Source organism: Epinephelus fuscoguttatus, linkage group LG17 (genome assembly GCF_011397635.1).
Source record: "Epinephelus fuscoguttatus linkage group LG17, E.fuscoguttatus.final_Chr_v1".
NCBI lineage: Eukaryota > Metazoa > Chordata > Actinopteri > Perciformes > Serranidae > Epinephelus > Epinephelus fuscoguttatus.
Genome location: NC_064768.1, coordinates 40554065 through 40625409, shown reverse-complemented (window position 1 = coordinate 40625409; position 71345 = coordinate 40554065). Strand labels below are relative to the sequence as shown.

General features: G+C 44.6%; 3 protein-coding genes and 1 long non-coding RNA gene across 6 annotated transcripts in view; 2 read left to right on the top strand and 2 right to left on the bottom strand.

The window, feature by feature from the left end:
- The window catches only part of si:dkey-166k12.1 (solute carrier family 22 member 6-B), a 14108-nt gene extending 662 nt beyond the window's left edge, over positions 1–13446 (bottom strand). Inside the window, exons 1-10 of one of the 3 annotated variants that reach the window (XM_049602043.1) lie at positions 12585–13446; positions 10832–10935; positions 10043–10197; positions 7596–7764; positions 7338–7452; positions 5006–5112; positions 4690–4901; positions 4134–4242; positions 3816–4028; positions 1–3627 (exon numbers count right to left, since the gene is read on the bottom strand). The exon at positions 1–3627 is cut by the window's left edge and continues 662 nt beyond it. In XM_049602043.1, the coding sequence (XP_049458000.1) occupies positions 3537–3627; positions 3816–4028; positions 4134–4242; positions 4690–4901; positions 5006–5112; positions 7338–7452; positions 7596–7764; positions 10043–10197; positions 10832–10935; positions 12585–12920 (1611 nt within the window). In that variant the 5' untranslated portion in view covers positions 12921–13446 and the 3' untranslated portion in view covers positions 1–3536. The other 2 variants (XM_049602042.1, XM_049602041.1) reach the window with 2 other exon arrangements.
- A 9007-nt stretch (positions 13447–22453) lies between these two features.
- Positions 22454–44589, top strand: LOC125904544 (trafficking kinesin-binding protein 1-like). Its single transcript, XM_049602020.1, has 18 exons — positions 22454–22630; positions 24260–24454; positions 31326–31402; positions 31671–31787; positions 32117–32217; positions 32330–32435; positions 32535–32613; positions 33158–33288; positions 33386–33460; positions 33553–33690; positions 33772–33848; positions 33957–34205; positions 34360–34637; positions 38929–39047; positions 40232–40445; positions 40537–40642; positions 41244–41369; positions 41569–44589. Exons 3-18 carry the CDS (start codon positions 31352–31354, stop codon positions 42161–42163), a joined length of 2562 nt encoding a protein of 853 aa, XP_049457977.1. The 5' UTR covers positions 22454–22630; positions 24260–24454; positions 31326–31351; the 3' UTR covers positions 42164–44589.
- Positions 44590–47722: 3133 nt separating this feature from the next.
- LOC125904638 (uncharacterized) lies at positions 47723–48936 on the top strand. The gene is made up of 3 exons (XR_007451512.1): positions 47723–48096; positions 48317–48404; positions 48624–48936. It is a non-coding gene; the product is annotated as an uncharacterized LOC125904638 (long non-coding RNA).
- A 5186-nt stretch (positions 48937–54122) lies between these two features.
- Positions 54123–57580, bottom strand: LOC125904629 (cholecystokinin-like). The gene is made up of 4 exons (XM_049602189.1): positions 57528–57580; positions 56692–56812; positions 56436–56591; positions 54123–54531 (listed from the first exon to the last, which is right to left on the bottom strand). Exons 2-4 carry the CDS (start codon positions 56810–56812, stop codon positions 54395–54397), a joined length of 414 nt encoding a protein of 137 aa, XP_049458146.1. The 5' UTR covers positions 57528–57580; the 3' UTR covers positions 54123–54394.
- Between the last annotated feature and the right edge of the window lie 13765 nt (positions 57581–71345).

Sequence of the window (71345 nt, the reverse complement as noted above, 5' to 3'; positions counted from 1 at the left end):
GACAGCAAAGTGTTTTCAGGGAGCTGTTTCCTCAGTTGGTCATGTCATTACGAAATGGACGTCAACAGGAACTGTGGAGGTCAAGCTGAAAACTTTGTGAGAGAGCTGCTCGTAGGATTGTTAGAAAGGCAAATCAAAACCTTTCCTGTGTCCTCGCCGCTAAATTCAGCCTCAAGTTTGCAAAGGAACATTGAAACAAGCCTGACGCTTTTTGGAAACAAGTCCTGTGGACTGATGAAGGTAAAACAGAACTTTGAGGTATGTTTGGAGAACACACTGTTAAACACGGGGGTGGATGGATGATGCTTTGGGCTTGTGTTGTAGCCAGTGGCACGGGGAACATTTCACAGGTAGAGGGAAGAATGGATTCAGTTAAAGTCCAGACATCACAGCATCTGTAAAGATGGCTTCTACAACAGGACAATGATCCGTAACACACCTCCAAATCCACAATGGACGACCTCAAGAGGAGCCAGCTGAAGGTTTGGCCACGCCCCTCACAGTCCCCCGACCTAAACATCACTAAACATCTGTGGATAGAGCTCAAAGAGCAGAGCATGAAGACGGCCCAAGAAGAAATCCTCCAAACAGGAACTGAGAGACTCTGAGCTGGATACAAAAAGTGCCAAAGGGGGCGCTACTGAGCACTGACCATATAGGGTGCCCAAACTTCTGCTTCAGGCAATTTAATTTTTTGTCATTTTCAAACTATAAAACATTGAAACAAAAAAGTGAATTAAAATATTTACTTAAAATATTGAAGAAATGTGTCATCTTTAACTTCATGTTTTTTTTGAAAATCAGTTCATCTGTTACTTGCTTAGCTTTACACAGTGAATCAAATGTTGACCATTGGTGCCCAAACATTTGTACGCCACTGTTCATTAGTCTAACAAATTCTACATTAAGCATAACTAAGTTAATTAGTGCATGCATTCTCACTAAACTAGATTTTTCTGTAGAAAATGAGGCAGTTATTTGTTCGATACAGCATTAAGACACAACAAAGCTATTCAGCAAACAGTCAACAGACGTGGTACTTTTATACAAAAATATTATCCACAAAAAGTAAGAAACCCTTTGGTCCTGAAAAATATGAAGTCCTAACAATATCTGCTTCTCCTCTCCACCTATTTGATGCTTTCAAATCAGCAGAGGATTAGAAATTATAGCTCTGAGCTGATGTCTGTAGATTTATAAATATTAGCAGTGGGGGAAAAATCAGTACAGCATAGTATCGTGATATCTTTGTGAGGTAATATCATATCACCACAGTGCCAATTATTAATTATTAATATGATAAATACAAGTTAAACTTTAGGTGGCCAACTAGAATAATATAATCAATTGCGTTTTTAGTTCACTTGGAACATTTTGCTGCTGCTGAAGTGACATGAACAGACTGAAAACAGATGTTGACAAAGTTTTCCTTTGAGGACATAATTTACAGTTGAAAAAAGGAAATAAATCACAGTATATTTTATCACAATACTGGTGTAGTAATAGTATCATGAATCCTCTGGTTCCCACCTCTAATAAATATACACAAACATGCAATCAGTGGTTCTGCAGAGTCGTTAAGGAAACGACTGCAGAACCACACATGTAACATACATCAAACCACTTCTCAAAATAGGAACAAAGATGTAAATATTTGAGGAATGCACAAGATTGTAAAGGAAGACTGTTCTCTGCTGTGACTTTGCCTTGGCAGCACGTATGAATGACTGCTTTGTGTGTGTGTGCAGATGCCCGAGCTAGTTAGGTTGGTTTGCATAGCGCTCTAAATCAGGTCTTGGCATGTGTTGCATAGAGGATGTTATGTGAAGGGATGACTTTGGTATTTTTCAAACTGAAATCTATTTTTCTCATATTTGTGTGTCTAAGAGACTAAAGGTGACAACTGTGTGTAAACTGGTCCAGTGGTGAGCGAGACTGCTGAAGCCAGGAGCAGCGAAACAGGCTACAATGTGTCTACGTGGGGCAACTGCGCACTGTCAGTTTATGTCAACTCAAAGTTTTGCCACTTGCAGGCTCAGATTGCTGGTGTCATGATCATAATGGAAAGGATCCCTACAGAGATAGAGCTTTTTATTTTACCAGAAACAGTCTCTAAGGTCCCGTTTATACGACAACGATTTCAACTGAAAACAGTAAACTTAAGTTGCGTTTTTGGCCGATTGTTTACACGACAGCTGCGTTTTGGGTGCCTGAAAACGCAATGTTTTGAAAACAGGTTCCAGAGTGCAATTTTTTGGAAACGGCACCGCCTCCATTGTCAAGTAAACTTGCAATATGCAGTTCCTCTGAAAATTTTCAGTCACTAGACATGCGCGAGAAAGTCAACCATCGCAACAACAATGCCGAGCTCTGTTTGTGCTGCTCATCTTGTTGAATTTATCAACGCTTCAGCAAAGTGTAGATCTACTGTGGCAACTCTGCAGTCCTCTGCGCTCCTCTCACCCACATTTGAGCACCTGTTCTGGGATACACAGTGTCGGCCTGCCCGGCCTGACCTCCGCAGCCCTCCCTGGACAGATGCTCAAGTGTGGGTGAGAGGAGCGGAGAGGACAGGCAATGGTAATGTATAGTTACGTGGGCTTCATCAATCAAATTACGTGTTACTGCCCAACACTGATTATAACTATTTAATAAGAAAGTAGTATTTGGGTATAGCAAAAAAATAAAAATAAACTTCAGGTTGCAGCCTCCGCTCAGAAAACTAAACGGTCCTAAAACTGCAGCCTCCGGCACTGCAGCCTTACGTTACCTGATTTTGCGGCTCCATGTGAACGGAGATCGTTTCAATAACGTCGTCATATAAACGCAGAAGTTTTCTAAAAGGCAAAGGACAGACTTTTCCGTTTTTAGAGAAACCATTGTCGTCTAATTGCCTTCACCAAACACACCAGACTCCATTTAAATAAACACAAATTTTATCATCATAAAACACACTTCATTCAAAGTCTAGATCACAAAATAGGACTCACAAAAGCTGTTTTGGTTTGTCTTTCCACTGTTCCAACAATCACCAGCTCTGGTTTGGTTGAAGTAAACCTTTAATTCACCTGGTGAGATGTAAAAACATGCTGCCTCTATACACGCTAAAATTACTTATTATTTAAATGGAGCCTGGTGGGATGGTCGTTGGTGATTCTGGGGCTGTTTCTGGTTAAACAAAAACGATCTTACTCTTTAACAAGGTGTTTTTCTGTTGTCAGACACTTATGACAACAGTCTGAGCCTGTCAGTGACAAAAACAAGCACGTTTAGTGGACGTAAATTGATGGTGCACAAATGCCCCAACTGGTTACATTACAGCCTGTTTCGCAGCCACCTCCTGCATCAGTCTCACTCAATACTGGACCAGTTTCAAAACCCGTTGTCTCCACTGGTCACTTAGACACACACACACACACGTGAAAATAGGATCCAGGTTAAAAAATACCAACGTTACCTTTAAGTTCTGTATCTGCAGGAAACAGTTGAGGCTGTTTAACGTGACTCATGGAATGTGTGTAGTCTTTAAAACGCAGTCAGGCCTGGCTTGTTAGACGCATCTCCTGCCGCTCCGCGCTTCTGGCTGATTGGCTCATATCCTCAGACATCTCAGGGTTCTCCTTGCTCCTGCAGGAGACAAAATACAAAGTACACACTGAACTGTTAGCAGACGTTTGGGTCTTCACATGTGGGAACTGACAGGGCGGTGAGATTCTGTGTCCTGTTCAGGGTCACAGAGGCTGAGTAGCAAAGACACATCAAATGCATGGTGATATAAAAGCTCCAGTGTAACACCAGAGGTCGTGTCGTAGCACCTCATGTCCCAGCTCTCTGCTTCCTCCACTGTGTCAGGCAGAGGTCTGTTGGCAGTTTCGGGCAGGGCCAGGGCCAGGACAGCACCCAGCAGCGGGGACATACCGAAGATGACCAGAGGTGTGGTGGGGCTGTGGTTATGGAGCATGTTTATAACGGGAGCTAACACACCGCCCATCCTCGCGAACATACAGGACACACCTATCCCTGTTTGCCTGAGGTACACAGGAAGAGAAAAGTCAACCAACAGATTAAAAATACACTTTGGGATGATGTGTGTGTGAGAAAAGTATTTAAATCTGTGCAGACCGAGGCCTTACCGAAGCACCGTGGGGAATATCTCAGCAGTGTACACATAGATTACAGCAAAGGAAGCTGTTATACCAAACTTCCCCGCCATGGCAAGAGCAGTCAGGACGCTGGGATGATCTACAGACGGCAGGAGGGGAACTGGTTATTAGATTATTTGAGTTGTGAGTATTTTTTAGCAGGATAAAGTGGTGTTGTGTCTGTGTGCCGGGTGCCGTTATCCTCAGGTGCCCTGAAACAAGTGTCTTAACATAACATAACAAGAAATGTCTGTGCAAACTGGTTCAAATAAAAAGATGTGTACAGTTTTGTGTTAAAGGAATTAAAGGCCTGTCTCAAATATAGGTCCCCTTGATTGACTAATCAACTAATCACTAATTGAATACTAAATATAAATGTAGTTGAACTACCAGCACGCCACTGAGAAATGTAGTTAAACCACTAGTTAAATTACAAGACCCTGACTCCTCTCCAACACTGAGGATGAGATGAAAGCTGATGTTTCTAAGATTTGGAGAAAGTTCACATTCTTGTCAGAGAACAGCAAACACACAGTGTGCGTCCCACCTGCAGGCACAGCCAGCATGAGCAGACAGGCGAGACCTCCAACAGCCAGGAATCCACTTTGGGAGAGTCGGCGACTGAAGGGCAGGACGAGCAGGACGAGGGTACGAGCCGGGATCTCAACCAGCCCGAACACAAACTGGGTCAGGTAGAGGTTTGTCCCCAACCTGGACACGCCCAGAGAGAGGCCGTAATACACCAGCACGTTCACAAACCTGAGGGGCACAGGAGGACACAGTTATTGATTTTCTATATCTATAAATCATCTGTGCATGCACACACACACACACACACACAAACACACACACACTCATCTTACCAGATGTAGAATAAGATGAGAGCCCTCTTCCTCATCTGAGGTGTTCGTACAAGATCCACAGCTGAGTGACTTCGCTTCCCTTCACTTAGAATCTGACACTTTTCAATCTGGACACACACGTCAAGCAAAACATTTGAAAGATATGAACGCTGATATTCTACATTATTTTTAACAGATCCAGTGAAAAGACGAACAGACAGAGTGATTCTCATCTAACTCTTGGAAAGGTTTACATCTGCAGCAAGAATAAACAGACCTGGAGCTGAGTGCCACCGACGGCTTGAAGACATTGTAAAGTACTGAGAGATGGACTAATGCTGTGTTGCTTTTCTAAGGTTTTGTCGAAAATAATGAAAAACATAGAGTAACAGTATCTTTTAACAAAAACTAGTCCATAGCCATTGGTAGCTGTGTCACCTTCTACCTATGCCAGTCCTCAATGTCTATGTGCAGTTTCACATAGATTGACCACGTCAGTGAGTAGAAAAACGTGGGACAGACAGAATGACTGACTGACAGAATGACACACTGACAGTTTCCGTGATTATGTACAGCATACCATACCATGACTTAGTCATACCCAACATTAGAAACAACACCAACATTGGTCCACAGGGGGAGCCACAGCGATCGGTCGCATTTTAGCCATTTTGAAGCATTTTTCTGTTGTTATAGCGCCACCCAGTTGCCAATTAGAGTTAAATTTCTCCAGTCACCTTGAGGCGTCCTGTTCTACATATCTACCAAGTTTAGTAAAAATCCATATGGCGGTTAGGCCTAGATAAGAAATGAGCTCTCTAGCGCCCCCATTTTGTTTGATGGGCTCAATAATGGAGGGGTCCCCTCAGATTATGTGTGGTCATATGCCTACAAAGTTATGCGTGGTGATGGGTGAAACCTTGAGATGTTCTACACCTTTATGTGATGAGCCACGCCCTCCGCAATATTCATTGCCTTATAGAAGCTCAGTTTTAGGAAGTTTTCCAACTTTTGCCAAGAGGGAACTTTAGATATTGCTCCCTAGATTATGTTCACCCAGTTTCATGCAGATCGCTCAAACTTCCTAGGAAGAGATCCATTTGAAGTGTTTTTCAAAACATTCAAAATGGTGGAAAATCTATATAAGCGGAAGTTATGGGTTCTTGAGGCAAATGTGTTCCTCATGAGGAGAGGCATCTCTGTGCAAAGTTTCATGTCTCTACGACATACGGGGCATGAGATATGCCCATTCAAGGTTTGTAATTTTAATCGGTTGCTATAGCGCCCCCTTTTGGCCAATTGATGTAATATTGCTTCATTGGCATCCTCCCATGACCCTCTACCACTGTGCCAAATTTCACATGGATTGACCAAGTCAGTGAGGAGAAAAACATGGAACACACACACACACACACACAGAGTTTTTGTCATTATATAGTCAGATAAGTAATAATAAACTGATCAACTTTATTGTATTTTGTAAATATATACTCATTCTGAATGTGATGCACGGGGCAGGAGCATGTGTACCACTGTGTGACATCACTGTGTCACATGACTGTCACAGTCTGTGGTCACATCAGCTTTTCCTTTTAGCAACACTCAGTCAGTGTTCAGGAGCTGAGGACACTAATTGTTAATGTTCCACGCATGTTCAGAGGGAGACAGGTGTGGACTGAAGCAGGTCGGTTTGGTACCTGCACTCTGTCACAACGAAGCCACGCTGTTAGAACACATCACAGCGAGTCTCACTGTCTCGCTGGAATAAGACGGGACACAGATGTGAAGTTACCCATGATGCCATGGGCTCTAACACACCTCCATCCCATCACAGATGCTTTGAACGTTGAGCTGGTAACAGTCTGGATGGTCCCAGAGGACACGACGCCCATGATGGACTCGTCAGACCACTTTGTGTCAGTCCGTCTCAGATGAGCTCACATTGTTGCCTTGTTCCTCACATGCAGTGATGATGCAGTCTTGCTTTGAGAAACTTGGTTGGACTGTTTGCCCACACAGTTTTTTACAAAGTGACCGCCCTTCCGGGTGAACCACCACAGAGATATATTTTGAGCAACCCACAACTTTCCCAGTCTGTCATTGCTCCTGTCCCGACTTTTTTGGAACACACTGAAGGCATCAAATTCAGAATGAGTGTGTATCTATAAAAAAAAACAATAAAGTGTATCAGAACTTTAAATATCTTGCCTCTGTATTCAACTGAATATATGTTGAGAAAGATTGGCAAATCATTGCATGCTGGTTTTATTTCTGTTTTACACAACTTGTGGTTGTTCTATTACAGCAGCTTTGACAGCATGAGAACTGTGGAGTAAAATGCAGAGAGACAAACTTGTACAGCAGGAGGTAAGACCCGGCCGTTAACCAGTGCCGCCTTGCGGAGGAGTGCGATGGCTTCCTCCCTCCTGTCGTTGGCCAACAACCATCTGGCAGACTGAGGGAGCACCCTGACACGAGACAGAGAGGGCAGACAGGAAGAGGAGGCGAGACCAAGTGTCAGAAATAAGGGCAGGGGAGGAACAAAGAGGACACCCATATACTCTGGTCAAAGAAATGTACGAGTACACAGTGGATCTGTTGGATTTCCCACCATATGTAGAAGATGAGCAGGAAGCCCGGGGCTGATATCGCCAGCTGCAACTTCCTCCAGTCTCGTATCAAGTACGCTATGCCTGCTAGCAGCATGTAGCCCAGACCAAACGCATAGTCGGTGATGATACCTGCTAGCATGCGTCTCTTGGTGCACGTCCATTCAGTGCCTTATAGAGGAGAGGAGACGAGACGAGACGAGACGAAGGAAAGGAAAGGACAGGAGACGAGATGACACAAGATGAGACGAGAAGAGACGAGACAAAACAAGATGAGACAAGACGAAGAAGAGGAGAGGAGACAAGACGAGACAAGACGAGACAGAGGAAAGAAGAGGAAAAGTGACAAGACGAGACAAGGCGAGACGGAGGAAAGGAAAGGACAGGAGACGAGATGACACAAGACGAGAAGAGACGAGACAAGACAAGATGAGACAAGACGAAGGAGAGAAGAGGAGACGAGACGAGAGGAGAGGAGACGAAATGAGACGAGACAAAGGAGACGAGATGAGATGAGACAAAGGAGACAAGACAAGCCGAGACGAGATGAGACGAGGCGAGACAAGACGGAGGAAAGGAAAGGAGAGGAGAGGAGACGAGACGAGACGAGACGAGATGAGACGAAGGAGACAAGATGAGACGAGACGAAATGGAGGAAAGGAAAGGAAAAGAGACAAGACAAGGCAAGACGAGACGAGGCGAGACGAGACAGAGGAGAAGAGATGAGATGAGACGAGACGAGACGAGACGAGACAAGACGAAGGAGATGAGACAAGATGAGACGAGACAAGACAAGTTGAGACAAGATGAAGGAGAGGAGAGGAGACGAGACGAGATGAGACGAGACAAAGGAGACGAGATGAGATGAGACAAAGGAGACAAGACAAGACGAGATGAGACGAGGCGAGACAAGACAGAGGAAAGGAGAGGAGAGGAGACGAGATGAGACGAAGGAGACGAGATGAGACGAGACGAAATGGAGGAAAGGAAAGGAAAAGAGACAAGACAAGGCAAGACGAGACGAGGCGAGACGAGACAGAAGAGACGAGATGAGATGAGACGAGACGAGATGAGACAAGACAAGACGAAGAAGATGAGACAAGATGAGACGAGACAAGACAAGTTGAGACAAGATGAAGGAGAGGAGAGGACACGAGACGAGACGAGACGGAGGAAAGAAGACGAGATGACACAAGACGAGACGAGACAAGGCGAGACAGAGGAAAGGAAAGGACAGGAGACGAGATGACACAAGACAAGACAAGAAGAGACGAGACAAAACAAGATGAGACAAGACGAAGGAGAGGAGAGGAGAAGAGACGAGACGAGACGAGACAAGGCGAGACGGAGGAAAGGAAAGGACAGGAGACGAGATGACACAAGACGAGACGAGAAGAGACGAGACAAGACAAGATGAGACAAGACGAAGAAGAGGAGAGGAGACGAGAGGAGACGAGGCAAGACAAGATGAGACGAAGGAGACGAGATGAGAAAAGACAAAGGAGACAACACAAGCCGAGACGAGATGACACAAGATGAAACAGAGGAAAGGAGAGGAAAAGAGACAAGACAAGGCAAGACGAGACGAGACGAGACGGAAGAAAGGAAAGGAAAGGAAAGGAGAGGAGACGAGACGAGACGAGACGAGGCGAGAAGGAGGAAAGAAGAGGAAAAGAGACAAGACGAGGCAAGACAAGACGAGACAAGACAAGGCGAGACGAAGGAAAGGAAAGGGCAGGAGACGAGATGACACAAGACGAGACGAGAAGAGACGAGACAAGACAAGATGAGACAAGACGAAGAAGAGGAGAGGAGCCGAGACGGGAAGGAGGAAAGAAGAGGAAAAGAGACAAGACGAGGCAAGTCAAGACGAGACGAGACAAGGCGAGACGGAGGAAAGGAAAGGACAGGAGACAAGATAACACAAGACGAGACAAGAAGAGACGAGACAAGACAAGGTGAGACAAGACGAAGGAGAGGACAGGAGAGGAGATGAGAGGAGACAAGACGAAGGAGACGAGATGAGACAAGAGGAGACAAGACAAGATGAAGGAGACGAGACAAGACAAGACAAGACAAGTTGAGACAAGATGAAGGAGAGGAGAGGAGAGGACACGAGATGAGACGAGACGGAGGAAAGAAGACGAGATAAGACAAGATGAGACAAGACGAAGGAGAGGAGGGGAGAGGAGAGGAGACGACACAAGGCGAGACGAGGCGAGAAGGAGGAAAGGAAAGGACAGGAGACGAGATGACACAAGATGAGACAAGACGAAGGAGAGGAGAGGAGAGGAGAGGAGGGTTAAACTCAGGAGGTGGTTTGGGGCTTTAAGGTCGTGGAAAAAGAGGCTGGGTTCATGTTGTGGGGCAAAAACAGCAGAAACACATTAAAACAAGTGAATAATCCAGTTGTGCTACTTCACAGTGAGTATCTGTGTTTGGTTAGTACCAAGTACAAAGGCATTGATGATGACTCCGGATATGGTGGTGCCAACTATAAAGCGAAGAATCACATAGATGGGGAAGTTGGGTGCAAACGCCACGGCGACTCCAAACACAGTCTGCAGAGCGATGGACAGCAGCAGGATGAGACGTCGGCCGTACCTTGCACAGAGAGAGGAGCGGACATGAGTTGGCACGTGCACATGCATCAATGAGTGCACAGGTGAACCACTGCGACTGTGACAGGGTGAGGCCAGGCTGCACAGGGAGGGGTGGAAGGGTTAGTGTGTGAAAACTGCCACCACCTCGCCAAAGTCACGCTTTCAGGAATGTCAGCAGTTTGAGTTTTAGCATCCCGTGAACGTTTATGTGCTAGTTCATAGAGAGAAACACTGAATATTTCAGCACTTAAAGATTCTGTCAGATTTGTCAGATGGTGTTTGAGGCACAGACGTCAGAACAGTGTCGGTCTTCACTGCAGCAGCACTCGCCTTACTTTATCTTAATGCTCTGTTCAGAGAAAAAATAGACATCACCTCCAGGTGGATCAGACTGTGAACAAACTGATACGTGGGTCTGATAACAGACTGAGATTTGACAGGAAGTGAGTGTTTCAGTGACTTCCTGTACGCACTTAAGGCTTGCTTACAACAAGCTTCACCACAGCTTGTTGTAATAACTCATTTGACATAACGTGCCCTTCTTACACACAGCTCCCATACGCTGGCTGTGTGTTGCACCTGTACCCAGCGTGAGGCCACAGGGCTCCAGTCCTACAGAGAGCAGCGAGGCCTACCTGTCAGCCATGGCTCCAAACAGCACCGATCCCACCAACAGGCCGAACATGTAGACAGACGAACCCAGACTGTTCAGTCCGGCTTTGTCGCACACCAGGTCCCACTGGAAGAAGGAAAACCAAACAAGTGGTTACAGAAACACACCTTATATCTGAATTTATAGGCCGGTGCCTGTGTGAGTGTTGGAGCAGGAATCTGTGTGTCAGAATGCAGCTGTGTGACAGTTTGGGAGAAACACTTATTTGCTTTTTTTTTTTTTTTTGCAAAAGTCAGAAGAGCAAATCACTCTTACATCTGCCTGGTAAATAAGGCCACAGCCAGCAGCTGGTTAGCTTAGCTTGGTATAAAGACTGGAGACAGGAGGAAACAGGAAGCCTTGCTCCGTCCACACATAACAGAAAATACATCATGTAGCATGAGTGAAGGTTTTTATGGTAAAAATGATGGTGGCCTTCATACTGAAACGTTGGCACAGTTTTCTTCTTTTACTTATCAGACTATATATAATTTTGATTTTTTAAAGATTTTTTTTTAAAGATTTTTTTTTTTTGTGAAATGGTCCTAGACTCAGGTGCTTAATTAAGCCTGCTGGTAAAAGGATGAATCGATGTTCATTTGTACAGTGAAACAGCTGAGTCCACCTGTTTCCATGCATGGGAATAATTATAGTTGCATATTTTTTATCTCTAATTAAACAGATCACGTGCACATCAGCATCCCTCTGTGTAAGGGATGCACGATAATATCAGCACGTCATCGGTATCGCCCGATATTGGCTTTAAAACGAAATATCAGAATCGTCCAATACCAGGGATGTAAATATAGACAGTGCAGGCAGTGCGGTTGCCCAGTGGGCACCTGGAAATATGCCCGTGTTTGAATTTGAATTTTAGTAGCACATAAGATGTGATAAAAACAAGTATATAAAAACAAACATGGCAGAGATCGTGCAGGAGAGGTAGGAAACCTGAAGGGGCTCATGGTAAGAAAAAATCCCTTCTACAAGTTCAAATCTATACTAAACAAGTACTTTTAATAATCATAAATATAATTAAAAATGTTTTTTTATATATGCCCTCAAAAAGGCAAACACATCTCCATCATGTTTTTCTGTTTTGTAAAATAGTGTCAATCTATAACAAAATGATCTGCTTATTCTACAAAAACTACAAAAAATCTAATTCAGCTATAAAAACAATTTGGTTAAATTAAAGATTTCCTATTTTCTTCTGCAGTTTTTGTCACAAACAGATATGTAACGATGATGCTGGGTAATATGTGTGTTGATCTTGTCCAGGATCAAGTCTCTGTTTAATCATGTAACAAGACGATACGATTAGCAGTCGATAGTTTAGGTGCAAAATCTCCCAACACTGACGAGCTGACGAGCTGGGCACATCTGCAACTGGATCTAACATGAAAGCTGCAACACACACTGTTGGTACAATATATTTATGCCTAAAACTCTGTGTGTGTTTGTGCTTCATAATTAGTAGCAAGGGCCCATCATGCACTGGGGCCCATCATGCACTGGGGCCCATCGCCACGTATTTCATGCCTCCATGTGCTGGTGGACGGTCACAATAAGAGTATGTATGTATAATATGATGTTAATTCCACACAAAAAACAGACTCGATGATCTCTAAGATTAGGTGGGGAAAAAGTGAATATATTGATATCCATTGTTAAATATCGGCGTATCGGATATCGGCAAAAAACAAAAACAAATATCGTGCACCGTTACTCTGTACCTCTGTGACTGTTGTGCTCTGGAAGGTCTCCTGGCTGTACACCCATCCGTGGCCACACGGGACGCGCTCGGTCCGGTTGTCCTGCAGGACCTCAGAGAAGCAGCGGGTGGGATCCGACAGGCTGAAGTTGAGGCTCAGTGTATCCGGGAAGGAGGACTGATTCCCGGTCACTGAGATGGAGCTGTCCTGGCAGTGGTGAGGCGGCGTGGATCCGGTGAAGATGCTCACCATCATGTGGAAGGCGAGGAGGACCTGAGGCAAACAGATCCACACGTACAGGATCTTCTGATACTTCCCGAAGCCTCCGATGGCAGACAGGATCTGGTCGAAATTCATTCTGGGGGAATAAACAGGTCACTTTGGAGATTTGCTGTGTTTGAGAGAAGGAGGCAGAGAGCTGAGGGTGAGCACCAGCAGGCAGTAAATCAGAGGGGCTGCTGGGAGCTGGAGGAGAGATGAGGAGGTAAACAACAACCTGCATCCAGCTCCACGTGACGCCTCAGTCTGTCCAGCTGTGCTCCAACAACATGTATGTAGTATGATCCTCAGCACAGGTCACAGGTCCATCAGGTACAGACGTGCATCACTGACTCAGTGCTTCAGCTTCCTCCTTGAATCCGTCGTTTAAGAATCTGACAGAGTGAAAACAGTCAGCTGGTGTTGGGTTGATGCTCCGTGCAAAACGTGGTGAAGCCACACACACACACACACACACACACACACACACACACACACACACACACACACACACACTGCTGGCAGCTGGGAGCGGTGTATCCTCACTCAGTGTGCAGGGCAGAGCCACAGGATCCCAGAAAAAGACGCTCCAGCGGAAGATCACAGCCCAGCACTGATCCTGTCAGAGGAAGAGTTCATCACAGAGCCTCCTCTTCATGAAACCATCAGTTACACCCGCTGCCACACCCCCCCCCGTACAGTCAGAGCACTCTATTGTTTATCTGCTGTTAATGTGCATCAGATCAAACACGGTGTGTTCATGTTGTCAGAGGCTCTCTGCTGCCACCTGCTGGTTGACTCACAGCGAGTGTGTCTGCCATCACTGATGTTACAGTTCCCTGTTTGTGCTGCTGCAGCCTGAAGAGACAGTCGCTGAGGTCAGAAGGTCAGGTGCTGGTGCTGCATTAACCCTTGAAACCTGAACAAAGTGGCTGTGGGAAGAAAGCAATGAGCATCTTCAAAAGAAGTTACACAAGGTTAATTCATCAGGAGCAGGGCCACGCCTCGGTCTCACCTCTAATTACCTGCACAGCCGTCTTATACCTGGTCCACCCATCCTGCTCTGTTTGTCTCCGATGTCTTGACCCATCCTCCCTTTGCCTTCTCTTCATCCATCATCCTCCGTACCAACTTTCCTTCATCCTCCCTCATCTCGTCTTATTCAGTCCGGTGCAAACTTCTCCCACGTCTCATTCTAGGTACCGTCTTAGGGCCTGTAATCAGCCTGAGACTGAACCCCCACCCTGAGTCTCCCTCTGCCCAATCACCAGAGGATGTCCCTCCTCCACCTTCACCCTCACTTACATCCATTCACCAGTCCTCAACAACCAACACCTCCTGAATTACAACTAAACATTGAGACGACATGTTGTTGTGGTCCTTGCTAGTGAACCTGAAATTAGCAAGACGTTAGGAAAGGACAAAAGTGAAAGTACAAGAAACTTACACGAAAATATGGGGGAAAAGTTAAAAAAAAAAGATAAAAACAAACAAACAAACAAACAAACAAGAAAATGACTTTAAAATAATGTTTAAATATAATAACAATTCTGTAATATAATTCTAAACATGTAAATAAGATTATTATAAATATAGTTTTCTGGACATTTTTCCCATAGATAATTTAAAATAATTTTCTAAATCTACTAAAGTTGCTCAGTGCTTTTCCCCCATGTTTCAAAAATAATCAAACTCGTTTGCTCAGCATTCAAAGATTCAAATAGACTTGTGAAAGGCAAGTGAACGCAGCACAAGAAAAGTGATGTTGATCCAGGATTCAAAGGGTTAATGTCACCGCCTCTGCTGCCTTCAGGTGCACCCAGAAGCTTTTCTCTGCCATACTGCAGGATGAAGCTGCCTGTGGTCAGGATAACCTGAACTCTGCTCAGGCTCAAGTCACAAATATGATGATTGTGAACTCAACTTGATAAAATTTTAGAGACTTGCAACTCGACTTTGACTTTAATACCAGTGACTCGTGACTGCACTCAGACTTGAGCCTTTTCATTTGAAACTTCTGCAGCTCTTTAGCTCCTCTCCTGTGGCTCCCGGTGGCTTTGACAGAAAATTATCTGGAAATGAATAACAGTTATTTTTTTAACTTCCAGATTTTAATTTGTGGTTGTTGTGGGACTAAAGTGATTATTACATTCTACAGCTGTAAAAACGTGCAGCCCATACGTCAGATTAAAAAAAGTTTTAACGTTTCATCAACTAAAACGTGTGTCAAACGTCGATGACTTGCTGCCTTGTCCTTGTCCTAAATTTTACTGAACTTCAGAAGTGGAGCATCCTTGAGTCTCTCTAACAAGGCTGGCTGTGGATACCAGATCCAAAAACGTAGACGTCTTGGAGGGAGATAGAGTTAATTGAAACACCTGGATGGTGCAGCTTGGACACATCATCAGTGATGAATCCAGGGTCAAAGGGTGTTTCGGGTCTTAGATCATCAGACACCTTCACCTGGGTGACCCAAGCTGTGTCCAAGCTGCACACTACACCGCTGATCTGCCCTCTTGATCCACAGCCACCGTGAAGCTTTGTCTGCAGCCTCACTGATGTTTCTGGTATCTTTCCTCTCCTGCAACCCTCTGATGCAGAGGAGCCTCAGCGCCTGGTGCACAGACTGTCCTGGGGAACCCCTGCAGCCCACCTGGACTGGCTCACAGCTCACAGTGGGCCCTCCAACCACGCTCTCTACAGGCCTCTAACAGCGCAGGATATTTGGCCTTGTGTCGCTCATGGGCCTCCTCCATCCGGTCCTCCCAGGGGACCGTGAGTTCCTGAGTGATGTCCTTGAAATATGCTCTGGAAACTTTCAGCGTCGACTTTCAGCTGCCAGTCGTGAGCCGAGGCCAGCAGAGGATTTAATAGTGTGTGGACACATTCGTTTGCTCTCACCACCAACGCTGCAAAGATAAAGTACGAAATAATTATAATTATAAACAGCCCACTGCAGAGGAGCCAGCTCGTAGTGAATCATACTAATGAATGCTCATTTAGACCTGTTAGTAATGTTGATGGGCTCATTTAGGCTTAACAGGCTGTTACCTTTATTCAAATATGTTGTGCAGCTCCAGAAAGATTTATTTCTCTTTTTGTGGCCAATAATTGACCAATTTATTTGGCTCTTTTAATATGAAAGGCTGCCAACCTCTGCCCCAAGTCCAAAGATTAAAAGTATGTTACAAATCAAAACAAAATTAATCTTTAGATAATAAAAATGATAATGCATTTTATTTATAGGAACCTTACAAGACACAGTTATAAAAACAAGCAGCTATGTACAGCTCATCTATCCGTACCAAAGAAATGACCCCAGTCACAACACAGAGCCACAGTACAGAGTACAGAGATTTTTATTTTATATTAAAGTTGCGCTCGTGTTTCCTGTGACGTATATTGCACTTTGTTAAACCAACTGCAGCCCGTCCCACCACAGTGAGGTCCAGAGTAGAGGGAGAGAGGAATGGCTGACTCAGCCGTGGTGTTCTGGTTATTGTCTGCAGAACAATGGCTCCTCTCTTCAGCTGGTTAAGTGGGAGGCGTTCATCACTGCAGAATCATGGGAATTAGTTTCACCTCAGTTTGGCCAGAGCTCCAAAACATTAATATCATCTTCATACAGCAGGTTACAGAGATGGAGCGATGGCTTTATGCATAATAATAATAATGCTGCAGCTGACCTGCCATAGAATACATATAGAATACATACACATATAATAAAGTATGAAAAATAAAAAACAATAAAACGTGTGACAGATTTAATAACCCAAAGACGTGTAATTATTATGGGATGACTTGAGATAGGCCTAGGTTTCCTTCTGAACATGTCTGTAGCCTGTCCCCTTCCTGTTGTGGGTGCTCGTGACGTCACTGATGCTCGGTCCTGGTTTGGGTGTCTAGATGGCAGCAGGGAGGAAAAACTGTCAAGTTAGATGATGTTCAGCAGGAAGTGGTCTGAAACAACATGGTGCTTTAAAATTAAAAGCACAGTCTGGTCAAAATTACCTATTATTTATATATTTGAATAATTTCGGACTTCAGTGACTTTCTTACCTCAATTAAATGTGTTCTGTTTTTTTTTGTACTACAAAGTCTTTGTTAAACCCAACTGAATATATTAAAATAAATTATTTTTTTTACCTCAATTATTGTTTTTCTTTTTTTACATGAAAAAATGATGAATGACTCACAACACTGCAGGACTCTTTGCAGAAAAGAAGTATTTAATGCACTGTGACATATGTTTCGAGCTATATGCTCTTCGATGATTTTTATTTTATTTTTTTTTTTACATCAAATATTTTGTGTAACCCAATTAAAAATAATCAAATAAATTTGGACTTCATTGATTTGTCTTTACCTCATTTAAATGTGTTCAATTCTATTTTTCTTTTACATCAAACGTTTTATTTAACCCAATTAAATATATTAAAATAATTTTGGACTTGGGCGGCACGGTGGTGTGGTGGTTAGCACTCTCGCCTCACAGCAAGAGGGTTGCCGGTTCGATCCCGGGCGTGGGAGCCCTTCTGTGTGGAGTTTGCATGTTCTCCCTGTGTCAGCGTGGGTTTCCTCCAGGTGCTCCAGCTTCCTCCCACAGTCCAAAGACATGCAGGTTAATTGGTGACTCTAAATTGTCCGTAGGTGTGAATGTGAGTGTGAATGGTTGTCTGTCTCTATGTGTCAGCCCTGTGATAGTCTGGTGACCTGTCCAGGGTGAACCCTGCCTCTCACCCAGTGTCAGCTGGGATAGGCTCCAGCCCCCCCGCGACCCTCAAGAGGATGAAGCGGTTAGAAGATGAATGAATGAATGAATTTTGGACTTTTAGGATTTTTTTTTATCTCAATTAAATGTGTTCAATTATTATTAGTTTTTTTTTTCTTACCTCAAACATTTTGTTTAACCCAATAAAATATATTCAAATAATTTCAGACTTCAAGGATTATTTTTTTTTTACCTCAATTAAATGTGTTCAATTATTGAAATATAAAATTATTTCAGATTTCAAAGATTTTTTTTATCTCAATTAAATTCATATTTTTACCTCAAGCATTTTGTTTAACCAAATTAAATATATTCAAATAATTTCGAACTTTTGAAATTTTTTTTATCTCTAACATTATGTTTAACCCATTTACATATATATATATATATATATATATATATATATATATTTATATTTGAATCAATTTTTTATTTGTATTGTTATTCTAAGAAATGTGCTGTCCCAGTCGCGTCATAATTTCACCTTTTACTTCTCTGCTGATGATTTTATTTTGAAGGCGGTGGCCGGAAGTGTTGTTGCTGTGGTGCTGTGTGTCTCGACAGTGTTGAGGGAGGCTCCGGAGAGAGAGACACACAGAGAGAGAGAGAGAGAGAGAGAGAGAGCGAGACAGAGGGAGAGAGAGAGACAGAGGGAGATGGCTGAAGGGAAGGAGGAGTGGACCGGGTCAAGAGCGACAGAGGAGACCCCCCTAAGGTGACCTTGATGATCCGGATCAGTCCGAGCTGTGCACAGATTCAGGACCAGAGACACATGACAGAGACCCGCCCGGCCTGCACACACACACACACAGACACTGTCTGACACACACCGTCTCTCCTCCGAAGGACAGTCACCAGCATCAGCCCGTGTCCTCCTGAAGGCTCCTCTCCTCCTCCTCTGGCTCTCACACAGGAAGCTTCGGACCCGTCAGCTGCTCAGGGTGAGTCCAGTCCGGCTCTGCTCACACGGGGATGCTTGTAATGGCGGTGTCATGCATCATAAGGTCAGCTGATCATGTTCTCCTTGTGTTGCTGCTCTAAGGACATCATTTTCACAAAACCCAGATCCGCATCCGTGACGTGAGCAGCTGATGTAGATGAAGCCCCGCCCACAGACAGCGTTCAGATATCACAGTTTATGACACATGCATGACTGAACCCTGACCTGTTCACTGGCACCGAGCCAGCAGCAGCTTTACTGCAGGACAGCAGGTTGGGACTGGAGGACAAGCCCTCCCTCAGAGACATGGCGCTCTTACTGCTTTGATTCAAATCTGTTGTAGAGACAGATATTTAGATTCCAGCTGTAGCTCAGTAACTATTCTCTGAGTCATCGAAACACGTGAGATACCTTGACTCTCTTGAAATCCTTTGGTCTAATCCATGTCTGTTTATGATTTACAGTACAGGGGCGTGAATACAGACAGTGCAGGCAGTGCGGTCACACTGGGGCCCATGGAGAGAGTGGGGCCCTCCAGCAGTGTGTCGGGTGGAGAGTGGGCCCTTATGAGTGACTGCCGCCTTATTAAAAGAAAAACTCTTATTGAACTAAATGTAATGCATTAAATATTGTAAAACAGTCACTATAACACAGTCGTATGCTTATTCTATAACTATAAATCAATTCTTCTATAAATCAACTGTTAAAATTGTTAAATGAATAATTCCTTATTTTCTCTGGTATTTGTTGTTACATACAGATGTGCAGTGATGATCGCTGGGTAATATGCACGTTGACGTTATCCAGTGTCGAGTCTCTGATCGTGTGACGAGACGATATGTGCACGATGGCGTGCACTAGGGCCCAGTGTAACTACCTTAAGCTACTGATAATATGTGGACACATGAACAGATGAGTAATAAATAGAAATTTGAAATAAAACATATTCCAAGGAGTTCAGACGAATAAAGACATCTTAAAATTATTCAAAAGAAGAAGTTAATAGACTGATTATCAATAAAAGAGAAAAAATATTTACAGAGAATTAAAAGACAAATTGCAGAGGGAATAAAAGATTTTAAATACCGGTTAGTTTAAAAGTAATAATAATAAAATGTAAAAACAGAGAAAATTCACCTTCAAGAGAATGTTCAGAAGAAGAAAAAATACTTTTCGATTTCTGGAGGATTTGTTGATTACAGACAACAAACAGTCAAGTCCCGTTGTGTCCTCCTGTGACCTTAGAGCAGATTTTAACAGTGCTATTTATTTTGTCTGTCTGTGTGAGGCTGTGAGAGCAGCGGATAAATGAAAAACACAGGAGGTTCTTAATAAAAGACATGATGGTAGAAACAGCAGAGGATGATGGAACTGGTGGAAAAGGAATCTAGTTTATGGAGAAGGTGAATTCTCTGTTGCCTTCGCTTCACAATATCTGCAGTGTTTATATCAAAAAAGATACCTAAATGTTTGTATGAGGTAACACATGCCACAGTTTCACTGTGAATAACGCTTTCTTATGTCAAAAATCAATAATCAAATCCTTAGTTTTAGATAAGTCCATGAAACTATTATTATAACATCAAGAAATAAAATCCAGAAGAGCATTCCTGTGGTCTGATCCTGATCCACAGAGAAGTCACAGCACTGCGGTATCGTCTGAGAATCTGACCAAGCAGCTGCCCTGCTGTTTGCTCCTGCTTTCACCAGTGTATGTAATGAAAGGTAAAGGTGGAAGAACACACAGAGATGCAAATAATGTTAAATAGTTGCTCCTTTTATTGAAGACCTGAGGAGGAGGAGGAGGAGGAGGAGGAGGAGTTTTTACAAGATGACAGAGATGGTAGGGTTTGTTGGGGACAGTGATTTGGGACTTTTAATCCCAAACCTGTGTGTGCATGTTGGCAGGTTGGAGCAGAAATCATCTTTGATCCACAGATTATATAATTCAGGAACAGCTCTGTTGAAGAGGACAAAATAAACGTCCTGTTTAACACCAGTGTAACAGAGAGTGGATACAGCAGACACACTGCAGCAGCAGGTCAGACGTCCCAAGGTTGTGATGCTGCTGCACAGAGAGCAGAGCGTCTGATGGTGTGTGATGTGTTTGTGTGCTTGTCAGTTATGGAGACAGTGTGTCACATGCTCATCCATCACCAGGTGTCTTTTGTTTAATGCTCGTTCAGAGAGAACAAGCTATTCATCCTCTGGCTGGAGAGGACACACAAACACTCGTGCATCATCACACTCACACCTCCTCTCCGTCTCTATTTATATTCTGCTCCACATCAGCAGCTGTTTGATCTGACAGGCAGGTGAGCTTCATGATCCAGATCTGTGGTGCGTTCACTGACTGTAGTCGGCTGTGCATCTGCAGTCACACACTGAGTCCTGCAGAATGCAGTGCTGCAAGGTCGCTACATGTGAGCGCTGCTGGATCCACCTCAGAGAGGACACTCAGGATCACGTCTTTAAGGCCCCCTCTGTGCTGTGAGGAGAGCGTCCTGGGTGACGGGGTGGTCACGGGGTGTGGGCTGCAGAGTTGAAGACTTTCTCCTTTGATTCCAGCCCCCATGTTGGTGTGTATTCTCACTGCTGAAGTGTCCCCGACACACAGAAGCCCTCACAGCCTGACATCACCTGATCTGAACTCTCATCAGAGGAGAACATGAAAAAATCATTTCCCGCACATGGATCAATAAGTGGTCCATTTTCATTATGTCGTGCTCCTATCAAGAGTTGCTCTTAATCTCCGTGTGCCGTCTCTCATTCCCCGACAGATGAAGAGTGTGTCTGCAGTGGATAGGCTCTGATTTCTGCAGCCTGCTGGCAGGCGGCTCAGTGCGGAATCAGCACTTGAAGTTAAAGACTCTGTAGGGAGAGAGAGAGAGAGAGAGAGGTGTATTGATCAGTGTGGACCTACAGCAGCACGAGCACAGAGGTGTGCAAAGGTTTGGGCACCTCTGGTCAGAATTTCATTTTGTAGATGAGCATGTAGAAGATGACCTGATCTCCAAAAGACATGAAGTTTAAGTTTAAGCAAGATTAGTTTTTTTATTTTAATGTTTCAGTTTCAAAACAACAAAAAAGGGAAAGGGCCTGAGGCAGAGGTTTGGACACCCTGCATGGTCAGGACTTACACTTCCTGTTTGGAGGATTTCTTCTTGGGCCGTCTTCATGCTCTGCTCTTTGAGCTCTATCCACAGATGTTTAGTGATGTTTAGGTCGGGGGACTGTGAGGGGCGTGGCCTAACCTTCAGCTGGCTCTTCTTGAGGTCGTCCATTGTGGATTTGGAGGTGTGTTACGGATCATTGTCCTGTTGTAGACGCCATCTTTACAGATGCTGTGATGTCTGGACTTTAACTGAATCCATTCTTCCCTCTACCTGTGAAATGTTCCCCGTGCCACTGGCTGCAACACAAGCCCAAAGCATCATCCATCCACCCCCGTGTTTAACAGTGTGTTCTCCAAACATACCTCAAAGTTCTATCTTAACTTCATCAGTCCACAGGACTTGTTTCGATGTTCCTTTGCAAACTTGAGGCTGAATTTAGTGGTGAGGACACTTGATGACTCTTTTTCACTCTAAACTTATGTACAGAACAAAAATAGAACAGTGATCTTGCTTAAAATGTTGAAAAGCATGTTTCATCTTTAACTTCATGTGTTTTGGAGATCAGTTCGTCTTCTAACTACTCACAGTGAATGAGATTATGACCAGGAGCGCCCAAACCTTTGCATGCCACTGTATATGTTCAGCTCTGTAAAGGTCTCTGCTTCCTCCCTCCCTTCCTCCTCCTCTCTCCCCTCCAGGTTGCCGTACCTGCTGCGTCCTGTCCGTCAGGTGGACCTGCTGACCCAGTGGAGCTCCAGCTCCAGAGGCCCATGGCCCCTGTTTCTCTCCACCAGTGAGAGGTGAGCCAAGCTGGCCTCCCCGGCCCCCTCCCTGCCCCTGGCCCCAGACCTGGATCCGGACCCGGACCCTGAGCCCGACCAGCGGCACACCAACGAGGAGCAGTATGTGAGCGAGGGCGAGTGCAGCCAGCTCGACACACACCTGGCGCCGCCTGACTGCAGGGACGCAGAGACCATCACAGGTACGTGTGTGTGCGTGTGTGGGGGGGTCGACTCTGATTTCAGTTTGTGTTACGGAGCATCCAGTGGTTGTAAAGCATTAACACAAGTGTAACAGAAATGTGTATTGCATCAACATCTCCAAATGTAGCTACACAGTGTGCACGACATCTCAGCAACATGTCATTTGGTTTCCCTCCGGTAACTCGAAATGTAGAAAGTATTTAGTTTGAATGAATTTCTTTGTTGTTCTCTCTAATTTCCTGTGTTACAAAGTAATGTTGCTTTAATCACATCATTTTATAAACTGTAATCCAGTTCAGTTGTACTCAAGGTATCAAAAGAAAAAATGCCCCCTGTGAGTGATATCACATATGGTTGAATGTTTAATAGGGGAGAACGGGGTTGGTTGACACATTCATTAGATCTTGGTCCCCTAGAGGGCGCTGTAGAAAATACTGGTATTGAAATTTTCAGAATTGTTGTCAAAGGTCACCACTGCCCAAAAACCCACAAACACCCGCTAACATCCAGCTTCATATGTAATGGAAAAGGCTTCGTGTGGCATTCACATCCAGGTCAAATGACTAGAGTTGTACCGATACAGATACCAGTATTGGAAATGCTTCCAATACTGCCTAAAATGCAGTATCCAGTATCAGCGAGTACAGCCTATGACCAATCCGATACATGTAATGCCTCACGTCATTACGCATACGCACGCTACAGGCAAACGAAACCGAAACGGAGCGGAGTTTAAAAAGCATTCTACTGTAGCCTTTAAAATGACTTTTTACCAGTGGCTGCACTTTAACCTGTGTCTTGATCTGTGTCAACACTGCATAATAATATTTAAAAAAGTTTTATGGCATTCATTCTACTATTATGTATTTATTTCTTAATATTTTACACAGAGTTTTAGGAGTTGAGACATACAACAATTCATATCCCATCCATTTTTATTTTACGCGCTGGTATCAGATCAGTACTCGGTATCGGCAGATACCTAAGGTTCAGGGATCGGAATTGGTATCGGGAAGGAAAATGTGGTATCGGTACATCTCTACAACTGATTCTACAGTAGTTGCAAATATTTATCGGCCCCATCTCCGATCGAACCCGCTAATTTTAGCCTCTTCTGCCGCCAAGATACAAAGATGCGCCACCACAAAATACCGTCCGTCTCCACCCAACGCAGCGCTCAAACCAATCAATCAATCATCAGTAGTCACCACTGAGTAACTTTTCCCTGGCCTCCATGCTGCTGTCCACTGTTTACTAACCTGTTTCATGACCTGCCCGTGACGTCGAACATGACACAACAGAAAGGCTCACTCGTCTGCTGCACAGCTTTGTTCACAGCTCGTCTCCTGACATTGGGAAAGGAGTCTACAGCTTATTGTCAGCAGGTCTGCTGGACTCTGATTCTGGCTCGCTCTGAATTTATGCATGACACAAAATAAAAATTCATTCATTCATATTGAAGAGAACATTCATAAAGCCAACACAATGTGGTCTTATCAGGAGTGGGCTGTGACTGAGCCTGCTGACAGTATATCAGGCACCATGTGACCCCAACAGCATTGACATCCCTCAGTGCCCCAGCGGGCAGCAGCACACTGACACTCCTCCCTGTCCTCTCTGATGCTCAGATGTGTGCAACAGCACCGACCTGCCCGAGTTTGAGATCATCAGCCTTCTAGAGGAGCAGCTGCCGGTGTACCGGCTGCGGGCTGACACCGTCTACGGCTACGACCACGATGACTGGCTGCACACTCCCCTCGTCGCACCGGACGCCAGGCTCGACCTGACCACCGAGCAGATCGAAGAGACTCTCAAATACTTCTGTAAGTCTGACCAGAGTGCAGCCAACAGCACTGACAGTATATTATACATTATATATATATATCTGTTTCCTGTGCAGCTGATGCTCCTGGTGAAGCGTGCAGGAACCTCTCAGTCATATCGTTTATAATTCAGGCAGTAATGGAGGAGATGAGGAGGAAACTGGAGATTAAACTGGTGGGATTTTATCTGTGGGACTGGTGTGAGAATACATATGAAGGATTGACCCACCTGAGTACACGCTAGTTTAATCCTTCAAAGAGTTCTTGGAAAGATAATCTGCTATAGCTGAAACACATTTTCAGTCTCTGTTTCCTTCCTCTGAGTCTCAGACTACATGTTACACTCAGTTTGACCTGAGCTGTATTAAATAATCTCACAGGGTCGTTATTGTCAGACCTCCCTTTTGTTTTTTCGTATTTAATTCTTTTAAAGCAGACAATGATTCTGCTCGCTGCCTCAGGACGATCAATAAGTCTGATGATAAAGGCCATTTCTCCTCTCCTCCTGCCAAAGCACCACTCTGCCTGATGCTCTGGCTCAGTCAAACACAGAGAGGAGCTCTGTCTGCAGGCGGCTCTCATAGCTACAGCTTTGAGAGGCTGTTTGTTTATTATTGTTTATCTGTTGTGAATGCATTAATGATCGCTGTGGAAATCAAATTGGTCCTGCACAGATTAAAGGGGAACACCAGCTGCATTAAGAGTTCCAATAAGTTATTTCCATGACCTTGGAGAGTTCAGTCAATATTAGTGAACATGAGCTGCTCTCTGTCAAAGCCAGAAACCAGAGGAGGAAGTCTCAAACTGGTGATGTCATTGGGTATACAGGGTATAATGGGAACATTCTCCTGGCTGCTGTCAGGCTCTGACTATAAGTATACAGATATTTTGGTAGACGGATATTTTCCTCCACGTTTGGGCCTCTCGTTTGAGGTGCCTAAAATGGATATTTTTTAAGGTTTGGATTTATCAGAACTCTGGTTTTCCTTTATCTGTGTGGACGTGTAAAACAGAGAGTTTGGAAAAAGTAATCTTGCGTGCCTATTGATGCTTTGTGCAATGAGCAAACGCTGGAAACAAAATAATGGTGGATGGCTGTTTGCTGATGTTTTGTTAGCACTGCTTGGTCTAATGATGACTTTTTGCTGCACCCAGTGTTTTTGCATGGTTTTGTTCAGCGTCTGGAGTTTTAAATCCACTAGAAGCGACAATTTTGGATCAGGACCGGTGGAAACAGCAGATGGTGGGACACTTTTTTGTAAGGGGACTGTTGTTGATGAGGAGTGGAAGGAAAAGTTCCTCATGTCCAGGGCATCACTCGTATGTTTAAGTGAGCTTCTTCAGCTGCCTTAAATTGAACAGTAATCAGCTGTGTGGGGTCTCCAGTAGGTGACGTTACCCTGAGCACTTCACAGATACACCAGGACCACAGGCGGCTCGGCTGCTGCTCAGCTGCATCTAGAGAAAAGGAGTCTCGCTGTGGTTTCAGTAACAGATAGGCAGTGACATGATGTTTGGTTATCATACTGACATCGCACCACCTTTCACCACAGTTTCAGTGTTTATATCTGAGGTGTATATTTCTAATCAAACGAGATTCCTCAGTGTTACCTGCAGTCTACAGTTTGTCTTTTCCCTGGTTTAAAACATCTCCCTCCACAAGATGGTGCCCTGCTTCACTCTGCACACAGTTACAGTCTGTGTTCTCTGAATATTTTCCCTTTCTGTGTGTTTACTCTACACTGATGATTTTACTTCATCTGCAGTGATGTCTCTGTGACATCAGGTAGGGTCAGAGTTTAGGAGGTTTCTGTGGTGCTCATGTTTGATTTCAATCCGGAGAGACAGGTGACTGAAGTAAAGATAATAGTCTAAGTACAGATGTACAGATTAACACATCATATGTAATGATAAAGATCTGACAGAGCATCTGTGGTGCTGGGAGACTGCAGGGAGATCCTGTAATGGAGGGGCAGCTGCCCTGATCAGTCCCCCCATGGGGTCCAGACAGGGTGGTGCTGGTGGCTGCAAAGACTGATGATGATGATGCTGATGAATCTGCAAAAACTGGTCAGTGATGGGGAGGAAGAGGAGGAGCTGTGCACAGCTGCAGCATGAGTGTACTAAAGGCAGAAAAAGAATCATATTTAGAAAAGACAGCAGTAAGATGATAGGCTGACAGAGAAGGTGTGTCGAAATGTGATCAGCTGACAGCCCCACCTGCTGGTGGAAAAGCTCACCGAACATTTCAAGCTGGACTGTAACATTGTGGGTTGGATCTCGGACTTTCTCACTGACAGGTCTCAGAGGGTTAGGGTAAATGAGCACATATCCACTCTGTTAAAAACATCAACTGGATCACCACAAGGCTGTGTTCTCTCTCCTCTCCTTTATATCATGTACACAAACGACTGCCGTAGTAAATTTGACAACCATCACATGGTTAAATTTGCAGATGACACAGTTATTGTGAGCCTGTTAAATGACACTGAAATGTCCCATGGTCCCGCTTTAAATGAGTTTTTAAAGTGGTGCAACGAAACCTTTTTGGAACTGAATGTCACAAAAACAAAGGATATGCATTGATTTCAGACGCAACCACCCTGCCCCTGTAAACGCCACTGTAAATGGAGAAATTGTGGAGATTGTCAATTCGTACAAGTACCTGGGCATCATAATCGACGATAAACTGACTTTTGAGGAAAACACCGACATGCTGATCAAGAAAAGCCAGCAGCATCTGTTTTGTCTCAGGAAGTTGGCAAAGTTCCAGGTCGACAGATCTCTGATGACAGTGTTTTATAGATCTTTTATTGAGTCCGTTGTCACCTTTTCTTTTATTTGCTGGTTTGCATCTCTCAATCTGAAACAGAAAAACTCATTAACCAAGAAAACAAAAGTCAGCAGTAAAATCACTGGCACTCAAAAACCCTTTCAGATCTGTACAATAACCAGCTGTCAAAGAAGGCAAAATCCATTATGTCCGACAGCACTCACCCCCTGCATTCAGAATTAACATTCCTGCCCTCTGGTTCCCGTCTCAGACAACCATTAGCCAGAACTAACAGATACAAATTCTCCTTCATACCCTCTGCCATCTCACTGCTTAACTCTGTACAGCACAGGTAGCATCATCATTAGTTCATATTTATTCAAGTATGCGTTTTTATTTCTTTAGTTACGACTGATTTTATGTGACTGTTGCCTCGTGTGTGTCAACCTTGTTGTTGTCATTGTTGTTTGTTACTGTTGTTTTTTATTGCTGCTGCGGCAGAATCAATTACCCCTCGGGGACAAATAAAGGTCTTGAATCTTGAATCTTGAATCTTGAATCTTGAAGAGCTGATGTCTCAATGGAGAGCAGTGACAGTGACGCCATGAAATAGTGAGTGAGCATGAGTGCAATGGGTGAAGGATACATATCTTCTTCCAGTGTGTGATATTGTCTGTGGGACAGATGTACAGCTCTGTAGCCCTGCACTAACATGATTAACTTCTTCTCTGGCCGGCTGTGATTGGTTGTTCCTCGTCACATGACGTGTTGCGCACTGCTGTGTTCCATAAGTTGAACTCTGTTTATCTCAGAGTGAAGCCATTGTGCCCTGAAAAATAGGTGCTCGGGCACATGTGTGTGGTGTTTGAGCGCGCCTGCCATGCATCTACATTGAAAACAATGAATTTGAGGGCGCCAGAAACGCAGCATGTGCACAGTCCCTTAAACACACTAATGTGAAAATAGGGTTTAATACCAAAGTTACCCTTTAATGTATCTCTGTAACTTTAAACAAACTGGTTTCATTTGAAGGTATTTTAGTTAGTGATAGTTTTGCTGAGCAGGCTGTTTCTGTAGTTTGGATGCAACAACATGGACTGAACTCCTGAGCATATTATATTTGTATTTTTATATGTCCACTTTATTCATAATGTCTAACATGTTATTATGAGCTCTTTGCAGGTCTCTCAGTTGAGTCAGTAAATTAAACTTTGTTTGATGAACCTTTTTATAGATTGTTTTTGTGTCTTTAACACAGCACCAGGATGTGGTGATTCTGTACATTTAGAAACATTTCCTGTTTTAATATAAAACTGTCTTCATTGTAAAGCAGAGTGATTAATAACTTTACAGTTTAACTTAAAACATTACGCTGTTTGTTTGCGAGAAGGTCAGATTATTGGTTCCCACAGTGTGTGTCTGCAGCATGATCAATGTTGAAGAGTTAGCGTGTGTGTCTCTGCACGTGTCGGGGCTTTGTTTGCAGATGAGGGTCGCTGTGGTAACAGTCGCTGGAGGCAGAGAGATGTTGAGCGTCCTCACACAGAGTGGAAGAGAGAGGAGATGAGGGGGTGACAGGAAGGTGAACAGCAGAGAGGTGTGGGAGTTCTGCAGCCCACCATCTCTGATTGGCTCTTCCTCTCCATCCTGCATCCTCTCCATCACAATATGACTTTCACTTCCGTTATACCTCCAGCTCAGTGGCTGCAGAGCGCGTTCTCTCTCATCTCTCCGCCTCCCTCGCTCTCGCAGGGGCGTCCATGTGGGTGGAGGGTAAATCAGTCTCTGGGCCTGGGAGCTGAGCAGCAGGAGTGGGAGAGGGGAAGTGAATGGACCAGTGTTTGGAGCCGTTGTTGTTCCTGTATCGTGGAGGTCAGGGAGGAGATGGAGATGGACAGCAGGAGCAGGATGGAGGGATTAGCGAGGGATGAATGTGAGCTGGATGACTGGTTCTATAAGGAGGACAAGAAAGGTGAAGTGCAGACATGTTCAATGTGATTCTTATCATTTTTTATTATTTCCAGTACAAAGATCTGATGTTTGTGCACAGCTCAATGTTTACCTGTTACACTTTGAACACCCTACAACAGACGTCATGTTATTTCACATATACAGCAACAACAAACAGCATTTTGTACCAGTTTTCTGTGTCTAACCTCCACTGGAGCTCGTCTCTGTCTTTGTTCTTCTCATTAAGGAGAATTTTCCTGCAGCCTGCTGACTTTGAATTCACTCTGTTTTGACATATCAGCTCTCGAGCACACACACATGCACACATGAACTCCCACAGTCCACTCATGTGCCGTGCGATCAGAGTGTTGTTGGACAGGAGGAACTCAGGTGCTTTGATACAACAACTATTACATTATTTTGCGCTGGTTTTGTTACTAACAACGTGACAGAGGTTTGACAGAACGTATTGAATAACTTTGTGACAGCGTGTTATCGATCAGAGCTCTGAGGTCGATGGGCTCGTTCAGCTCGGGGCAACAGAGCCAACAAACATGGAAACAGCTCGTCTGCTCTGTCACACACTAACATGTCAATGTGATGGACGTGTGACATCCTAAACATGACCCGTCCACGACCTCTGAGAGGACTTTCAAACCCTCTGTGTTGTATAATGTGGCTGTGTGTGTGTGTGCATGCCCTTCTACATGTTCATGCTTCACACAAGTGAAGAAAAGATATTTGTTACACCTCCGTGCCGGTGACAGCCTCAGCTGCAGGCGTAATGTTTTCAGGTTGTCTGTACATACATACTTATATCTCACCCGTCCTTGTGAAGATGATATCTCAAGAACAGTGCAAGAGAACTTCTTAAAATTTGGCACAAACATCCACTTGGACTCAACAATGAACTAACTGATTTTGTTGGTCATGGATGAGAGGTCACTGTGACCTTGTATAGCGTGTGTGGACAGATCATACACAAATGACGACTCGAAGACATTGTTTTCCAGCATTTATTCACTCCTGCGGACGACAGTAGGACACATTAATCACCTATTTCTGCACCACCAGAAATTGGATGTTAAAACTGCAGCGCTGTGCTGATCACGTGACTCAAGGCGCCTCGCTGTGCCACAAATGGCCGCAAACGTTAATGGAACAAAAGTCTACAACACTCATAATAGAGGTCACAACAAAACAGAGCAGCTGCTGACATGACAATAAAAGCAGTGCAAATAGTATGCACCAAAGATTAAAACATAAACCGCTCAATTTACAGAGTAGAGCAAAACAGCACTGTGAGAGGAGCTACGGAAACCCAGGAGGTACAGAAGAGGTGATTTGCAGCAAGTTCATCTCCACAGGAAACATTAAAAATAACACTAAATAAAAACAACTCAGAGATAAAATTCACAAACACTCAACAAAAACTTTAAATGATAAATAAAATGGACAAAATATAGTTTAACAACAAGAAATAATGAAGTGTCACACTAAATCTGTCACACTTTGTGTCATTCTTGTGAGTGTGATATCTAAAGAATTCAGTGAGGCAATCGCTTCAAATTAGACACAAACGTCCACTTGGACTGAAGAATAAACTGATTACAGTTTTGTGGTCAAAGGTCAAAGGTCAGTTTGACCTCACAACATATGTTTTTGGCGGGCGCCCATTAGCTCACCTGGTAGAGCAGGCGCCCCGTGTACAAAGGCTTTGTCCTTGTTGCAGCAGCTTTGTTCTTGTTTCCAACCTACGGCCCTTTGCTGCATGTCGTCCCCTCTCTCTGTCCCCCTTCACACCAGCAAATGTCCTGTTGATTAAAGGCAAAAAAACTTAAAAATATTGTTAAAAACAAAATGTTTTTGGCCATAACTCCAGAATTCATACGCTAATTATGACAAAACTTCACACAAATGTCTAACAGGACAAAATAATGAAGTGATGACATTTTATATCCAAAAGGTCAAAGGTCACCTTCACCGTGACATCGTCATGTTTTAACGTCATATCTCAGGAACAGGAGGGGAGACATTTGGTCAGACACTGAATTGGTGACTGATTCTAGTTTTTGTTAAGCTGATTGTATCTCTGCGCCTCCTCGCCTCCTTCCTCTCACTCTGTTTGTGTCCTTTATACTCCCACAGTGCTATGTGCAGACAGAGTGGGCCAGATGACGAAGACCTACAATGACATCGATGCTGTCACACGTCTGCTGGAGGAGGTGAGGCGCTCTCTTTGTGTCTGTTCACCAGTAATTCAAAGCTGCAGTAAGAAAGATTTTTAACCAGTCTAAATCACACAGTGAGGCTGCAGGAGAGGAGCTGCACTGTAGGTTTGCACAAATGAAATATGTCTGTGATGTGATTAGGTGTGGAAAATATCCAACAGCGACTGAACCTCCGCCCCCACAGGACACCAACAATCATAAATGTTTTGGGATTTTTGGGTATCGATGCTACACCTAACCATCTCTGTCCTCTGACCAACAGAAAGAGAGAGATCTGGAGTTAGCTGCGAGGATTGGCCAGTCGCTCTTGAAGAAGAACCGAACTCTGACGGAGCAGAATGACTACCTGGAGGAGAGAGTGGGACAGATCACAGAGGAGGTCTGCTCACACACACATTCACACTGTCCCAAATCAGACTCCACCTCACATTACATTCATATAGCTGACACTGATATTCAAGGTGAAGTCCTACAGAGTGCTGTAGGGATGAAAAAGCTCAAGTGTTACATTTAGAGACAAATTTTGTACGAGCCAAGGGGCAGTCTCAACAGATTCATTTCTCAGTCTGAGAAAGTTGGAGTTGTTTCTGTTAACGTTCTAAAATAAACCAGATTTCACAGTGGAGTCAGATTAGAACCATCCACACCACATGCACACAGTCAAACAGAGACGTACACGAGTGTCAAACACTGTCTGTCGTCCTCCAGGTGGCGCAGCTGCACCATGAGCTGAACCTGAAGGACGAGCTGCTGCAGTTTTACACCAACGCAGCCGAGGAGAGCGAAGACGAGTCCAGCAGCTCCCCAACGTTAGCATCCTTTCTTTCTTACTTCAAACCACCTGTAGATACTCATTTAATAGCTTACACATTTTGGAGAAGTAAAGGCAAACATTAATCTTCTGTATTTATCTGTCTGAAGGGAAAAGAAGAGCAAAGTGGGAGCTGCTTCAGGAGGCTTTGTGAGTGACACGCTGCAGAGGAAACTCAAAGAGCTGGAAGAGGAGAACCTGTCTCTGCGCTCAGAGGTATCTGTTTCCACACACACACTGACACAGTGTAAGAAACAAAGAGTCTGGGATTATAGGGTGTATATTTATGAATATGTGATGTGTATGTGTACACAGGCACACCATCTGAAGTCAGAGACTGAAACTTACGAGGAAAAGGAGCAGCAGCTCGTCAATGACTGTGTCAATGAGCTCAGTAAGTTTCATCTCGCATATACATCTGTGTTAATTCACCTGTGTTTGACTGTATGTGTGTGTGTGTGTGTGTGTGTGTGTGTGTGTGTGTGTATGTGTGTGTGTGTGTGTGTGTGTGTGTGCCTAAACTTAAAGGGCCAGTGTGCAGGATTTAGAGGCATCTCTTGGCAGAAATGAAATATTCATAACTACATTTTCTTTCACTGTAGTTGTCGACGTAATGCAGCTTTAACGTGTTGATTTGTGACGTTTTCTGTACCATCACGTGCGTTTCTTCATCACCGCACCACGTCACGTCTCTCCCTTCATGCCAGCCACCTGATATTATGTTTGAATAGAGTTTGAATCTGATATGTTAGAAAAACATCGGGAAGGTGGCACAAGGGGAAAAAAATGTATTAGGGGTCCAAAAAAGTCATGAAAACGTTTTGAAATTTTGCCCATGAAAATGATGATGATTCTCCCGTTTGCTCTTCTTCTCCTCTCACATCTCTCATCTCTCCCTCTCTCAGGCTAAATTAAACTTTTCCTTTCCATCTCATCAGGGTTGTCCAGTCTCCAAATCTCCACCATAGCGGAGGAACTGGCTCGTAAGACCGAGGATGCAGCACGCCAGCAGGAAGAGATCACACACCTCCTCTCTCAGATCGTAGACCTGCAGAAGAAAGCCAAATCGGTGAACAGACTCATGAAGCCGTGTGAACTCAGAGGTGACTGTGAATATGCTGTGTTTTCATTTTGCTAATTCAAACCTGCATGTGTGTATTTTAAAGTTTGCGGTGGAGAATGAGGAGCTGTCTCAACACCTGGTGGCAGCTAAAGATGCTCAGAGGCAGCTCACAGCAGAGGTAACGTCCACACCACACCTTCTTACCTGCCAAGCTGATACCAGTCAGTCTGAGCTCAGTTACAAAAATCATTTTAATGTCACAACGAGCAGCTCCAGGAGTTGGAGGAGAAGTATCTGGAGTGCATAGAGATGCTGCACGAAGCCCAGGAGGAGCTGAAGAACCTGAGGAACAGAAACTACCCTGCAGGAACCCCTCGACGCTTCCATCCTCTGGGGCTGTACCCTATGGTGAGGGAGTGTGTGTGTGTGCGTCTGTAGGTGTGTACGTGATCATCTTGCATTCCTTCATGAGGGGTGTTTGTGCTGCAGGATTCTCTGGCAGCTGAGATTGAGGGAACGATGAGGAAGGAGTTGAGTCTGGATGACCCAGAGTGTGAGGAGCAGAAGTACGTACACACTGAGAGTCAAACACGCTCACACTCTAAACTAAGATGGCACATTACAGAATCAAAAGTGCAAACACTGCAGAGTGATTCCTTTGTGTCTGGTTGCAGGATCCATCGGAAGCGCGTGTTTGAAACGGTCAAAAACGTCAACCAGACGGTCCGTCAGCGCTCTCTGACTCCAACCAGCGCCAACATCCCGGGCTCAAACCAGTCTCTGTCAGCTCGTACGTCACCCCAGTCCAGCGGCCTCTCCACGCCTCACTCCAGTGTGTATGGAGGTGACATCAGTGGAGACGGTGTTGCCCTTGACAACCGGACGCAGAGCATCCTGATGGAGACGGCAGCCAGTCAGGACAGGTGAGGAAGAATCATTAACTCAGCTGCTCTTCAGTTACACAGTTACTCAGGACAGTTTTAGACATCAGCATGATACACAGAAGAAGAACCTCCTCGATTTGTACAGTTTACAGAACATGTACTTTAACAAACTGGTCTCTGTCTCCTCTCTCAGTGCTGAGGGCCGAGAGAAGAAGACCAGTGGAGCTGAGGACCTGCGGCTCGCCCTGCGCCGCCTGTCTCTGCGTCGACAAAACAACCTGAGTGAGAGGCGCTTCTTCGAAGAGGAGAGGGAGCGGAGACGAGGAGGACACGGAGGTCTACATGACGCCCTGAGCCAGGAGAGTGCGCTGACCCCCTCAGAGAGCATCATGTCCCTCGGGAACCTCCACCTCTGGGCCTCCCGAGGACCCTACCTCCCCGACAAACTCCAGATCGTCAAACCGCTCGAAGGTGAGGGCGAAATGGAGAGCGAGATGAGCTGCAAGGCAGGGAGGAAGCGGGAAGGGGACTGCCACAGAGGGGTCGGGACAAAGAAAGGGAGCAAGTGGGGCTGGGGGGCGGAGGGGGAGAGGTGGCAGGAGAGCTGGCACGGGCGGACGCTGGAGGGGGAGAGAGAGAGAGGCTGGGGATGGGTGAGGAAGACAGGAGCTGGGATAGAGAGGGAGAGGGGGAGGAGGTGGGCCAGAGACCGAGCTGGAAGCAGGAAGATGAAGGGAGCGAGAGAGAGGAAAGACAGACCTCTGTCACTGATGCTGTTTAACTCTTTCTGGTCTCTGATGCATCATCACAAGTCAGGCTGCTTCACATCTCCACACAGCTACTACAAAGACACGCAGCCCAGAGGATGGCTGTAGACACACCAGACACTGTCTGTAGTGGAGCCAGCAGTAAGCCTTCAGACATGGTACCTAGACCCTCGGTGTGTTCAGACAGTCCTCTTAAATGTGGGCGGGGTTGTTGTCACTCACTGCTCCGTCCAGCACTCGCTGTATTTCCTCATCAGCGGTGACACAGATGGAAGTCTGCACCTGGTTTATCGTCCACAGAACGAGGCTGCACGCCCACATTTTCACAACAAAATAGAACAGGCTGCAGTGAGAGTCTCTCTCCATGGGATATTTCAAAATAGCAGCTTTGTGCATTTAGTCCTTCTCAGGCAAGCTCAGGGGTTTAGTGTTGCTGTAGCCCACAGGAAGTGAGGATTAGAATATATGACCTTCACATAATCCGCTCCAAATGAATCTATATTTTTAAAGTCATTACTAAAAGTGTGTGTCATATAAAAACTAAAGTGATGGTCAAAGTTGTCCCAGTGAAATTTAAGGTGTGCTGATGGATTCACGTCATCAACTCATGCATTGAGTAACATTACAAGTTAACGTTCCACCTTAAAAGTTGCCGGCAGTCGGCCCAGTGAATGAAGTGATTTTTTTCTCTTTCATTTTATAGTTGTAGTTTACTGATGTATGAACAGAGGTTACATAAAACCAGAGTGAGCGTCCTCTACTGACCAATCAGACTGCAGTGTTCACAGCTCCACCTTTTAGTACCAGATCTGTGTGCTAGGTACCCCAACAGAGGGGGGACCAAACATGGGGACGCTAAGGAACGCTTCTGTTGGGACCATCCACAACTTTCACTGTGGAGACAGAAACAAAGCATAGTGGACTGAACCGAGGCTTTACACACCTGTGATTTAACAGAGGTGAGGGAGGGGGTGGTGTTTGATCTATGCTTCTGAATCATGTGCCAATGATGTCACAGCTGATGATGTGACATCACTGATTGGCCAGAAGTGTAACACACAAGTGTTTTCTTGTGGCTCAGTGTTGATTTGACTTTAAAGGTGGCTGCTGGGCCTGTGCTGCCCTCTGCTGATGATAACTCAAACTTCATTTAAAAGCACAGTCTGCAGAGAACATCCCCATGCTTTACAGAAACCCTGCCTCTGCTTCTGTTTACATCTATTTATTTCTGTTCACACTTCCTCATATATGTAGTATTTTTCTGTCTTTATTTGTGTCTTCATTATTTCTGACTTCCTGTTTTTATGATTTGTGTTTGCTCACTCTGGTTCAAATTAATGTGGCTGACTAATAAAACCTTGTCTCATACTTGCTGCTCTTCCATTTCATTTTCATCTTCTCTGTCCTTTTAGTGTCTCTGTGTTTATCTTGGTTTGTTGCTCTGATCTGAGGCCTAACATAGTGTAACCTAACATCCATCCTCATCTGTTTTTACGCCTCCACCCTGGTGACAGCCCTGTCATGTTGTTTGGTTTTCCATTTGTCCATCTGTCTGTCCCGTTCTCCTTAACGCAACAGGAAATTTCGCGAGATTTGGCACAGTCTTCCACCTGAACTCATTGATGAAGCGATTACATTTTGGTGGTCAAAGGTCACTGTGACCTCACAGAACATGTTTTTGGTCTGTTAGAATCCTCTAAATTAGCTCGAGCCAAAGAGACCAAACACAGTTCAACAAGGCAGGAGCTGCAAAGAAACATGTTTTTTTATTGAAAGGTAAAAAAATCACTGTGACCAACTCAAAAACCCAAGAACCTAAGAACCTAGCTAAATTAACCCCCTCTCTTCCAAACTGACTGAAAACTGGTGGGCCAGCCAGAGGGAATGTAGGGTCATGTAGGATTCATACGCTGATTATGACAAAACACCACAGAAATGTCAAACAGGACAAAATGATAAAGTGAAGAAGGAGATACACTTTATTAACCCCAGAACGGGATTTCAATTTCACTCTGTTGTCATACACACACACACACACACACACACACACACACACACACACACAGGACCTATACATGCATTAAATGGAGGGAGGTCAGACCCATGGACAGGCACCCCGGGCAGTTCAGTTCCCTCTCCAGCTACCAGTCTAAGCTCCATGCTCAGTCCGTGCTGGGACTTGAGCCAGCAACCCTCTGGATCCCAAGAAAAGTCCCTATGGACTGAGCTACTGCCGCCCTCAAAGGGGTTCTGAATCCCGGCTGAATCTAAATGTCCGAACTTTACCGCATTTGCAGACTCCTGGACTTTGTGGACGTGTTCCCAGGAAGTCTGAGAGTGCTGAGTGCTGTCCAAATCCACAGTTCACCCAGTCCACAGGGGCCTCAAGACTTTCTGCAGACTTCCAGAGAGTCTGCTTGGGCTGCAGACTTCACTGATTTAATAACCCACAATTCATTGAAATACGGACATGACGTTGTGGGTTTCCAATGCTGAAAAAAAAAAACTTGTGAATGTGTAAAATAGTTATTGATAGTTAGGTCTATTAAAATGTTACTTTAACTGTGAAGGCCACAAATAATATTCAACCTCATCATGATGCAGAGATATGTGAGTCCAGGCTGTACAGGGACTGAAAATGTGTTTTGTTATTGCAGCCTGTCAGACTGATAAGATGTGATGGGCTGAAGAATTATACTAACAACAAAAGAAGGTTTCTAATGTCAGTAGGACACAGTTTATTGAGTCATAGTCCTGATTTACACACATCTCTGTTTTAATCATGTGTAGCTGTTATATAGACATGTGTTAATACATTTCTATTCAGTCACAAAATAAGGCTCTACATGTGATTTATATCTTGTTATCTGCAGGAACAGATGAGTTCAGCACTGCTCATCAACTTATATGACATGAATATGAATATGACAGCAGCAATACTTAAACATTTCCATAGCAACGAGTTAAACAGTCTCAGCTTGCAGTCTCTGCCCTCGCACACTTTACATGATGACAGTAAATACGCCACACTACGTACGTCAGCGAGGGCTCAGTCTGCAGGTCCAGAGAGTGGACGTTTGGATTCAGCCTTAATGTTCTTTCCTGGACATGTTTTAACGTCGTATCTCAGGAACAGAAGGGGAGACATTTGGTCAGACACTGAATTGGTGACTTTAATCTTGAAACTGAGCTGATTGTATAGATCTTCTGTGTGTGAAGCATCCATGTTTTAGAACATGCAGCTTCCATATTTGAAGCACCTGTCATGGCGACATGTGAGTCTGGACAGACGTGACTGTCAGCTGCAACTTGACTGGTTGGTGGAGGCAGTTTCATGTATATGCTCATTAGACATGGCTTTTAGAAAAGTAGTTATTAGCATTAATGCATATTTAAGATGGTTATTTGTCATGATTTGGACATGTAGTCTGCAGGCTTGTATCAGCCCATGCACTAGTGCTGGATAAAATATATCTACATCCTTTCATCCGTCAATTTGTCCTGCAGCAACATCACAACACCACTTGTGTTATAGTCAGAGGTTAACGTGATTTTTCAGTTTAACATGAGTAAAGTCTGTGAAGCCTTCTAACACAAACCACAGGACACAGACAGCTAAAGTTCCTGTTCAGGAAAGCTACGTATCAAAAGCATCAACTGCCTGACAGTAAAATAATCAACTCAGCTTCATTTATACGAACATGCAGCCCACTGTGCTTCACGTGGCAAAACTGGAGCGACACACAATTTGAAGCATAGCACAAACAACTGAACATAAAACAACGAGACAATAAAACACAAAGATGTTAAAAAAGAAAAAGCAAACAAAACAAAACTAACAAAAACAGATGATTAAAAGTCTTTAGAATAAAAAGAAAGTTAATATATAATCAGTTACAAGTTGTAAATCACTTACATATTTATTTATTCAAGTGTTTATTTGTGTGTGTAAAGATATTGAGTGAACTGCAGTCATATCCATGTGTCTCCCCCAGGCTCTGCCACCCTGCACCACTGGCAGCAGTTAGCGCAGCCTCACCTCGGGGTGATCCTGGACGCCAGGCCGGGAGTCGTGCCCAAAGGCTACAGACCCCTGGAACTGGAGCTGGAGCAGGTCTGTGTGTGAGCGTGTGTGAGTGTGTGTGAGTGTGTGTGTGTGTGTGTGTGAGATCATTTGTGTGTGTTAGAGAAATTTTAACACACCCTCTGACCAGCCTAACATGCAGCATCTACTCAGAGAAAATAGTGTCAGTGTCATAGATGCAGCAGAATATATCAGTGCATGTCACAGTCCAGAGGCCTCTGCACACTGAGTCTGTTTTTTCAGTTACATTTTTTAGTCTGTTACGCACACAAACCTTTCACACTGATTCGGATGAGTTTTATTCTTCTATTAGTTGTGAAAATTCACAATACGTGACAAAATTAAAAGACACATTTCCTCCTCTGCCTCTCTCCACTGGAGTTCCCTATCTGACCATCATCACTCCCTCCCTGTCTTTCATTTGACACCACAGCTGCATGAAGGGGCGGAGCTGTCCTCCTCCTCCTCCTCCTCCTCTTCAGCATCATCTACCTGAATATCACTATCTGACCTGTTGACAGTAGCTGTCTGAGTTATGAAATGATTCTGTGCACCCTGTTCCTCTGTCTTGCCTCAGCTGTGTCCCACCGCCACATTTCCTCCTCTGATTCTTGGTCAAACGTCTCTAAAGGCTGTGACGGACGAAGGTTTCAGACTCGGTGTGCGCAACATGAAGTCACTCACTAATTTAATGCCCTGTTTTGCTCTGTTGACTGTTGTTTTTTGTGTAATCAAATTTTATTCACTGCCTTTTATTGTATTTATGCTCAGTGAACGTCTACAGATTACTGCAGACATAATGTTTTCCCACTGCCTGACAGCATGCGATCAGTTACACTATAATTATACAGCTTTATCACTGCACAAATAAAATTGGGATTCATCGTCGTCTTTTACTACAGAGGGAATCCAGTCCCACATATGTGCCGTCCATCTGTTTAACTCTGCTGCTGTTTTTCTCCTCAGTTAGTTCAGTGGGACGAAACGATGAATAAAATGCACACTGACAGAAGAGCTGAGGAGATAGGCTCAGATAGGTTTGGTGTAATTCATCTTTATTTCGATATATCTCTGAGTTTATATGGTATGACTTGACTTATTACTTGCAAATACTCCGTACCCTCCTCATGATAGCTGATAATATTATTACAAGTCATAGCAGTAACACTCAGTGCTCCGTCTCTGCTGTCTGTGCTGCACTGTGTCGTGTGCAGGTGTATCCGTGGGGCGGCTTCGAGGAGGATGAACCAGGGGAGCAATACTTCCAGAATCTGCCCACCTCCTCGGCCTCTGCCTCTGCCTCACCCGCCGTGCCCTCCACCTCCAGCACGAGTGACGCCAACCTCGGGCAGCCTCCACCCAGCCTCGCTCCACCATCTCCACCCTCTCCATCTGCGTCGCCTCATCTCAGCAACACTGACGTCCTGGGTGAGGACACAGCACAGTCATACATACTCTGCACTGCATGTAGACTGTTGAGGTGTATCACGTGTTTAAAAATGTTTTCTGCGACCTGCAGCTGCGTACTACCCAGGTAAATGCATGGCCCACACCAGCTCTACCTACACCTTCACCACATGTCGGATCCTCCACCCGACTGACGAGCTGACGCGGGTCACACCAAGGTAAGCAACAGATGTTGTCTGGAGCTGCTGGAAAATGTATGTTCAAAGTCAACTTTTCCCGTGAAGTCTCTCTCTGATCTGAGAGAATTCATTCGGCTTCAACCACAGCAAAATTTTGTTTTTCTGCTAAAAGCCTCCGTGTTCAAACATTACTGCAAAATCTAATGAAATAATGTGTTTCCATGAGAAGTGTCTTGTGTTTGCCTTCTAAAGATGCACTCTGTTTTGAATTATGCATGCTTTTAAAAAACAAAGAAAATGAGTTTTGTATGAAACATTTAATGCAGCTTAATGTGCTAATGTTCCTACAGAGTGCTCAATGTGCACTCAGTCTGAATTTGACTAAAACCCACAGGACAGATAAGATCCAAACAGCAGGCGCTGAGGTGGGATCCAGTCCAACAACATTCAGTCAGTCGTCTTCTAGACAGTAGGAAAGTGCTAAATAATTCATGCAGGTTCCTAAGGTTCGATGAAACATCGTCCGTCGTGCACAACAAACACAGTTTGATATGATGAGATGTTGCGATTGTGCAATTTAAGTATCATCTTTTCAGTTTTCCTAATTCTCTTTGTGGTTTTGTTTTCCTTCTCTCTTCAGTCTGAACCCAGTCCCAGCATCGTCCGCCTGCGTGATGACCAGCAGTCTGTTGGGCACGCCTGCTGCCACACCCTGCACGCCGCGCAGGCTCAGCCTCAGGCCGTCCGAATCCTCGACCAACCTCAGGCACGGTTTCACATACACCAGAAAATTACCTCACTCTCAGCTGTTGTCTACAGATATGTCTCCTTCATGCTACTGTTTCTTTGTAAATGAGTTAGCAGCACAACAGCGCTGACAGGAAGTAGGAAGCAGACTGTGCTGCTTGGATCAACATCACTTGTTACCAGTCAGTCTGACTCTCTTGTTTCCCATGTTTGTGCAGAGATGCAACACGCACCACCAGCACCTCCCTGGGGTTAGTGCGCCTCCTCCAGGAGAGAGGGATCTCAGCAGCGATGTATCACCAGAGTCAGGGCCTGGAGTACAGTCAGGGCATCGGAGGAGTCTTATTCAGCACCTCCATCGCTCCAAACCGAGCGCCCAACCCCGACCCTCTGCGCCCCTCCACCCCTCCCAACTCACCCACAGGACAGGGAGCTTCAGCTGTGCCAACGTCCGCCGGCTTCGACTTCAAGAGCCCCTCCTACGACAACTTCCTGGCCTCCAAGCCGGCGCGCTCCATTCTGAAAGAGGTGACGGGGAGGATGAGAGGCAGGCAGAAAGGGAGGGACTGTGAGAGCCAGACTGACGTTAGCGTGACCGTCCACAACCTCAACCTGCTGGACAAGGTGAAGCGGCTGGGTGTGGCTGGAGCTCCAGGTGGCAGAGCAATGAGTCCCGGCCCCATCCTGGGGCCTCTGGGTGGGCTGCGCAGATCCGGCTCCCCTTTTGGGCCTGATGGAATGAGGAGGAACCGGAGTTATCCAGCCATGGTGGGGGCCAGCATGGCCATGAAAGCCCCGGGGCCCCAGGAGTAGTCTGGACTGCTGCTGGCCGTTAAGGTAGCCACGTAGGAGCCAGGCAGGGCCGAGGACTGACTGTTGAGCAGTCACCTGGAGCCTGACACTGTTCATACTGTACGATGACAACATGGCACTGCTGACAGTTTCTAACCACTGCTGTGCTTCCACACAGACACTGTCCACTCGTGCTGTAATTCAAAGCAAAATTAGGGTTGTTTTACCCAAATTACTGCAAATGATTCTGATGTGCACCCATGCAGATAGTCTTGGTTTATGTGCCCATATTATGAGACATCTGAAATGTCTCAGACTTGTCTGTATCGAACAATCTGAGCTCGTACAACCAATTTCCTATAATTAAATTTTATGTAATTGGGTGAACTGACCCATTGAAAGCAGAATATTAATATAATTACTGAGATCTCTCCCTCTGCTGTCCACTCACATCCCTGCTTTGGAGACTGACTCTGCTGGCTAGATGTAGTACTCCCACTCTTGCCTTTACTGAAACACATCCACAGAATCCCACACACATCAAGACACACTGGTGCACTCAAATCTTAAATCTGCCATCTTTGTAGTCTCTGTAGCACTAAACCATGCCTTTCTTCTTCTCTCTCATTGGATTAAGATCCACTTTTTATAGATCATTCAAAACCTTTGACCAAATAAATAAAAACATGTCATGCTTAAGACAGATTTATACTTCTGCGTCAGCTCTACGCATGAGGCCTACACCATGTTGAGCATTATACTTGTGCGTCTGTGTCACTCCAAATCACTAGCCTGAGTGTCAGACCGAAGCTCCCAGAACCTTCAGTCTGACATCGCCTCCATTGAAGGCGATTTACAAGGGGGAAGGAATTTGATTTTTCCCTAACCAATCAGTAGAGAGCAACCCAGAATCTGACGTCATTAGTATCCATGCCTCGGGGGTGCCGAAAACAAGCGAGTATAGCCTGTTTAAAATGTCTCCGTGTGGCGAAATACCTCGATAGCATCGTTAATGTGGTCTGTAGGATCTGTAGCGGTTGCCATTGTTGCTATCCTCACCAGTCTTTTGGACGAGATAAATTGCAAATTCATTGCAGTATGCCAGACCAGAGATGCAAGCCTACTCAGTTGAGTGGGCGGGGTCTATGGTCTGGAACCAGGCTACCAAATCACTAGTCGGAGATGGGGTTTCTATGAAGTGCTGTAAAGTTTCATGATTAAAAACACACATTAAACACACATTAAACATGGCTTAATAGAGACAGTTTCAAACACAACTCAGCTTCACTATTACTCGCAGCATTCACAGACAAACACTTGTCTTTATCTGGACAAAATTAGCCTAGCAGCTAACAGACTTTTTCCTCTTCACATATGAAGCCAGGGACAACATTTAACAAAGGTAACGTTACAAAATTTGGCTCCATTACAACTCACAAGATTTACCGACAAAACTACTTTTACTACTAAAAACGTTTCCCCACAAATACAACATGCTAACGTTATTAGCACAAGCCTATGGCATTTTACATTGTATAAATTAGCCTAGCAGCTAGCAGAGATTTCCTCTGCTCATATGAAGCCAGGATAAATCACACACAAGACTTAAAATGCTATTTTAGTGGAGGCTTTATTGTCTTCACAATTTATTGTTTCTTATCTGTGAAATTAAAGTAAATCAAAGCTTTGTTTCCACTGAGGGAAATGGTTTCAGCTTACAGAGACAGACAGGAGGTCTGCGTCACTGTGACACTGTGCAGTTACATTTCTGGGGAGGTGCACGTCAGGCTACACATCAACGACACTGATTTGACGCAGAAGTATAAATCCCGCTTTACCCTAACTCTGTCCCGTCAGTGTGACCCCTGACCTTTGTCTCGTCTGAAGTGACTGGATGTGAATCTGATAAGTCGCTTTTTGTTTTATGGGTTTTTGTTTTTTTTATAAATCATTAAATAGATTTCACAACAGTATTAAAGACACTTTGGTTCAGTTTCCTAATTGGCCATTAGACAGGGAAGTTGATGGTGCTTCCACAGAACGAGGCGGATCGATACGATGAAGCTACGGAGAGAGAGAGAGCGATGAGGGAAGTGGCTACTCAGCTGTCACAGTTGGAAGCTTTCAGAGAAATGAAGCAACACAGTGCCTCCACCATCTGATATTTTATTTAATTTAGAATGGTAATAATGTTCTTTGTGTGTTCGAGAGTATGAAAGAGCTGTCACAGCTGTTGCACTTTTATTTATTTGAAAAAAATCATGTGAATCTTCATAAAGATCATGCTGTCTCACATGTGCACACTGTATATACTGTTCACTGTCACTAAATGCTCAGTAATGACACTCATAAAGGGATCGTTATGTGTTGCATAACCAAGAACCACACATCACTGTAAGTATCAGGGTGAGCATGTAATGAGGGTGTTTTTCCAAATAAAAATTCAGTACTCAAACAATAACTTGATGGTGTGATTTTCCCCTCTGTACATGAAATCATGACTCATTCAGGACACGAAGAAGTCCCAGACAGGAAGTCATTATTCCCCCTCCTCCAGCAGATGGTGCTCACCCATAACTCAGCCCAGAAAATAGTCACTATGTGATGTGTGTTTGCGTTTGTCCGTCTGTCCACATTGGCGCAGTCACAATCCATTAGCCATCCACCATCTGTAGCATTTGTGTTATGAGGGATGTGATGAGGGCAGATTATTAAACCTCTGTTAGCCACAGGGTGAACGGGAGGTGAGCAGTCATCCAAAAATACCACTCTGGCAGCCGGGGAATGAGAAGAGATGAGATGTAGCTGCTTCATATGTCACTGACGTGTCTCTGTGTGGACATTTGTCCTCTCAGCATAACATTATGGTAATCTTCTTATCACAAGATCAAATCATCTGCCTCCTGAGGTGAGAGGACGTCCACCCTCAGGTGCAAGTAGGATGCTCCTCTGAGCACAGGTATCACTCACAGGACGTCTGATGGAGCTGCACAGCACCATCAGCTCCACCCATAATATCTGTTCATTAAAGCTGATATTAATTTAACTGGCTGCTCTTTAACTGTATTATATATACAAGTGACTACTGTCAGTAACATGTAACCACGCTGGCAGTGAAGTTCAAGGAATCTGACCTTGGTCCAGACTTAAATATCTCGTATTTAAACAGCCATGAAACCATGTACAGATGTTCAGTCTGACCCTCACGATACACCCTTCCTACCCAGGGAATATTAAATGCCCCTGCATGCAATTGGACAGCACGATGGCCAATCAGAGCAAAAAACGAGGTGACGTATTCATTGCACTAAGCCCCATTTGTTTGCCGACCAGTGGGGCTAGCTGATATATTATGCTTTTGCCGTATCCCGTCGGCAAAACGGCAAAAACTTCCTTCCTGGAAACGAAGGCTTCTAGGGCAGTCTTCTGTTCCTCTCTGAGGAAAAAGATAAGTGTAGTTGGCTTAGCGTTTCTTCCAAAGCTAAATTGAATTCAGCAGCTGCCATCTTGGCTGTTTACTTTTCGACTCCTACAGCGCATCGCTGTCCTCATCATGTTACACCTGCCCAGAGCCCGCCTCTATCAGATAGACTGATCTGATTGGTCCAATGGCGATTCACCGGGATTCCCGTGCATTTCCAGGTTAGTACTGAGCAGCGTTCCCAGCTGTATGATAATTATCTTATTTGTACGATAATTTGGCCCTCTGTACAATCAGCAATCCCCAAAAAGGCCAAATGTACGATAATTTGACCATTTCATGAACGTGTGGTTGTAATCAGTATGCCAGAGTTTTTTTGTGAGCCCTGAAGGCATCTGTTACCATGTGACATGTTTCCAGCCAATCGCATTTTGCTTAGCGTGAGCTATGGGTGACATTTGTCTCTGAACAATGAGCACGATTGGCTGAATGGTCAGCTGTGCCCGCCCCACAAGGCGCTAGGACGGGAAGGAAGCTGAGCGAGAATGAGATTCAAAACAGAAGAAGAAGAAGAAGAAGAGGAAAAACAGAAGTAAGGAAAATGGAAAAAAGTAAACCAAAAAATTAAACACCAGAGTGACTATATTTGCCTACAGTGCGTCAGTAGGATTGTTATTTTTGTTATGACAGATGTACGATAATTACCCTCAAAATATGATAATTGTGAGTCTCTGGTACGATAATCTGGGTCCATGCCATTGGTCCGACAGTCCATTGGTCCGACGATCCGCGGTGCTGAATGGCTGCCGGCGGGCGTATTTCTGCCTTGATGGTGCGCCGCGACCGGCTCTGGGTCAGCTGGGAAAGGCTTGAGGCGAAGCAGGCTCACGGCTTATGTGTTTGTCACTTTCTTTTTCATTTTAACCCACACCATGATCTTTTCCTGACCCTAACCAAGTGGTTTTTGTGCCTAAACCTAACCAGACCTTAACCACAGGGCATCATGATGATTTCGGAACAGACTTCGGAACAATGGGTTTAATATGGTCAGAACAATGGGATGTCGGACCAATGGGCAGTTCCCCGATAATCCTACATTTCCCACCTGGCAATGCTGGTACTGAGCAGGAGGGCAGCAGTCAAACAGGATGCAATGTAATCACTCAGGGCATCCGTGCACTGTCAATTTACGTCCACTAAAAGTGTTTGTTTTTGTCACTGACAGGCTCAGATTGATTCCTACAGGGATAGACCTTTCTGTTATAAGAGTAAGATCCTTTTTTGTGTAACTAGACACAGCCCCAAAATCAACATCTCAGACTCCATTTAATCAAATAAAGTCCCTTTCCCACTGCACAAACACCTGCAGACATCAGGGAGGGGAGGAGAACATACTGTTGCAGCTGAGCACAGACCTACTTTGCAGTTTGGAGGGTCGACTGGTTGGTTTATCATTTGGTTTGTTGATTGTGATGGTGTTTTACTTTATAGATTACTACAGGCTGCACAACATGGCATCATCTTCTTTGCTGTTGTCTGTTATAAACAAATGATAACTGTAGAAAGTGTGTGTGTAGCAGCTGCTATGTGTACATAATACAGATATTAAGACATCTCATAAGCAAGTCAGACAGACATTTACCGTGCTCATTGCTGTGCACAAATGTTCTGTGTGCACTTAGGCCTCAAGAAACAGATGGTAACCTCCCGGCCATGTGCAGCACTTTGTGTGCACACTTTTTTTTTTTTTTTTTTTTTTGCATCAGCATTTTGCACAAAATTCACCTTACGTACCGTTTGTCAGAGACCAAAGCCTTTTTTGTACCAGGCTGTAAACATGTTTATTTCTGCTGTTAAATTTGAGTAGGTATACCCGCCCTCTAGGTACGTGACTCGCCACCTTAACCTAAATGTCAGTCCACCACCACCACCGCCGCTCCTTGGACCGAAAGTACAAGTCCCAACAAAATTGCTTCATGTATTATGTATTAAAAAGTGGATTACTGCTTTGTGTGGTCTCGTTTATTTAAGTGGTGCACTGGGGTGGGAGAGCCCTTCTGCATGTTCTCCCCGTGTCAGCGTGGGTTTCCTCCAGGTGCTCTGACATGTTCTCCTTGTGTCAGCGTGGGTTTCCTCCAGGTGCTCTGACATGTTCTCCTGTGTCAGCGTGGGTTTCCTCCAGGTGCTCCGACATGTTCTCCCCGTGTCAGCGTGGGTTTCCTCCAGGTGCTCTGACATGTTCTCCCTGTGTCAGCGTGGGTTTCCTCCAGGTGCTCTGACATGTTCTCCCTGTGTCAGCGTGGGTTTCCTCCAGGTGCTCTGACATGTTCTCCCTGTGTCAGCGTGGTTTCCTCCAGGTGCTCTGACATGTTCTCCCTGTGTCAGCGTGGGTTTCCTCCAGGTGCTCTGACATGTTCTCCCTGTGTCAGCGTGGGTTTCCTCCAGGTGCTCAGACATGTTCTCCCCGTGTCAGCGTGGGTTTCCTCCAGGTGCTCTGACATGTTCTCCCGGTGTCAGCGTGGGTTTCCTCCAGGTGCTCTGTCATGTTCTCCCTGTGTCAGCGTGGGTTTCCTCCAGGTGCTCTGACATGTTCTCCCTGTGTCAGCGTGGGTTTCCTCCAGGTGCTCTGTCATGTTCTCCCTGTGTCAGCGTGGGTTTCCTCCAGGTGCTCTGTCATGTTCTCCCTGTGTCAGCGTGGGTTTCCTCCAGGTGCTCCGACATGTTCTCCCTGTGTCAGCGTGGGTTTCCTCCAGGTGCTCTGACATGTTCTCCCCGTGTCAGCGTGGGTTTCCTCCAGGTGCTCTGACATGTTCTCCCTGTGTCAGCGTGGGTTTCCTCCAGGTGCTCTGACATGTTCTCACCGTGTCAGCGTGGGTTTCCTCCAGGTGCTCTGACATGTTCTCCCCGTGTCAGCGTGGGTTTCCTCCAGGTGCTCTGACATGTTCTCCCTGTGTCAGCGTGGTTTCCTCCAGGTGCTCTGACATGTTCTCCCTGTGTCAGCGTGGGTTTCCTCCAGGTGCTCTGTCATGTTCTCCCTGTGTCAGCGTGGGTTTCCTCCAGGTGCTCTGACATGTTCTCCCTGTGTCAGTGTGGGTTTCCTCCAGGTGCTCTGACATGTTCTCCCTGTGTCAGCGTGGGTTTCCTCCAGGTGCTCCGACATGTTCTCCCCGTGTCAGCGTGGGTTTCCTCCAGGTGCTCTGACATGTTCTCCCCGTGTCAGCGTGGGTTTCCTCCAGGTGCTCTGACATGTTCTCCCCGTGTCAGCGTGGGTTTCCTCCAGGTGCTCTGACATGTTCTCCCCGTGTCAGCGTGGGTTTCCTCCAGGTGCTCTGACATGTTCTCCCCGTGTCAGCGTGGGTTTCCTCCAGGTGCTCCAGCATCCCCCCACAGTCTAAAGACATGCAGGTTAATTGGTGACCTGTCCAGGGTGTACCCTGCCTCTCACCCAATGTCAGCTGGGATAGGCTCCACCCCCTGTGACCCCAACAGGATAAGCGGTTAGCGCAGTAGCAGTTCAGATAACCTTCACGCTGGTGGGTTTGTCTTAAGGGGCATGTCGTGTACGCTACAAACAGAATGTGTCTCATTAAGTTGGGTATTTTAATGTGGGGGTCTGTGGGGATGATCTGGAGCCAGTCTCAAGTAGCCACTAGAGGGACTGCAGTTTTTGGCATCTCTTTGTTGGCTTCATTTTTCCGGATTGGTGCTGCTTGGTGAATGCATGCTCCCAGAACGTTATATTTCTTTTAAATGTGTAGTTTCATACATGACTGCCTTTGAAAGTTGCTGCTGTGTTATGTGGCAATGGTTGCTCGATGAATCTCTATATTGTGAGCTTGGAATTATCGAGTTTTGGAGCCCAGTCCAGAGCATCAAAGATAGGAACTCTCCTTCTCTGCCTCTGCCATAAGTTCTTCCGTTTCAGATGCCAGTAAAATGCCTTTGAGTCGACCAAAGCTGGTTTTAAGTGACAGAAATGAAAATGTTGGAGACAGACAGGACAGAGAATGAAAGACAGTGTGTCGAGCCAGTTTCATAGATGATCCAGGAAGAGCTCAGGCCATCTGCTCGTCACCGTTACTGGATCTCCATAACAGCCACACTCTCGGAGCTCACGATGCTTTCATGAGTGTGTGGCTTTGCCCCATTAGCAGACAAAACCAGAGCACTTATGCATGTACGAGTGCTTGAATCGCTCCGTGTTGCAGGCTGCACATGCAATCGCCTTTCGACCATTTTTGTATCACTGCCACCCCAGAAGATATCCGCATCTGCACATCCGCTGGCACACACACACACACACACGTTTACCGGCAGTCCCACTGAAGCCTTAAAACCTTTCAAGAGCCGTTAACTCTCAAGTCGGCCTCGGTTCTTCAAACAGAAAGTTTGAGTCAATTCCCATGGCCCTCTCAGAATCTCAAATCTCTGTACATATCTGATTCAAGTGCGATCTCAGTCCAGGCCACCGGCTTTAGAGCCCAACACACACACACACACACACACATACACACACATATAAACACACAGCAAGCCCTCTCTTCCCCCCGAGGCATCTAAAACCACCTCTCTGAATAATTCACCATCTTCTTTGTCCATCGATCCCTCTCTGCACCTCTCACTCACGCAGACACATCTTTCACTTAACACACGGGGCCAAGAGTGGAATAATGGGTTGCTTCATCACAATTCACCACCACCTCTGTGACTTCCTCCTCTTTTCCTCTCTGTTACCTGCAGGAACAATACGATTATCGTAGCAAAAACAAAAAGTGAATCGATACCACAGCATCAAATCTCTTCCTCACCCAAAGAAGTCTAAAATGTTTTCATGAACCTTTTTCTTCTGAACACCAAACACATTGAGCTCTCTAAAAGCTGTTATTGGAGCCAAAAACAATTATCAAGATTTATTTTGAGCCTGCTTTAATAATTCAATCGATATCAGTTTCTCCAAACACTTCAAACCATTTCAATATTCAGCACAGGCGTTAAAGCTCATAATGATCCTGCTGTTCTTTTGAAGATATTCTCGAATGTTCCCCGGCCGGCTTCCTGAATGATGCATTCACTGACTTTCATCTCCTTTGTGCTCCTGCACGCTGACTCTTTTTCTCAGCTTCAGACATCTGTGTCCCTTTACAGTACATTCATCAGACTCTAAAAGCAGCATCATTACCCATGATCCACCATGGCCCAGCAATTTTGCTTTCATCGTTTCACATTCACCAAAGACGCTGACCTTTGACAGTGGGAAAGTGGTTTGAATTCATTTTGTCCTCTGTTCATTTCCATTTGAATAGCAGAGAAATGACACTGGTTTTTACTCCAATACATTTAATTTATTACATGTAACAGTTAAAAGAAAAGAAGCTCAACCTCGCAGAGGATGAGAAGTGGATGACAAGTCCCATGACGGACTCTTTAGTCACAGATCTGTAGGCAGACTGAGGTCTTATTCATGCTGATATGTACAAAGCACACACTGTCCGACAGAGTTAAATCATTTGCTTCAAACTATTTTATTAGTTTAGATATAAAGCAAAAGAAATAACATCCCAAAAGTGCATGTACACAACAGACACCATCGATAGAGGAACAGAAACAGCCTGTTTCTAACAGTTTCTAACATGCAGCAACACATCCAACATGTCTTTGTCCCTCAATGTGACAGGAGCAGGGGTTTCCTTTATCCAGTCTTCAGCAGATTGAATTTTAGAGAAGGAAGAAACAAGTCCTCAGAGGGAAGAGCCAGAAAAAATAAAAGCCAGGAGCTTTGATTATTGTAGATCTTTGAATATTCTTGGCTGCACACTTTGAAAATGTACATGTCAGTAATGGATGTTCCTATAGGCAACACAGACAGCCGCCTGGGGCGCCACCCAGAATCCCACCCCCACCCCCACCTGTAAGGAAAATAATGAATCAGTAGAGTGGAGTTTATGTGGCGAGCATTAGAGTCCTGCACGAGTCCATTTTTGAAAACCTGCACCTGCCCATACCTGTAAAGCTCAGCACCAGAACCGACCTGTTACCTGTCATTATGTCTAAGTCAAAGCTGCACCCGTTAATAAAAGTCCCGCGACCTGACCCACTCTCATGATCAAACCCCCCCAGGCTCCAGTCCCTCACATGAAGCTGGTTCTCTGTTCTTGAATTGGACGTCTCTTTGACTGGATGGTGAAAACATTCAATCACTGCCAGGTTAGGAAACATGTTAGCATGCTCCTTCCACCACCATCAAACCTCCAAAGGATCCTCCTTGGGTGTGAATTTACATATAGATACATATCTTTACCTGTTTCACAGCTTTTTGCAGGTTACCCATTGAGTACCTGACCTGGTGCAGGACTCTGCCACCAGGGGCACAGCCCATTCTCATTCCCAGGTCATTTGTCACTTATTTTAGCGCCAGACACCACCAGTAACAACATGATATAAGGAACTGCAAAGTCCCTGTTAGTGTTGTCACGTACCAAAACTGGGACCCACGGTACGATACCAGTGAAAGTATCACAGTTCTGAGTAGTATCAGGATACCACAGCAAAAATGAGGCAGACGTGCCTTTTGTCATTTATAAAAAGATAAATCACTTTTCTATAATACATCAATGATATTTCAATGGAATAAATTACTTATTGACTTATTCATACTTCAAAAACAGCATCAATAAGTGATTAACATAGGGGGGATCAAAATAAAATAAATAAATGAAATAAAAATCAACCAGCCACCCTCCTCCCCTGACAAGTAAAGAACAGTCCCTTCATAAGTAAAGAACAGTCCCTAAAGTGCGGTGAGGTTTGTGGACCGTTACCTGGCACAAAGAGAGAAATGTGAACGGCTCGTTTCTCCTCTGACACGTCACATACCTGTGTGCCGCCACGACTCGGCTGTTCAGGTACTACTGGGCAGTCATGACACCAAGAAGAGGAAATTACTGGACCTGGAGCCGGGCTTCTCGGTCGCCAGTAAGCCGTTATCTTGCGGTGGCCATAGCGCTCTGCCGTATTCCTGTCTGTGACCCCCGTTCAACCCACAACCAGCAGGATTCGCCTTTAGTTTCTGCTGCTGGTTGAAATCTGTACTCACACAGCGTGCTCCTGAATGATTTCTTTTGCTCGCACAAAACTATTTTTAGTCGCAAATGCGAGTGAAGTGCTCACACCGTAGAGCTCTGTGGAAAACAAATCACTGTAGCATATATAAACAAATCTAACCTACAAGTAAAAAGAAATAAATAGTAACTTTCACTGCTTAAAGATACTCAGTAGCTCAGCTAATACCTGACATGTCACTGGAGAACAAACCACTGCAGCAGCATATTGAGTGCCAGGTGGCCAGCGTGCGCCGTTATTGGACGGTGCATGGACACTCACCCTCTTGCAATTGGACTTTGAACTTATCCCACAGTAGTGGTACCATACTCCAACATTATGGTATCATATGTACCATCGTGTTTTAGTACCGCGGTCTACTGTTGGTACCAGTATACCGTGCAACACTAGTCCCTATAGGGCCGGCAGGAGGGGCGGTGGATGGGTCCAACAAACCCCGGACTTTCACCCAGGAGCCCGCTATAAATGTTGAGCCTTAAACATTTATTTTTGAAATAGTCTAACAAGCAGAAACTGAGCATTTCCTGTGAAAACGAAAGTGTATTTTGAAAAGACACAATGCATGTAACAAGTGTAAATTGACACAGTGTGCCAGAACATTGGCGCAGGAGGAAACCTTACATGTAACATGTAGACCTGAAAGTCCGCTGACCACGTGATATGTGACAAGCTGGGATGAGAACGTGTTGGTCTGGTGACCTGTCCAGGATGAACCCCGCCTCTCATTCAATGTCAGCTGGGATAGGCTCCACCCCCCCTGCAACCCCCAACAGAATAAGTGGTTACAGAAAATGAATGATGTACTCATGTAACATAACGCAGGCTGTTTTCCTACGAAAAGTAATGCACCCAAATTCGTACATATCCCACATATTTGAAAGGCTGCGATCATGTGACCAATGAGCTGATGGCAGTAACCAGGAAGTAGTCCTGAGCGCTTGTCAGGAGGCAGGTTGGGGTGGAGGGGTCACAGAAAACAGATTCTGCTCGGGGCTTTCCACTGGAGTCACGACTTCCTCACCATGTTTACTTTACGTTAAGGACGTGGGGCACAAATTCATAGGATATCATACGAGCCGTTCTATGAGAATATGTTGCGCAACATAATGCGTCTTGATTGAATCTGGAACTAAACCATGGATTCAGTGAAGTGCTTAAAGACGATTTTATATCCTGGTTTTATTCAGAGAGCCCTCGCCCTGTGTGTGTGTGTGCTCATCATGAGTGTTGGTACGTGCTCACGCTGTCATCTCTAATCTCGCTGGTGATATATTAATCTCCATAATAATGAGATTATAGTGTGTTTGCAGCAGTAATGAGGTGCCACTGATGATCCTGTATGCAACCAATGAATGTTAATGGCTCTAATTTAAGCAGCATGCATCACACTGGAGGAATTCATACGCAGAGAGTCATATTTTTAATCTTTATTTAGTCCAGTTAGTCTCAACAGACCCTCACACCAACCCAACCCTCTCCACCCAAAATGATAAAGAAACCAGAGAAAACCCAGAAACAAACGAACCTGGGACAGTGAGAGCTTTTCTGCAAAATTTGGCATATGTATATTGCATTATTACAGTTTTACAAACAAATGTACAACAAATACATCATAAATAGACTCTTATTGTGAGACAGTGAGGAGCCAGCTTGCGTGTATTTTTCTTCTTCTTCTTCTCTTCCCATGTGCCTGTACAGCCGTGGCTTCCCCTTTACGAGGAGTACTCGTATTCCTCTGCGCTGCGGCGGCCGAAATCCATCCACCCCATGTAGTCCCTGTCTGCTATCCGGTGGTTGGCGCTCAGTCCGTTGACTCTGCTGTTTGCTGTGGAGTTTCTGCGCACAGAACCTGGGAGGAGGAAGAGGATGGGGAGGGGAGGAGGTGATAAAAGATTGGGTGGAGGAGGGAAATTAGTATTCTTTAGAGTTAGTAGAAGCGGCTGAGAACTTCGCAGAGTCCTACTGCTGGTTTGTTTCTGCACAGAGACAGCAGGAGGATGCACAGACTGTGGAGGATAATGTGGTTTTCATGCTGAGACATGACACAGCTCACAGGATTCTTTTGGTGTTTCTTAATAACTAAAACATCATTATATTGGTCATTTAATATCTGGTGAAATCTGGCAGTTTGTTAATACTGTTAATACTGTCTGTGCCCTAAAATGTATTTTCAGTGACTGATGCTTTTAATATCCAAAACCTTATCACTCCACTGCTCCGACTGTTTTGCACCAAGATGAACGTTTGTTGAGTTCATTACAAAATTACGCCTTTCACAGTTTGGTGTTTGTGCCTGGTGTGCAGCCGACAACTGATGATATTTAAAAAGCTTCCCAACATTTTAACTGTGTATTTCTGTGTTTCTTTCTCTCATTCACACACATACACAGCAAAGGGGACGTTCCAGCAACAGCTGGACTTTAGGGTGACAGCATACTATCACCCTCTCTTCCTTTGTGTGTCAGTGCATGTATAGTTATCGATGTGTGTACTAATGTGTGTCCATTCGCCTGAAATGATCATCGCACCCTCTTTTCTTCTTCTTCTTCTTCATCCTCTTCTTCTCCACACACTGTGACCTCCCGTTCCTCAAACATCTCCCAATCTCTGACTTTTTATTCCGAGTGAAGCGAAGCATGAACGCTCTCTGTTTGGTAATCAATTGAGCGCTCGCTGAGATGCTGTTTTCACTCCACCCACATCCTCCCACGCAACACACACACGCCGCCATGCACGCACACACGCGCACACATAAACACAGTGTTTCAGTTCCCTGGTGTGCTGAGAAGATTGGCTGCAGAAGGCTCGACAACGACACCTCCTACACCGAAACATGCGAGTGAACAGCGAGCACACGAGCACAGACGCCCACAAACACACACGCACGACTCCACAGAAAGCAGGCACACATTTCTTTAGGGTATTACATATTGAGTTCAGCGTGGCCTTTGACATTTTATACACTTCAGTGTCTGACTGACTTTGGAAAGTCTTGTGAGATTATACAACAGCGGAGTATAAACTTTACAGCTCGGATGTGTAAATGTGGCTGAAGATGCAGGAAACTCTTCCTCTGTGTCTTCTTTCTAACCTTTGATGACATGTTGAAACATTTCTCTGACTGACTGCAGCTCTGCGACAATGTGTGCCAAAGTTTCAGGCTGTAGGATTTGTTCCTCACAGAGACGTGGACACAGAAGAAGTCAGTCTCTGGAAGCCAAACAGAGGATTCAGGTCCTGACAGACAGTGAGTATAAGTGTGTGTGTTGTGCTCTGTCAGAGGCCTGACGTTCTCCAGTTCTGTCCCACGGCCAGAGAGATCAGAGCGCAGAACATGAGGGACCCTGACAGGGCTGAGGGTTGTTTTGTTGGCATTGAAGGAGGAAAAAAGAGACTGGGAGTCAGATGGGGAGAAAAAAGTGAAATAAGACGGTATGAGAAGATTGGCCGGAAGGCTGCAAACACTAATACGCACTCTTTCAAACCACAAAAGCTTTTCAGAGCCACTAATTCATTTTACAAAGCTGGCTGTGCGCTGATTCCAGTAATTAGCAAGACTGAGGGGAGGAGGATGGCAGGGAAGAGCACTTGTCTCTGAAAATGAATCTGCAAATATTGTTGTCGCCAGATGTTTTTTTTATGCGCTGACACACACTGCTCCACCCCCTGTATCCTTCAAGATGTTGCAGGTGCAGCAAGAAGAACAGAGACAAACCCTTACAAAGACCCACAAATACACATCCTCACACACACCTTTCCTGGAGGAGATGAGTCTTGCCAGCAGCTCGCTGAGGTTGGCTCGGGAGTCTGCATCATCCTCAGCCAGAGGGAGAGCTTTCATCTGGGGCGCAGAGCGGCTGTGTTGGAGGTGGGGCTCTCCTAAGGTGTGGGTGTCAGCCTCGAGGAGAGCTGCTCAACACAAACACACACACAAGCAGGTGTCAGATATGGAAACTTACTGATATTAATGAAAGAGTCTTTGCTTTCCCCCGCGGTGAGGATGCTGTACCTTCAGAGGCAGCGGACATGGAGCGGTGGCCCTCATCAAGGGGCTGGGACGAGAAGGGGAGCCCCAAACAGCTCGTACACAAGACTGCCAGCACGACACACACACACAGCCCTGCAGTCATCTAAAACACACACACACACACACACACACACACACACACACACACACACACACACACACACAGGAGAGAGAAGCACACAAGGAAAGTTTAACAACCAGGATTTGGAGTTGCAGTCCAGTCTGGGTTTACAGCAGGCGTCTCCTGACTCAACAGTCATCTTCCACACTAAGAATCTACAACTGAGACCATCTGCCATCTGCCAGACAACTGCTCGCTCTCAGTTAACGCTCGCTCCAACTGAAACCAAGTGAATCAGAAACAACATATTCACACTGTCTTCCCGGAGCACAGCACGACACACACTGTGGATCTTGATATCCTGAGCGTGATTTCAGCAGGTGAAAGTGACCCGACGGTCAGGAAACGTCTCAGGAGATAAATTCACCAAATAAAACATCAAAAAAGACCAAAAAAATCTACTTTTTTTTATCTAAAATTTCTAATTTATTAATAATTTTAAAAGAGAACACACCAAATGGGATGGCAAAGGCAAAACTACAAAATGAACACATCTTGTCATCTTTCCCTTGCATCAATATTGCTTTTACATTCTGAAAAAAGGCATACATTTTGTCATCTTGCCTCCATGCTGAAATTCCCGTCTGATTATGAAGAAGAAAAATAATTTCCCAGACTAAAAACCATCTCATAAAGTGCTAAAATCTTTATCTTAAAAATCTTTCTTATTGTAGAAAATAAAAAGTGTCTTCCTTACCTTGAGAAAAGAGGTTCAGCGTGTTGGAGGAGTGTGTGAGAGTGAGGAGAGCACTTCTCCGTTGAGTGGGAAGGATGCCCCTTTTATACTCCCCGCTCAGCGCCCTGTGAGCATGTGTGTGTGTGTGTGTGTGTGAGTGTGTGTGTGTGTGTGTGTGTGTGTGTGTTGCCTCAGCGTACATCCTGTGTATCCCTCCGTGTGTTTGCGAGCCTGATGTGAGTGTGCTTGCTACAACCTCGACAATACAACGGCATGCTTCAGTTTTATTGTCTGTTTGCTCGTCATAAAATTCAACATGAGGAGCTGATGTGTATTCACAATATGTTATGTGTGTGTGTGTGTGTGTGTGTGTGTGATGGAGTGTGTCAGACTGTTGTGCACATGTCAGTGAATCATGTAGTTTTAAAGCTTTAAAATAAAGTTGAAATATTAAAAAGTTTCTTTTATTTGACTGGAAATAAGTGTATCTTTATTCAGTATACAAACACTTTAACTGCTGTCATGAGGAGCCTGTGTGTGTGTGTGTGTGTGTGTGTGTGTGTGTGTGTGTGTGGGTGGGTGATGGGGAGGATGGCTGCGTGGTCAGGCGTGTGTGTGTGTGTGTGTGTGTATTTGCACACACCCACACACGTATTAAATGTCAGTGGATGTTCACACTTAAAAAGTGGGCGGCAGCAGAGAGGAGAATCTTCAGTTTTGTTCATTTAACAGGTGACTGAGCTCGAGCTGAGACGTCTCCACCGTCCTCCTGCATCCTCCCCCCACTCCTCCTCTCCTCCCTTTCTCCCCCCTCCCCATCTCTCCCTCTAAGCACATAGGATTAACCCGGCTCATTGATCATGCAGGTGTAACAAATCGATCAGGCTGAGTCAATAGCTAATGATCAGCTGTTGGGAGTTAATGTTTTTATTAATGAGGCTGACAGCCCGCTGAAGCGTGATGGGATTAAGAGCTCTTTGTACCTGCTGAGATAATGTGGACAAGAAAATGTAGCATCAGCGAGGCCTTTAACTAAAGCTAACATCTACTGGCACTGGGGAGTCACAGAGGAGGAACACACACATCCTTTTAATGCTGGACTCTAATTGGGAGCGATAAATGAGTGACAGTATGAAGCTGAGCTTACTGAACACACACACACACACACACACACACACGCACACGCTGACATTCAATAAAAAATGGATCAAGCGCTCATTTGCTGCAAAAAAATAAAGAATAATTGTGATTCCGTCTGTGAGGAGTTTCTGTTGTAATTAGTAACTGTTCCCCTGACGCTGCTGCAGGAGCAGATGAACGACCTGTTTAAAACACGATCCATAAACCAGCTGTAAAGACGAGGCTGCCCACAAGCACAAGTCAGAGTGTTGAAACCTGTTTCTCACATGGATGTAAAGATATTTTAATACAGGTGCTGTGGAGACCAACTCAAATAAAATCAGTGTTTGCAAAGAATCCAAATAGGACTATTTACTTATTAGAATCAGTTCAGAAAGACACAGAATGCTGATTTTATATCTGGGCTTTAAAGCTGCTAGTTGACTTTATGTGAAAATATACCCGTCATATGAGTCTAAATAAAGCTGCGTTACTTTTGACAGCTATTTTAGATTATTCTTCGTCTTGAGATGAAAATGTTGATTAGTTTTAGCCACATTTTAGTCATTTTTATCCTTCGTAGTTTTAGTCAACGAAAACTCAAAATTACGATGAGACGAGTTGAAACAGGCAACAACTTACAATGCTCCGTTCTGCAACGTTCTAAAAACCTGCTGGTTGACACCTAGTCAACCACGATGAGACGGTGTATCGTCTCTAGTCAACGACTCTCTGTGCTTCTGATCTGTAACGCTGACAGGAAGTGACCGCCATGAGACGGCGTATCATCTCTAGTCAACGACTCTCTGTGCTTCTGATCTGTAACGCTGACAGGAAGTGACCGCCATGAGACGGCGTATCATCTCTAGTCAACGACTCTCTGTGCTTCTGACCTGTAACGTTAAAATTTAAGACTTTTTTTTCTTTAACGCGGTCCTTATCCTTCTTTGTATGTTTATTTCTGCTGTAAAGTTGGGCATTTTAACATGGGGGGTGGGGGTGGGGGGGTCTGTGAGGACTGTCTGGCTTCCAGAGCCAGTCTCTAGTGGCCATTAGAGGAAGTGCAGTTTTTGGCACTTCCATATTGGCTTCATTTTTCAGCCCCAGAGGTTGCTGCTTTGTTTTCCCTGTCTACATCTCGACACTGAAAACAGAGTTTCTCAACATCATGGCAGAGTTTTACAAAAGATCTGTTTTCAGTCAGCTCAAGACTAAAACGCATAGAAAACATTTTCAAATACAGGTGAAACTTTAACGAGACTTTAAGGAGACTTCATTAGACTATTAAAAGCTGCCATTTGCTCTGCATCACTAATGAAGCACAGTTACATAAACACTGATAGAGATCTGGTTCGCCCAGATGCCACTCTGATCTGATGTATCAGCTCTCTTCTGCTAACAGGAAGTGCCTTATCCAAACTTAAAACTTCATCTAAACAGCAGTGAGGGGGCGCTCTGTCCAGACATGTTTGGATTCATCTGATTAACGGTATCAGATGTCATTACCTAGCCAGGCTGTGTGCACACTGTTTGCTGTTTACTGCATTTCCTGGTGTTAAAGTCCTGAAATTAAATCCAACCACCTCTGGTGCCAGTTGTGAAGCTGCTGGATGAACTTCGGGCCACAACTCCCAGCTGTCACTCAGAGGGGGGGAAAGTCTCTCTCCATCATATCAGCTCACTCTGACACTTTTTTACTTTCACATTCATGGCTTTGCTTCAGTCTGCCCGTCTTCCTGCTCGCTGAGGATGCTGCATGCTCGTTTTCTCCAGGCTCCATCAGAAGGCATGAGTGTAGGAGGTGAGGCCACGGCCGTTCAAATTAGAATTAATTAACCATGTGGTGTGGGAGGCGTGCATGTGTGTGAGATGCGTGTTTGTGAGTTTCTATTCGAGAGATATACTTGTAGCCGTTTCTTCTCAGTGTGTGTGTGTGTGTGTGTGTGTGTGTGTGTGTGTGTGTTTGAGTTTGAGATATGGCTTCAGGGCAACCTGTTGAGCATGATAATTCTCTCACCTCCTAATGTAGGCGAGCAGAAACCCAACGCTGAGCGTCCATCTGAATGCACACAGCTCACATCTGGAGTTTAAATATTTGTTAAAACATCTAATTGGTGACAGTGTGAAATAAAATCAAGCTGAAACCTGCAATTATAAAGAGAGACAGTGAGAGACCTCTTGCCGAGGGCATTCGCTACAGCTTTGGTATACAGTCGGTAAACACGCTAAATAATGCATAGATCTATTAATGTCTCAGTCGCACACAGCAGACACACGCAGATACACACTGAGGCTGGTCTCAGAGGTCCATTCAGCCCACAGGGTGGATGTTGGAGCCCCTTCACTTATATTTCTTACCTGATGCACCTGTTGGACTATAGATGATATCGTCCACGTGGCTTCTCCGTACGTTGCTGTGCCTCGATTTGAAGCTCAGCAGGAGTCTCGTGTCATCAGGAACGTTACATACTGCACAACCATCTGTTGGTTTCTACAAGAATATCAGAGCGTGTGACGGCCCAGTCAAGGCTGACGGTTTCAGACAGAACTTAAATACAAAGAGTTGGTGGATCCTGACATAACATCATCATCCTCACTGTGACCTCGTCACATGTCCACGTTTGGTCATGGACTTTCCACGTCCACATATGACGTCCAAGGTACCCTGGGTGTGTTGGTTGTTGACGTTCTGGGACGCCGTGTCAACTTCAGCCTGTTACATGCATTGTCTGTTTTCAAAATACACTTCTGTTTTCACAGGAAATGTACAGTTTGATACAGTCTCTTTCAAAATAAAAGCACTACGTTGCTACAACAACAACAGTTGCACATGGTTGGGTTTAGGGAAAAAGAACAGGATTTGGCTTTACAATCTTACGTGAAATGAACACTGCTCTCTCAGGTGAAAGTCGATACACCAGCCATCCACCACCACTCCTGCCCGCCCCCACTTGGACTTTTGCTGCCTTACTTTTCGTCCTTGTCTGGCTGCATTTCCCCCTGACGCCGCTGAAATAGCAACCGTCCGTGAATCATGCCGATGTTAAAGGACACCTTTGTTTCATTGGTTTCTGACGCTCCAAGTCACTGCCCAAGCGCCGGATTTCTGAGTGAGACCGGGATCGATATAACAATGATGAGAATTTGTCAAATATTAAGAATGAATTTTAGTTACTGAATCAGAATTTAATTAAAAACACAACAATATGCATAATACGCTTCAGTTTGTTCGTAGGCTATCGGTACATTATTTTTGTCCTAGTGAATACGATATCTCAGGAGTGCCTCAAGGGAAGTTCCTCAGATCTGGCACAAATGTCCACTTGGACTCAACGATGAACTGATTAGTTTGTGGTGGTCAAAGGTTGCTGGGACCTTGCATCAATCTCATTCTTGTGAATGCAATATCTCAGGACACCTTAAGGAAATTTCTTCAAATTTGGCACAAACATTCACTTTGACTCAACATTGACACTTCAAATATTTGGTAGGTGGATGTTGTTATCTTTGGACAGATCTGGGCTACCTGTTCCTGGCCTCATATTCAACTGACAGGTATGACTGTGATATTGATCTTTTTATCTAACTCAAGGCAAGAAAACAACTCAGCGTATTCGCCAAAACGTTGAACTACTGCTTTAAGGGTAACACTTCACTTGAAGGTATCTACATAAGAGTGACATGACACTGTCATAACTATGACATGACACGGTCATGAACCTGTCATGAACATTATGTACATGTCATAAACGTTTATGTCATTAAGTGTCATTTGGTTTTTGTAATGACAAGTTGACATTGTTTGGGTTGTCTTGATTACGACAACTTGACATTAATCAAAGTGACATTACCAGAAGTTGTCTTTGTCATGACAAGTTGACATTAACAAGAAATGCACCTCTTTTTGTGTTTATGACAAGTTGACATAATGATTATTATTGTTATGACAAAGACATCTTCTGGTCATGTCATCCTGGTTAATGTCAAGTTGTCATTATAAAGACATCCCAAACAAATTTAATGTCAAGTTGTCATAATCAAGACAACCCAAACAATGTCGGCTTGTCATTACAAAAACCGAATGACACTTAATGTACTTAATGAAAACTTACTGACAGAAGTCATACACGTTTATGACATGTACATAATGTTCATGACAGGTTCATGACAGTGTCATGTCACTCTTACGTAGATACCTTCAAGTAAAGTGTTACCACTTTAAGTAAAAATAAAAACAGCTCACTCTGTGAACAATAACGCTGCTGCTACATAAGAGTTCTTGTCAGTGTGGATGACCCAGTTACACATGATGTCACACGTATCTTCCCATGAGGACCTGTCACTGACCCTCTCCATGTGAAGTCTTACAGCTGCGTCCTCACCTCAAGTGCCGAGCTGCTTCAGCACAACACCACCGCCACAATCATACACTTGTACGTGCGTGTTCCAGCACATTTGCTGCTGTGCACTTCAAGCACACACACACTCTGGATGCTGATGAATGCCAGCGTGTGGATGGTGCTGCTGGTGTGTGGATGCAGAGTTGGTCCAGCAGCACTTGAGTCCCAGTGAATTCAGTTTCAAGTGCAATGTGAAAAAGACACCTGGAACTTCAGAGGAGGTTGGAGCCCCAGATGCCCCCTCACACACACACACACACACACACACATAGGAAAGAAATAATGGATCAAGACGTATCCAACCATACATTTGGTACAAACATGCTGCATGTCTACGAATAATAAAAACTGATTTCACAGTATCTTGATGCAGATTTTTCATCAGTAGCTCCTCATCGTTCCTCTCATCTTTGAGTGACCACGCCTGGGAACAAGCTTGCTTTCAAATCCAAGCATCAAAATCAGTTTAATAATGTACGAAACTTAGAATGAAATTGGAAAAGTTGTTAAAACTGAGACTTTATTCGTTCCCATCATCACTTCCACACATCAAGCTTTTCCATTTTTCTTTGCGGGGCTGCTGGCGACTCCTCAGCGCCGTGCGAATGAATCTCCCAGGAGATCAAGCACCAGTACGGACAGGACAGGAAGACCTATTACACTGTGTGCTTCACATCAATTGCTCTGACACGGAGTGATGAGACTGGACTCGCCTCGCCCCGGCAATGGACCCTTTATGATGGAGATGTTCACACGTATTATCATGTGCAAATTGCTCAGACCTAGTTCTCAAGGCTTTTGCGGTATTACTCCTCCCATCTCTTTAGACGGACATTCAGATGCACAAGTAGAGGATTTAAATGTTCTAATAGAGCAGGTATTCTTTCCTCGTGTGTCAGTTTAGTGAAAGAAGTTAATTAACCTTTGAAACAACATCGAGATCCTTTTCAACGTGCTGCTGATGCAAGAATAAGATGAGGAGAAACAAGAGGACAGATGAGGTTTACAGACTGATGTGATTGACTGGACAGGAAAGCAGAGAGTGACTCTGTGTGGCTGGTCTTTGCGATAGCTTAGTAATTAACAGCAAGCCAGAAACTTTAGTTCTGTTAGACTCAACGTGACTCAGGACAGTCAATACTATTGATCAGTGCTAATGAAAACATCCTTTCACCTCTTGGAGATGGTCTTTGCAGCCTGAGATCCAGACAGCTCCTGGAATTTTTTTGCATGCATTTTATTTTTCCACTTGATCTCTTGTCTCTGTCTCATTTCATGAGGTACTATTTTATCCCAAAAAATTCTGTCGGTGGTCTTTGGTGATGTTTTCTGCTAACTAGGAAACAAAACAAATGGAGATCAGGAATGGAGACCCATTCGTGAACACAGCTAATACACCTTTCTCCCATTTCTAAAACATGCGTTTCACATGCACTCTACCCTCTGCACAGTGATGCAGTTGCTGGGTGTAGTTCTGTAGAAAAAGAAGGTTCTTCAGTTAACTGCTTACAAGCTTTTCCATTATTATCTTGAGCAGTGGTCCAAACTGGTTCAGATACAGAGTCCAGATTTCTTCTCACGTCATGTGCTAACTGGATGCGACACAAGCAAGTGTCAGCGACTAAATCAGTTTGACTGCACTGTTTTCTTTTGAACTGTCTTTACTGCTCCACAATTTTTTCCACACACCAGTCTTTAAAAAGTGAAATAATCTGTGGAACACAAGACAATAGCTGAATTTATGATGACTGAAGAGAAGGAGGAAATACCAAGGCGCTCTTTTCAGTAGAGCGAAAAACCGCTGGACACAATGAGCAATGCCCGAGTTGTAGAAGAGCATATGCATCTTCAGCCTTTCTTCAAAATCTCTGCATAACTTGACTCGACTTCTGAGGCATGCTACTAAATTCAGCATCATGGTCCACTCAGTAAACTCAGCAGTTACAAAAATGTTTTGTGGAGGCAGACGAACATTAATGTAATCTGGGAAACATTGCATTTATTCACTTAGATTACATGGAGCTAAAATTAATACCAAATTATGTTAATGTTTGCCAAAAGAGTGAGACCTTCTTGAAGAGATGGTCTCAGTCCGGTTCCAAAGGAACTCTGGTGCGGTTGGTTTGTGGTGAGAAGGTGTTGCGACCTGGATGTGAAGCAACTGCAGTCACATGACACATTGTTTGGGTTAAACATGAGCATGTTACAGTCCTGGAGGATTATTAATGTGCACCTCCTCCTGTACTGCCTTAATATGCACATTCAGCACATCCAATGCATCAAAACATTGTTTTCTAGTTGGAGCCGCGTTTGCCTCGTTTTCAAACTGTATGCTTTGACTAAAATGAACAATGACAGCAATATAGTCCACGATGAGCAGCGCTAAAATCAACCTGTGTAGTTGTCCCTCCATTGTGACATTAGAAAGTGTCACATTTATCTTGCAAGTGTACTCTTCTTCAACGTTTGCTTTACTTCCTGGATTTTTCCCACATGGAAATTCTGACCAATCAAGAGCAGCTTTCTCACACAAGGCATTTGATCTGGTCCTCTTGTAAATGCTGCCGTGAGAACACCAACCAACTCTAGGCAATTATACAACTTTGGAACAACATGAGTCCCTGATTCAGACCAGAGGAGACCACTCTAGGGCTGACAGCAGCCTCAGTGTCTGTTTATGAGTCGTAAGGAATCAGAAATTGTCTTTTAGAAGGATCAGATGTTTACGGTAAGCGTGGGTAAATCCTCATCCTCTGTCCAGTTTCTTTTTCTTTTTGTGTTGTCTGTGTTACTAAAGTGCACATGTGCTGCTTAATGACATTAACCACCTTAGTTTCAATAACAATTTTAGAGGCTTTGTGAAATACTCATGAACGTAACACTCAGCTCAGGGAAATATTTTGCATAAGGCACAAACTTAAGTATGAACCTTGAAGTAGTTTATGCAACTGTGCACAGGTGAGTACAGTGGTGAGAAAAAGGCGAAGTGGCTGTGAGAAAATTACAGCCTATGGCAACTCTTCAACATCCATTAACATCAGTTATGTTGGAAAAAGGTTATATCACAGTGGCACATATAGCATGAAATAACCTGGATGGGAAAATAAAGTCCTACGTTATTCTCTTTTCATGTGTTGCACACTTGTGTAAGTACCACTTTGCAGAAAGGTTTCAGAAACTACACATAATGGCTGTTCTTACATAAACCTGTAATGCATGTGTGTGTTTCTGTCCCCAGAGCGCCCATAGTCATTTTGAAGTGTCTTCTCTTGTGTGATAAAGAGGACTAACACTGATGAACCTTACACAGATACATAGAACCACAATTTTAACCATTAGGAAGTCATTATATTTCTATAAGGTTCCACACATAACAGTCCAAGGAGCAAAAGCAGGAATGATATATATATATATATATATATATATATATATATATATATATGATATTGATAGTTTAATTCAGACTTTGACGTGTTTCAAGTTCAGCCCTGACAAGATGAGGATCAGTTTAACGTCATTATCGTTGGAGGTCTGCGACTAAAAGAGACATTTGTGATGAGAGGTCAAGTCGAGTCAGTCGTTATTGTCCTCACCGTGCTGCCATGTTGCTGCTCAGAGTCTCACTCACCTGCAAATGTTATTAAATGTGACTGTGTGACTTCTGCAGCTGTCAAATCACATGATGTCAAACAGGGATAAACTGAAGAAACATTTTCATTTCCACCGTTATTGATGGCACACGACAAAACTTTTCTCGGCTCAGACTGTTATCATGAACTGTTGGTACTTTGTCCTAGGAAAAGTAATGCACCCTACCCATCCACGTATTTTGAAAGGGTGTGATCACTTATGTGCTGGTCATTAGCCGTCTTGCAATGTCCAGTTCAGACCAAGAATTCGCGATAATGTTGGGGTGTTGGATGGGTCACAAACAACATGTTCTCATCCCAAATCGTCACATATCGCTGCTCTGTCAGTGGACTTTCACATCTACATATTACGTGGTAGATATCCTCCTGCATCTGCTGTTGAGCCGGCCTCCTGGGTGAAAGTCCAGGGTTTGTTGGATCCCATCCACCAACCCACATAACGCCATTACTGGCAGTGTTTCAAACTGACGGCATCCAATGGTGAATCATACTGCCGTGACAGTTGGCGTCTTTCTTCTGGCACAAAGGATTCCAGCTGGCCACGTTACAAACTGACGCTGCCTGGCGCCTTATCATACTTCCACGAAAGGTGGCATTTGTCTGACACCAAAATCACTGACAAAGTGTCGGGATTTGACGACTTTAGGATGAGAATGGGCTGCACAAAACCATAGACTCTTCCCCAAGACTCTCCCCAGGAGACTGTGTGAACATTGAGTCATTTGTAGTTATGTCCTCAACATGTTTCTTTTCCTAAATCTCACCTCGGTAAGTTTACATTATTTACGTATCTTTACATTAAGGATATAATGTTGTTCAAGGGGCACTGATTCATAGGATAACCTACAAACCAGTGCTAACCAATGCTACGACTTGCTGCTGAACAAGAACAGCAGGTTTAAAGAGCAACTTTCCTTCAGTGTAATTTGCTCAGGACAGAATTTAGGCGTAGCAACATGGATTTTTATATTTATATTTGCATTCAGCAGCCAGGTTTTTGCCCCCGGCTACATTCTTGCAAACTGCTCCTGCATGTCGTGATCTTTGGCATATTCTCCTCATGACTTGTTGTGTAACAGCAACACTTTCTTCTTTAGAGAAGTGTTTGTATCTGGGGACACAACCCTGATGGAGCCGGCATTCGTTTTTTTTCTGTCCAAATAAATATGAGCATCAGAGTGTGTGCGTGCTGTGCCTTGTATAAATAAGTGTGAACTGTAGATTTTCTGCCCTGTAACTCACCGATACAAGTGTGGATGCTTGGATCTGCAGTTTAAAACCTCTAACCACCATTTTAGGTGAAGAGCAGCTCTCAGTGAAACCAGCTGATCAATACTGCTTTGACAGGCCGTTAGACAAGATGTCTGGTCGAGGAGCGCTGAAGCCATGGACACTGTTTCAAACATGTCCCAATTACAGACACTTTCACTAGGAAGCTATTCCCTGTACATCCAAAGTGTCACCGTAATAAATGATCATCTTCGCTGCTCTGTTTGCGCCTGATTCAGCGTGCGAGCATGTTATTGTGCACATGTGATTGGTACATACACACGTGTGTTTTTCTGCAGTCAGCAGGCTGCACTGAGAATGTGGGAATATTTTGCATCCAATTAAGTTGATGAGGGTTCATTAAATCACGGCACATTTCTAAACTAGACACAAAGAAGTGAAAGGGAAGCAGACGAAGACAAATAATCAAGTTTATCATTCAGGAGGTTTTGTGATTATAATGAAGCAGAACTCTGGGTGAGGAGGAGACGCAGCTCTCTGAGGATGTGGGTAAAAATCTTCAGCAAGTAAAATGTTTGTTTGTTACATGACACACCGGTCAGTATAAGGGCTGATGATATTAACCCTCTCTCCTCTTCACCGCCTCTCGTTGCCTGGGAGATGTCATCACCTGTATGTGCTGCTGCATGTCTATGCACAGGCGTGCACGGATGGGAAGAGCCATGAGAGGCTGGTAATTGTTGCTCCATGGTGTTGTTGTCTGTAGGAAAGCCAATCGTGTGCCTCCTCTGGCTCTGCTTGGTCTCTGTGCTGAATTATAAATGACCCTGTGGTGTGTCAGTGATGACAGAGGAGAGTGGATATAGGTTAGTCCCACCGAGCAAACACAGGCATCACACAGGGAAAAGATATTTGCAACGACTTCATCGCCTCGCTTTTACTTAGAATCCAGCTGCACAGCCACGGCTGCGTCGCAGTGTTTTCTGTTTTTAATCAGCAAAGAGATTAAAAACAAGCAACGTGACTGTTTTCATCAAACGCTCACACTGAAATCTGGAATTAAAGAAAGGTTAACATCACCAGATCTGTTTGACCAGGGCAAGTAACACACACCATAATATTATTGGGCAAAATTTGCAGCCTCCATGTGCCACAGACAGAAGTGTGTGTGCTGACAGACTTTGTCCTTTTGTCAAAATAAATTAACTCCTGCAGTAAAGAGTGAAAACTATTTTGGTTGTGTGTTTTCACAGTGAGAAGATGCACTTTGTCTTTTTTGTTTGTGTTGTTGTTGGGATAGACTTGAATAACAGCCTGGTGAGAACACCCTCAGCTGCAGGTGGAGCTGAATTAAGATTATAACTTGTTTTTTAGGCTGATATTTGTCTTCAAGGTCTCATTTTTTAGCAACTGGCTTCTCAAGAGAGTTTTCCTAGTCGACCAATAGTCATCATTTAGGGCCAATAGCTGACTAGTCTCCTGCATGTTTATGATATCAATTTAATTATTAGATGATATATTTTGGCGGTTTGAGTTGAAGGTGTGAGAAAGAATAGTAACTGTAGTTACACTACTCATCACTGGAAAAAGTAATATCGTCACTGTAACGTGTTAACACAAGTCATTCAGTGTTACCTTCACCCATAGATTCACACACTGGTGACCGAGGAACGACCATCAGGAGCAATTTAGGGTTCAGTATTTCGCCCAAGGATACTACTGGAGCTGGGGATCAAACCACCGATCAATCCAGGGCTCAATCCTTGCTCCCATTCTTTTCTCATTGTATATGCTTCCCTTAGGCCAGATAATCAGTCGTTTTGACTGTATATCCTGTCATTGCTATGCGGATGACACTCAGCTATATTTTTCAGTAAAGCCAGATGATCTTAGCATCTAAACACTCTCCACAACTGTTCAGCTGTGATAAAGGACTGGATGTCTGTCAGCTGTCTTCTGCTAAATTCTGACAAAACTGAGATTCTCATTTTTGGCCCCGAAAATACTGCTAAAGGCATCTTTCAGCATGCCTTTAGCAGCTAGGAATCTTGGCGTCATATTTGACCCTAAATTGAAACTTGAACAACATGTCAACAAAATGGTTCAATCCTGCTTTTTTTCAACTCAGGAAAACTGTAAAAATCAGACCATTATTGTCAGCCTCTGACTTGGAACATATCATTCATGCCGTCATTTTTTCGCTGACCTGTCACGTCTCCAGCTTGTACAAAATGCAGCAGTGAGGCTATTAACTAGGACTGACCGTAGATCCCACATCACTCCTGTTTTAGTTTCACTGCATTTGCTGCCAGTGAAGCTCAGGATTCATTTCAGGATTCTTTTAATCACTTATAAGGCCTTACACGGTTTAGCTCCTACCTATATTTCCGAGCTACTAAGCCCATATACCACCAAGCGGTCACTTAGGTCTTCCAACCAAAACCTGTTGGCCATACCACGTGCCAAACTAAAAACCAAAGGTGGCTGTGCTTCTGCTGCCCTGGCACCCAGACTTTGGAACAACCTCCCCACTTCCATTAGATCAGCTGACCCCCAAATTCCACCAGATGCGTGTTGGTTGCGTCTGCGCTCCGGCACGGCAGCGGAGCCAATACGTTTCAGTTCTAGTCAATGTGTGTGTTTCCACCGGCTGAGGCTGTGCAGATACGCAGGACTTCTATTTTTGCTGGACGCAGGAGCACAACGCAGCAGGTCGGGCGGGGCAGGAAGTCATGCACTGAAACAAAATAAAACATTCCGGCTAATTTTCAAAATAAAATACACAGTCTTCACGGCGGATCATATTTCCCTGCACTACACCTTGAGAACGTCATAATGGGTGGAGGCAGGCCTGAAGTCAACAGGTCAGAGGTTTTCAGACGTCATTTCACCCCGTTGACACCATGGACGAGGAGATGTAAATCATGGAGGTGCACCCAGATGTCTTCCTACTACTCCTCTGGTTTTGTGGTTCTGTTTATAGAACGACATCTTGTTATATCGCGATTATGCCTGAATTCACGAGATCTCGTGTGTCCGGCGGAGCTGCTCCGCTCCACACAGCAAACGCAGCCGGTGGGTGTTGACGGACGGCGGAGCACACAGCGGATAACCAGCGCAGCCGTTCAGCAACGGACACGCATCCAGTGGAATTCCGGCGTGAGTCTGTTGACTGGTTCAAAAAACACCTAAAAACCTACTTTTTTAGGATGGCTTACTCATAACATTTAATCAGTTCAAGTGTATACTCTGGATGATGACTGCATGCTTGCTGTGCTCGTATATGTGTGTGTTGTCTGTATGTGTTCTTGAATGTGTCTTGGGGTCCTCTTTTCTCTGTGTCCCAATGTCAGTGGAAAGCACTTTGTAACCTGCGTTAAAGAAGGCGCTATATAAATAAAGTTTTACTTACTTACTTACTTACAATTGGTGGAGGACCT

Excerpts from the sequence above, each read along its gene's own strand:
- LOC125904544 (XM_049602020.1), top strand. The coding sequence starts at position 31,352 with ATGACGAAGACCTACAATGACATCGATGCTGTCACACGTCTGCTGGAG. Across the intron at positions 32,614-33,157 it reads TGACTGTGTCAATGAGCTCA|GGTTGTCCAGTCTCCAAATC; the intron begins GTAAGTTTCATC and ends CCATCTCATCAG. Across the intron at positions 34,638-38,928 it reads GATCGTCAAACCGCTCGAAG|GCTCTGCCACCCTGCACCAC; the intron begins GTGAGGGCGAAA and ends TGTCTCCCCCAG.
- LOC125904629 (XM_049602189.1), bottom strand. The coding sequence starts at position 56,812 with ATGACTGCAGGGCTGTGTGTGTGTGTCGTGCTGGCAGTCTTGTGTACG. Across the intron at positions 56,592-56,691 it reads CATGTCCGCTGCCTCTGAAG|CTCTCCTCGAGGCTGACACC; the intron begins GTACAGCATCCT and ends TGTGTTGAGCAG. Across the intron at positions 54,532-56,435 it reads ACTCATCTCCTCCAGGAAAG|GTTCTGTGCGCAGAAACTCC; the intron begins GTGTGTGTGAGG and ends TCCTCCTCCCAG.